The following is a 72,088-nucleotide window of genomic DNA, read 5'->3' on the forward strand; positions in this document are numbered from 1 at the left end:
AGCGCACTCCCTTTAGCTCAGTTACCACAAGTCAGCTATTTTAGCTTATGCTGATCCATGATGCTAACTAACATACCTTTGCATTTATTCTGATCCAATATGCCCAAATGTCCTCATTTCAGATGTTGCCACTAAAACCATCACTGGTCATTCCCGCCTCCTTCCTGTCGGGGTGGGTCGCAATTGCTTGTGTCCTAGCAGCTGAGGTGGCCAAGTAACGGGTAGCTTATTGCTAGCGATCCTGTTAGACAACTTGGAAACTTGCTTGCCTGGAGAGCCGAGCTGCTGCATGAGGTAAAAGCTAAAATGAGCTACAGTCAGCTTTCAACGGGGTGAAGACAGCCACTTCAGGCCGCTTTGCTAAAGCTTCGCCCACAAACCCTTTTAGGCCGACCCAAAACCAGCCACAGCAGTGCTTAATACAGTTAACAACACAGCAAGCCACAATAAGTCAGGTCTGGGAGCTGTTCATCGGCATCAGAGGCCCCCTAAATACACAACAGAGGTGCTTAATGACAACAGACAACCAAAGAGACAGCATGAAAAATAAATCCTCAGTATTCGGCAAGCATGCCAGCACAACAAAGAGCGCAGGGTTTTAACAACTTTGGTACACATCTGTTTATCCTGCACTCGAATACTTTTGTCATCTTTTCTGTGAACCGCAACGCCGCGAAACCCATGAGCAAATAGTGTCTGAAAGTGTATAGATTTATCCTCATCTGAACTGCTCCCCTCTGTGTGATGGCAGGTTTTTCATGCCAACTTCAAGCCTTTTGATTCCATAATTATGGCTTTTGATGTGAGTGGATGACACATTGCACAAAGCAGTCAAACATTCATTTAAACTGCCAGCAGTTTTAGTTGTAGTAAACTGTACATTTGCAAACACAATTTTCATGTGCATCTAAAACACCAAGTCCTTTCTTGCAGAAATAATGCAGACTCATATACATTACCTGGAGGTTACATACGGACACATAATACACATATGAGGTATCCTATAAGAAAAGTAATACACTAGTAGAGCTATTTTTTTACCTCTAAAAGTCAAATCCCCTCTGAAAAGAAAAGGTGCCAATACCTTTCCCTTTGCTGCTTTACCTCTGACTTATTGAGCAACAGCTCAATGTTCTGGATCTCCTGGTATGATGTATGGGGGCACATGCAGGGGGTCTACAGGGATCTGAGAGATGCTGCTGACACTGGGGACACGCCAAAGACCTGGTGAGTTGGACATTACGCATTACATTCGACAGGCTCCATGGTATGTGTCATGGCATCAAGATGGATGGTGGATATTTGCTCCGTGTCCAGAGGATGGATCTTAATGTAGCCCAGATGCTGGGTGGCTGTTCTTCCACTGACTGAGTGGTTAGCTGCCAGGGAGTTAATGCTGTTTGCAGTCATTGTATGATTTAACTTCCCGCTGCATGGTTTTCATCCAGCAGGAATAGGACAGTTGCACATTTTCCCACAAATTTATGGCTTTTGTTAACAGATCTGCCTTTTATTTAAACCCGAGGCCACACTTGTGTAAAAGTTACCATATCCTTTTTTTTTTTTTATTCCATGCTTTTTTATTTAAAAACATAATCAGATTCAGTTTTGTGAACTCAGTTGTTTTTTTTTCTATGAGCATTGCAAGGCCTAACCTTATGGTAAGTTTGCTGAGATATACACTTGAACTATATATAGTTTGGATTTCACTACTTTCAGATTACACCGGCTTCCTCCCACAGTCCAAAATCATGTTTGTCATGTTAATTGGTGATTCTAAACTTCTCATAGTAGTAAGTGTGATTGTTTATCTGTAAAAACATGATAAAAATAATCATGTGGCCCTGTAATGGACTATTGACCTCTCCAGGGTGTAACCATGCCCATTGCCCAACGAGAGCAGGCATGGGGTCCTGCAGACCCCCATGACCCTGAGTAGGAATAAGTGAGTACAGATAATGGATGTTTGGATTGATGATGCCAGATGGATGTGCAGGAACAACTGCTTCCATCAGACACAAAAAAAACAAAGTGTTATGTCTTTCCTTCTTGGCATTGTGTTAACACACACCCGGATGCTCCAGATCAGGAAACTTCTAAAGCATCTGCTTTTCTACACACTTGCTCATGATCACTTCATCAAGGGCTGATGATTAGCAGCATTTGGTCAAAACTTAGTATTGCCCTGAAAAGTTTTTTTTCTTATTTGCTTGGTTTTTTTGTCTCATTTTTTCAAAAATCATGGTACAGTGCAAAAAAAAAAAAAATTATTTTGTTTGCTGGGGCTGCATTTACCTAAAACTAACAACCACTAGAATCAGGCGATTGTATTTCACATTAGTCACTGCAAATACTAATTTCTATGAAAGTAAAAAAGCTTTGTTTCCAGAAATTAGAGGACTATTTTAGACTATTTGCTAGTTTTAAGAATTCTAGTCAATAACATTTTTATTACCACATTGGAAAATATATTTTACTTAAAATAAGACAATTTTGACTAGATTTATGGAATATCAGGGTTATTTCTAGAGAGGCTGTTTTTGCAATCTTATTTTTGACACACATGCACACACAAACCATAGGATTAAAAGGGGGGCACATGACATTGTAAATAAATAGCTTGTAGTGAGCACTACAGTAGGTAGCTATTACTTTCCAACAATATTGAGAAATGCATGTAACTGTGTTTGAAGAAAAAAGTGAGCAAGTGTTGCCTAAAACTATAAAATGTTATCCATTAGACCTACATTTGTCATAAAACTACAAGTAATAATTATGATATTTTGTATTCAAATGCCTTTTTTTGTTTGTCTAACCCAGTTACCGTGATTTTTTTTGATTTTTTTTTATTTAACCTTTATTTAACCAGGTAGCCCATTGAGATCAAGGATCTCTTTCACAAGGGTGACCTGGCCAAGAAGGCAGCAGCGCACGTCAAAACAAATAAAATCACAAGGTTAAAAGACAGAATACAAAACAATAACAGAGGAACAAAGTAACAATAAAATGATAAAATCACGTCTTATAAAGTGCAGATGCATAGGTCACAGGTCACAGCCAGTTAACAGTAGGTAACCACATCAATCATATAAAGTGCAGATGTTTAGGAAGACATAACTACCATCAGGTACAGAGACACTGTCCAATGCTTTCACGCTCTAGGTCCTTCAAGATCGAACCAAAGTAAGAAGGATATCAGGTCCGTCAGTTTAAAGTCTTTCTGAAAGGTGTTCCAAGCAAAGGGGGTAGCGAATTTAAAAGCTCTTTTTCCCAGCACAGTGCGAACACGTAGAACAATGAAGTGCAAAGCATCATGTGAGCGCAGGCCATAATGGCTTTGGTTTCTATGGAGATATGTACATAGGTAAGCAGGGACCAATCCGAGAAGGGTTTTATAAATAATGCGCAACCAATGCACACGCCTGCGTACATATAAAGATGGCCAAGTGGATTTGGCATACAAGGTACAGTGGTGGGTAAGATGTTTACAGCCAGTGACAAATCTCAAGGCACAATGATACACAGTGTCAAGTGACCGCAGACACTGGGCAGATGCATTCATACACAACACATCACCATAATCCAGCAGAGGCAAGAATGTTGATGTTACCAGATACTTCCTAGCACTGAGGGAGAAGCAGGCTTTGTTTTGAAAGAAGAATCCTAACTTCACCCTGAGCTTGCAGACCAGATTTGCAATGTGGGATTTGAAGGATAATTGGCGATCGAGAAGAAAGCCCAAGTACTTATAACTTGACACTGATTCGGGTGTCAAGTTGATACTTTATCTCCTTTATTTTTGCCTTTGTTGACTCGTATTGTAAAATAATCTGTTTTTGAGCTTCTCTCACAAAAACAAAACGTCTCAGCGTTATCGCCTCTGCTGTTTTGAAATGTATCAGACCTTTTAAAGTTTACTTCTCATCAGTCTGCTTTTATAACAATTGCATCATGCTCAATAGTCTCCAAAACGTTTCCTGGAAACTACTAGTAGAGCTCAACATTCCCCACATCTCTTCTTCATTGCGCTCAACCTTTTCTTCCTTCCTTCTTTCTTTTTTTGCATAAGTATTTAGCCCCAATTATTAGAGCAGCTTGGCTGAAATGTGAAAAGGTTCTGGCATATTTGATGTGTCTCAGAAGTGAGAAGATGTAACTGCCAGGGCAGCATGTTCGTGTGGCTGCAGGATGGGGATTTTCCACCTCTGAGTGTTTATGAAAAGTCTGTAAAAACAAAAAGCAGTCAACTGTCCCTTGTCTGATTTGTAAGTATCTGAAATGACCTTCCATAATGCTGAGACTCAAAGACGGTTTCAGAGTTGCTTTTTCTGGAGCCTCATTTCACAGACACACATTCCAATCAGCTGGACCTTATTGGGGAAGAGTCTGCACAATACAGTACTTCTTGGAAGGATACTGGAAAGCGTCTCCACCAGCCAGAATACCACAAACATACCAAGATTCTGCCGCTATAAACCCTTCGGGGTGTATCATTGACCATTTCAGCAGAGGAATTTAAGTTTAAATGTTTAAATCTTGATCTATATCGAGACAATTATGCCTGATTTTCCCATAGCAATTATCTTTGTCTGCATGTGTGTGTGTCTTTGTGGTCGTGCGTTTTTTTGGCTCGGCAACCATCTCTAATACACATTAATGACCATGATGTCACGCACCTGCTTTCTTGGCTCAGAAGCAGCGAAGACTGATGGGACAATTTTAAATAATCATCCTTTATCTGATCTGGAGCTTGCGAGCTAAAAACCTGGACAAAATAAAAACCCTAAAAGTGAAAAGTCACCCGTTACCGTGTATTATTGGGAATTATCTACTTTGGGAAAATTTCTTAGAGCAAAGATTCATTCCCCTCTGTTTCTCTAAAATAATGTTTAGAATGTCTGAAAATTGTTTGCTTTGAGGAATGTGAGCTCTTTTTTTTTCTTTCATAAAATATACTTAGTTGATTTACCTTAATTTGCCCTTTCAGTCTTGTTATGGTAGGGGGTTTCTAGCTCACTTTGTTAACTTTTAATGCTAAATTCACAGGGTAGCCAGAAAAGGAATGGAAAACTATAAAAATGATGAAGCGGACCTTTTTTTTTTGACATCCAGACATTCTTCTTACACCGAGTCAAACATTAACACGGTCCTTCAGAAGTCTCTGGGTAACCAGCTTAATGCCCTGGTTGTGCAAGGCAGTGGCATTATGTCTGCTCTTTAACTCCACAGTAACGTGAAAATGATGTCTTGAGGTCACACTGCGTCTATTTGAAAGAACTTCTTTAGAGAAGCCTCTTTTATTTTATCCACGATAAAACCCAAACTGAAGCATAATATGTTGCTTAATGGACATAATTCACAAAACCAAATGACAGTGATGACCAGATAAATTACTGCTGACATATTTGTCTGGTGTTTGAGCACAAAATGCCAAGTGGGAATGTTTTATAAACCTCAGCACTTTTAAGACCAGTATGGCAGGTCTCGTAATGTGTTTGCGGTCCAGACTGATGGCACTTTGAAAGCTTGAAAACATGTTTGGACTTCCAGGAAAGTAGATCTATTTTTTTTTTTTTTTTACTATCTTTCTTACTGCCAACGTTCAGACAACAGTCCTTGTGAAACGTTTTGACACCAGAACTAGTTGGTTGGGTTTCCACGGCTGATTTCTTTTGTTAGGTGCAGACAACAAAGCTTATTAGATGTAAAGAACAGCTTGCGGTGGTTTTAGAAAGAAGACATACAATGCAAAATGACATGGCTCAATTTAAAAATAGAAAAACTTCTTGGAACATCACCTGTTGGTTTTCTGAAAAGTGCTTCTGAAACCTCTTTTTCTGTCTTACTGAACGGCACCATTTTGGTAGGACCCGACGCATCCAATCCCCTGTTGATCAATCAATGACAAAAAAAGGGGGGGCAGATTGATTGAGCGCACCTGGAATTCAGCTGGAACAAGCTTTAGGTTGACTTACCACAAGACTTAGCAGATGCCAACTTGCTATCCTGAGCTTCACCCTCGAACCCTTCCAGACCCACCCAAAACCAGCAGCAGTGGCCTCTGGTTAGTTAACAGTTAACACCTCAATAAGCCATAAAATAAAATAATGCTTTGTTCGGTCTTAATTTAGGATTCAGAAGTCAAATTCACCAAAGGTGCTGAGTAAAAGAGACAACAAGCCATTTAACACCATAGACGGCCAATCAAATTACCCAGAGCCGTCTGGGAGATTTGCGAGGCCCTGTACGAAATGGTCGGGGGGGGGGGCCCTTGCGCGTGAGAGTAGCGAGTAGAAATTTTTTAATTTTTCGGGTCAGATCGGGTGTCTATATGCGCAATTTTAACTCTCCAATTATCAAAATACTGGATACCTTCCCCTGCCTCATCATCATCTCTTGCCTCAACGCGGGGCCCCACGGCTGCTTGAGACCCGGTCGGATCGGTGATTTTTGTAACAAATTTATCAAACAAGCCTTTCAGAGAGGCATTAAACTCTTCCATTTTCTTTAGTTTTTTTCTTTTTTCATCCCCTGATGGAAATTTCCTGAATCTGTCTCGTTCTCTCGACATTGTGTGACAGTTTGTTCCAACTCCACCCGTCTGGATCAGAGCACCTTGTGTCTGCGCTTGGTCTGATCAGTTGTATATAACAACAGACACGCGCATCATTGCACATATATTTATCGATATGCACAGACTAGTACACATTTAAGTCTGTAATGGAACGTGTCTGTTGATATTTATAAGGGAAAAAGGGGAGAAAAAAAAACCCCAAAAAAAAAAGAATTAAAAAAAAGAAAAAAAAAAAAAAAAACGGCCCATAGCGCGAGGCCCCTTGGGGTGCGAGGCCCCGTGCGGTTGCACGGTTCACACACCCCTTGCGGCGGCCCTGAAATTACCCCTTTAATTAATTAAGTTATTCTGAATTAATTTGTGGCTGCCTATATGTGATTTTACCTGATGAGGTACATAAAAATCCCCCCACTTTGAGGGTTCTCATGGATATGAACTATGTCTGGCAGTCAAAACCATTTTTGAACCAGGATTTAAATTTCTCTACTGTAAATTTCTGCTGCAAACTTGTGCAATTTAACACAGGGGTCAGTAGGGGAGAGACTCAATTGCTTCTAAGAGTCATTTAGTGAATTTTAATTGTTCTTAATAGGGCACTGATTTCACTGAAAAGTCAAGTTGTTATTGTACTGAATTTAAAGCATCTGGTGCTATAAGCCAAAAAATACCACAGATTCATACTGTCTCTTGTGATTTATTGATGTATTTGATTGCCATTTTTCCTAAGGGTTCAAGGGTTTATAGGTTAGTCATTGTGGGAAACACGAGAGGTAAATATATATAATATAAATGAAATGTTAGAATAAGTGCATTTAAATCATAAAAAGGGTATGGAATGCTCTTAATGTCTGAGACTGAAGGACTGTAATGGTGCAAGATGATCCGCGGGGCACATTTCTCTTCACTTCATGTCAGTTATCTGATGTTGCGTTTTCATTCTTCTCCATGTATGTGTTTAGCGCTTATCTGATGCTGCTGCGCCGAGTGACTGACAGAGCTTAACACAGCCAAGGTTGTGGGTTTGATTACTACCAGCAGAATCTACTCAAGAAATGCTGTGTAGTAAGGCCACAGAAGTAAAAGCATCCACCAAATAAACCATGCTGAAGGAACTGAAGGAACAGGCTGTTGAACGCTCGCCTGCCAAGACAACACAGGAGAATAATTACCCAGCTTTAACAACCACAATACAAGGTCAGGCCTCTCCACCACACCGAGAGCTGAGACTCATTTCAATACCTTTGACAGCGTGTGGAAGGGATGCTGGATGGAGTGAAGCTCTAGGAATAATCAAATTGTTGTGAGCTTGATGAAATCTATGAATGTTATGATGACCTCTGGTAATTGCACACTACAGGAGGTGATGTTTGGAAAGAAAACATGCTTCAAACTTAACTTGTTTGTCGTGAGCACAATAAAGTGGAGAACGGTGTGTGTTTTTTGGCTGATGTGACTGACTATGCTCTATGTAAAAGAGGGCTGTGAGCTTTCAGAATATATACGTATTTCTATGTGTGTAAGGAGTGTGAAGGTTGGTATGCATTATCTGGCTTTCCCTCCTTGCATGCATGTGTGTGAGCATTTACTTCCTTTGTAATGATAGCCTTCAGTCTCTTACCAGGCGGTCAGGCTACTCCTCTAAACCTCAGGGTACTTGCCAACCTTGGATCCCAGAGATTATGGCCTGCAGCTGGGCCACAGAGAGCGCATGTGCCCCTGTTTGTTACTGAAGCAACCAGGCTCTGTAATTAATGCCAGGCAACAAGCACATATTCGATTTATTTATCCCACACAGACACATACAGATGATACAAAATGGACATTCAAACTCACAATTACATGCATATAATCTGTTGTTTTGTAGCAGAGCAGATTGTATACTGTTTGTCTCAGATAATTCACTAAAAAGCAAAACCAGTGAAACTTCCTTTTTGCAGAGACCACTCGAAGGTGATCCAGCAGCATGATGTCTCCATCTAGAGGTGAGCCTGCAGACCATCAGCTGGAATGTAAAAATGTAATATATATAACAGTGCTACAGTAGCATAAGTGTGCACAAATCATCATCATTTTGTAATAGGTCAAAAAACTAAACAATCTCTTACATATTTTAATCTATTTAAGAAATCTTCATATGGTCAGTATTTATCCATGGGCCCAAAATGAGTTCAAGGTGGATTGTAAATATGGGAGGTTGGTTGTCTAGTGGTTAGAGAGGCTTGGGTCTGGAGGACCCAGGTTCAAGCTCCGAAGATGGCAACCAAAATATACCACCTTGCCTCCCTGAGCAAGGCCTTTAACCCTTATTGCTCCCCGCGCGCCAAAATAAAGGGAGCCCACTAGTCTAACTAGTGGTGGGTTAAAAGCAGAGGACACATTTCAGTGTGTTTCCATGTATACTGATGAATAAAGTGGTTATCATTATTATTGTTATTATTATTATTATTATTATTATTATTATTATTATTATTATTATTATTATTATTACTATTATTATTATTATTATTATTATATGGATCCCAAATTGGTTTCTCCACAAGCTCCATGTGGCCCTGCTTGTATTTGCTCATATGGACTATTCATGGATTGTATGAGGGGCCCATTGGGTTCATCTTCTGATGTGGGGCATATGTTACTGACACTACTGTATATGGGAGCCACACGATTTTCTCCCTACAAAGCCAATGCTTATTTTAGCCCGTTTGCATCATAAATAGTCCCCCTATTTTTTTCCATTGTTCAAGAATTCCCCAGTGTTAAAAAAAAGAAAAGAAAAGAAAAAAATGAATGCCCAGTGTTTTGCATATTCATAATCCAAAGTATAATGTCTACTTTTATGTACAGTAGTTTTTGTGTACACCAAGGGCATTTATATAAATACAAGTCAATGATATCACCCTAGTTTGCAAAAGTAAGATAAATAAATCCAACAGTCGAGTTTATTGGGTTAGCAGAGGTATAAACCAGCTAAACAATCAGCACAGCAAACTTTAGAGAGAAGGGTTTAGCAAACATAGTCAAGGAACAAAGTCAGGGGTCAAAAGTGTTGAGGTAATCAACACAGCCAAGCTAAAAGATCAAAAACTGGGAAAAGCTGAGGTCAAAAAGGTACATCAGAGTAGACAACAAGACTAATAATAAACAGGTGGGTTTTAGTGAAAAGAATAAAGTTTAGATGTAAGTTGCTGCAAATCTGAAAGGCAAGAAAACACACAACAGGCACACAAACAGACAAAAACAGCAACCATTTAGTTAGTTTTCCTCTTTGGTTAAGTTTTACTCTTGTTTCCTTCCCTCATTTTGTTTATGTTATATCTTATGTTAAGCTTGTTTGTTTGGCCTCGTATTTTATTTTGAAAGGGTAATTCCTTTATACTTCTTTTACCCTGCTCCGCTTTTATTGTAAAGCACTTTGTGATTTTTATCTGATAAGTGCTGTAGAAATAAGATTGATTGATTGATTAACATTTGAATTCAACTTATTTTAAAGTTTCGTGACAAAGGGGAAATAAATGAATGAGCTTTAAAAGCATAAATGTGGCAGCAGTCCTAAGTCAAAAATGTATCTACAGAAATGGACTGTCCTAATATTGAAAAACAATATATATGTTTTTGAAATAGTTTTCTAAAAAACTCAACTAAACTTCAACTACTCAACTAAGCCTAGTTAATTATGCACTTAAATACATAAATGATGACAGACAAATGAGAAATCTACCACATTTATTTTTGTTTTCTTTCACAACAGCATCAAAACATCAACAAGGAAAAGTAATAAGACTTCTGAATTAATTATAATATATGAATACTTTCGTTCCCTGCACTGTTTCAAACTGATGATGCAACAGTTATAGCAGCAAACTGACAGCACATGATAAATGAGAAGAAAAATGTAGCTAAGTAAAACATTCTGCTGTTGGATTATCTTTGAAGTTACATACAGTACACAGCAGCTTGACCATCTGAGTTTGAATGCATAGATAAGACGGTTAAGGATACAGTACCTTCTTGAAAGTTAAAGACTATGGTCAATAATGTCAATAATGTAATGTAATTTCAGTGTATAAAAATTAAAGGTATAGTACATTAAGTATATATAGCAGCAATGAACAGCCTGCGTCATGGGAACGTCTTTTAAAGCCATTCTGTGTAGCAACAACACTTCTGACCACAAGGGGGTATACTTTAATCTTTTGGCAAAATAACCATTGAACACTGTGCTAATGAGTGGGGGCAGGCCAGCACATCTTGAAAAACCACTTTGTCCCACTAGAGGTGCACTCTGTGGTGTTTTATACCAGGGGCTGATCCCCCTTGTGAGGCAAAGAGTGGTTTGTTACACAGAGTGGCTTTAAGTCAAATCTCTCTGGATCGTTGCTACAATGGAATGCAGTTTCATTAAAGTGGCTTCATAATAATGAAGGTGTAGTTTAAGAATTAGGAATGTGAGGTATCAAGGAAAGCTTTGTGAAGTAATATTTGTAACGGTGCGATCCAGGCTGGTCAAAGTTTCTTCAGTGGGCAGGGCTTCCCTTTCGGGTTTTTTCCCCCGTCCACGTCACCGGCTGACCCGACCTTTTCACTGGACTTGGACCGAGCAACAGTTACAGTGGCTAGATCATCAACCCTCACTCTCTTTACTGCTTGTCCTTGCCTAAAATGGGCAAAAAAGTAAAACAGTCTTAAGTGCAAGTAAATGCACTTAAGATGCAGCATACAGAGACTGACACCATCCACATTAAAATCATTTCTCTTGTGGAAGAAGTGTTTTTTTTATTTGTGTTTGGGTCTTTATTTATGTTTGTGATAGTATTCTCTTCACAATCCATAATTGTGCAGAAAAATGTAATCAAAATATTAGATGTCAAAGAATAGTGTTTTACCAGAATAATGAGGATTTAAAGAAATATTGCCCTGTCATGATATGAGAATTGGAGACTGGAACTGTTACAATACCTTTGTTGGCGACAAACTTGAGCGAGTGGCTGAATATTCAAAAACGGGACAATCCCTCGTTCGGACCGTCATTCACAAACTCGTGGCCCAGTCCATTGCCACACTTTCCACACAAGACCTGTGAAAATACAACACCCTCAGCGAAACTTCAGCGTGTCCAGCCGATGAAACGCTGCTAGCTGTAGTTGTCCCTGAAAACAGGTGTAACAGATGCCTTAATGTCTTTAAGACATTAAGGCCTGGATGTCCATTAACTTTTTGTTTTTGGTCCCAAACACCTTGGGAAGGGATTAGATGAGGTTGCGATTCTACAGTACAACCGTGTGAAACCTTGGAGTTATCTTTGACAGCATTTTTCCATCTCTGTAATATCACAAAGATTAGGAGCATCCTTTCCCAGAGTGATGCTGAAAAACTAATTAATGTGTTTGTATCTTCTAGGCTAGATTACTGTAATGTATTATTAGGAGGACGTCCAGTAATTCTCTGAATATCCTCCAGCTGATCTAAACTTCAGCAGTGCAAATGCTGACAGGAATCAATGAGAGAGACTACATCTCTCCTGTGTTAGCCTCACTCCATCAGTTCCCCGTAAAACTAATTTTATTACTTGCGTATAAAGCCCAAAACGGCTTAGCTCTGCGATATTTGCAAAACCTGATAGTACCTTATGTTCCTAATAGAGCTCTCCGTTCTCAGAGTGCAGGTTTACTTAATAATTAATACTAAGTAGTTCCTAGAGTATCCAAATGCAGATCTGGAGGACGGATCTTCTGCGATCAGACACCGTTACTCTGGAACCAACTTCCAGTTTGGGTAAGGAGGCTGACACCACCTCCAACTTTAAAACCAAACTTAAAATGTTTCTGTTTAGTAAAGCCTCTAGTAGTAGTTAATGTCAGTAAACCTCTAGTTAGTTTTAGTAAACCTCTAGTTAGTGTAAACTCTAGTGTGTTAGGGCCAGTAGTCATAGCTGCAGCTGCAGGCCAAGACTAAAAGGGTTCGTCTTAAACAGAGCTTCATCCTAGATATGCTGCTGTAGGCCTACGCTGCAGGGGGACACCAACAGGATCTTCTGTAAAGTGCGCCTCACCCCTTTTTGCTCTCCTCTTCTTTTCTTTCCGTTCTTCAGCTAAACCCTCAGTTATTAATAAGAAGTAAGTCATCATACATACAGATATCTGCCGACATCCTGACCTGCAGTCCCCCCCTCTGACCACTACAACGTCTGCTGTCTACATCTGTTTATATAGTTTTCTCTGTAATACACCAGCTATAAATGAATCAGTCATATGTACATAAAACTCTTAGTTCTCCAGCTAACAGATAATGACCACTAATATATCTCGTCTTTTATACCATTGACAATATATCTGTGCCTCTCTTTGCTCTGTTCTTCATTCTCTCTTTCCTATCTCTCTTTTCCTGCTCTACCCGGCTGGTCTTCAGCAGGGTCCTCCCTTATGATCCTGGTCATGCTCAAGAGTTTTTCCTTTCCGCTGTTTAGCTTTTGGTGTTTCTCCTGCTAGGGGAGTTTTTATGTGTCATCATTTATTTGATAATTGCTCAGGGATCATGCTCTGGATTTCTGCAAATTTGCACCTAGAGACAACTTGTATTGTAATAGATGACACATATAAATAAAATTGAATTGAGCTGAGTAGTTGATTCTCAGACCTTGAATGCAGTGAGAGTCTCCATCATCTTGGTGACGCTGTCATCTCTGATGGTGTCTGTAAAAGCTGGCCAGGGAGATGAGTGAGCAAACTTGGACCGGCTGGAGAACAGGGGGTGGTTACACCGGGAGCACACATACATTCCTGCAGGCAACAGTGATAATTCATCATTTGTTAATTTCATAATCTTTGTCTCTGAAGATAACTCTGAAAATGGCTACAAAAAACAAAAATATAGTATATTATTTTACCCCAACCTAAAACAGATGCTACCATTTTGTCCTGCTTCAAGGGCACTTTGTTAGACAAGGTTTTTAAAAAATAAGTAGAAGAATTCAAATTCAGTGCACATTCCTAGTTCGTAGACACAATTGGGACTAATCTGGACTACTTTTGGCACATAGCTCAGTTTTAGCACTGGCATCTTCTATGCTGGCCAGAGTGTCACAAGATTCATGAACTGGGCCACATTGGGGTTGAGGCATGTGCTGCATCAGCCATATGTGGCCCATATTACATAACAGCCTTTGACATGGGGTATGGCAAGTGTTGTGAGGGCCAGGTGTGTTGTGAGGGCCAGGTGTGTTGTGAGGGCCAGGTGTGTTGTGAGGGCCAGGTGTGTTGTGAGGGCCAGGTGTGTTGTGAGGGCCAGGTGTGTTGTGAGGGCCAGGTGTGTTGTGGGGGGCAGGTGTGTTGTGGGGGGCAGGTGTGTCGTGAGCAGAGGTGGGTAGAGTAGCCAAAAATTGTACTCAAGTAAAAGTACTGTTACTTCAGAATAATATGACTCAAGTAGAAGTAAAAAGTAAGTAGTAACTGTTGAGTAACGTCTGATTTATTTTTTTAACACAACCATTCAAACAGACAAAAGTACAAAATAATCATCTTCAGGCAAATTAAATAAATAAAATAATAAAATAAATTAAAATTAATGAAAAATAAAAAATAGCTTAAATTAAAATAAATGAAAGTAAATTCAAGTACTTTAATACATAATAAAATAAATAAAATAATAACAGAATAAAAAAATAAATTAAGCACAAGTAGCACAAAATTTCAAGCCTTTGTACTTTTTTTTTTTAACCAGGCAGAACTAGAACAAGCCCCTGAACTCATAGAAACTCTGTGTGTGTGTTTGAATCTGTGTATATGTGACAAAACATGCAAAAACAAACATTTTTCCCAAAGAATCACTCAGTGATGTCATGAGATTGAGGCGTACGCGGATAAAAGGGATAAAAGAAAAGTAACAGCTCAATGTAGCCTAATGTAGCGGAGTAAGAGTAGCCTACAGTTTCTTCTTCACAAATCTACTCAAGTAAAAGAAAAAAAGTATAGTGATTCAAAACTACTCCTAAAAGTACAAAATTTCCCAAAACTTACTCAAGTAAATGTAACGGAGTAAATGTAACTCGTTACTACCCAACTCTGGTTGTGAGGGCCAGGTGTGTTATGAGGGCCAGGTGTGTTGTGGGGGCCAGGTGTGTTGTGGGGGCCAGGTGTGTTGTGAGGGCCAGGTGTGTTGTGAGGGCCAGGTGTGTTGTGAGGGCCAGGTGTGTTGTGGGGGCCAGGTGTGATGTGAGGGCCAGGTGTGTTGTGAGGGCCAGGTGTGTTGTGAGGGCCAGGTGTGTTGTGAGGGCCAGGTGTGTTGTGAGGGCCAGGTGTGTTGTGAGGGCCAGGTGTGCCCCAAAGGCCCAAAGAAACTGAAGAACTGGGCCATGACTGGTGGATATGTGTCAGAGTTTAGGCAGCCACAATCACCTTGAGGCATTTTTTTCTTAACCGTATAGTTGTATTGCTGCTGTTGAAATTAGTAATTTATACCATCAAAAAAAATGTAAATGAAGTACACTTTATAAGTTAAATTCAGTTAATCTACATTCTTCAAATGACATGTATTTGTGCTCTGCTACACTGTTACTACATGGTGGTTCAGTTAGTAGGTCACCACTCTTAAAATACAACAAGAGCCTTTAAATTACTCTAAAATAAATTTTGACCACATTCAAAAATAAATAAAGGTTGATTCTATCCTCTTTAATCCAGTCTAAGGGAGGCTACAACAACACGTCATTGGTTCTTGAATAACAGTCACCGTTTGCTCACCTGGTTTAAAATGATCCTTGTAGATCTCCCCGCCAGCAAACTGACAGAAAGACATTGTGCGTGTCCTCGCAGACCAGATAAAAGCAAAACAAATCTTAATCTGGCTCAGTGTTTCCCCAGACGGAGTGCGGATGACAGAAAAAGCCTCCGGTGAAGAGATCCTGGCTGACAGAGATTTAAATGGAGCTCCTCCCCCTGCGTTTACCAGCGCCGCCGCTAGGTGTCACTGTTGAACCACAGAACGACACGACAGGGACGAGTTTTTAAACTCGTGTTTCACTCTTAACCTGGGGGCAAATGGCCCCGAAACACCAACTACTCTAAACTAACATTTGTATGTGTTATCACATGGTTTGCATCCCAGCAGGGGGCCTTCCTGTGCGGAGCTTGCATGCTTTCCCTGTTCTTGCATGGGCTGTCTCCAGGTACTCCAGCTTCCTTCCACAGTCCAAAAAAAATGTATTAGGTTAATTAGTGATTCTAAATGAGTGTCTGTTGTTGTTTGTCCCTGTGATGGGCCCTCTGATGGACTTGCAACCTGCCAGGATCCATGGAGAGGTTTAGGCTGGAGAGAGTTCCATCAGAACACTGTGACCCCAAATAGGAATAGGCAAGTAAGGATAATGGATGGATGCTGACTGCGAAAACCACACAAAAGGTACTTTGTTTGGTACTGTACAGTACCTTACTTTGTAAGGTACTGTCTTTGTTGTTGCTTTGACATTGGTCTCAAACTCTAACTGCGATCTGTCTAATTTTAGCCTTCTGAGACTTGCTCAACTAGAAAAGTTGTGATCTCAAAGAGATAAATAAATAGAAAAATAAACAATTGAACAAACAATACTGACAGCTCTGCTTGTTGTGGCCAAATCACATTGCAGTCTTACAACTGAGGATTCTAAGCTGCTACAGCAGAGACTACAGTAAGGTATTTGTCAAAAGCAAAGAATCAGGGTTAAGATTCAAGGTTTGTCTTTAATGTATTTGTCAAAGATTAGCAGCCGTCTGTAGGTCAGTGTCATCTGTTGAAGGTGCTGTCTTCCAATGAAATTAATCACTATGATCAGATAAAAAGATTGCCATTTCTGCATGCAAGGATTTACTGATGGGCTGGTTAATGTGATGTCAAATATGATAAGTGGAATTATTTCGATACATAAAGATGAAAACAAGGAAGAAATGTACCAAACACAGAAGCCTAAAGTATAGTCGCAGATGCCATCACAGACAATTTATATTAGCTTTGTCCAGGTGCTATTACATTCTACGTTATTTTAGAAATGAATAAAATAAGAGGGATATGAAGCCATTTTTTGTGTGAACACTGAGATGGAGTTCATAAAAAGTGTTGCCTTTCCACTGCAGGTCTGTGTCCATCATTCATATTTGCAGTAGTGCTTAAGTGCCTCGGGGAGCTCCAGCCAGTCGATGGCCATCCTGTGGACGATGTGCTTCTGGATGGCCTTCCTGCATAGTGTCTGCAAGGATGAAACTGGAGCAAGAACAGAAAAAAAGAAGAGAGGGAGGGAAATGGTTAGCTGAATAGAGTGGGAACTGACTTATCGTGAACCCTCAGCTGTTTCTGAGGCTGTCCAAGTAACAGGATGGTGGTACAGATATTTGGGCCCTCTGGGTTGTTGGCTATGGTCTCTATGGATTGGAATTGCTTTCCACAGATGCCATCAGTTCCTATCAGATTGGTATCTTGAAGGCCAGATGAACACCTGAGACTTGTGTTCTTTGAACACTTCCAAAAAAATATTTGCGGCGGGGCCCACTGCTGACCTGCCAGGTGAGGCGGCGGTTATCTGGGCACCGTCATCTAGGCTTGAAGTTGCCATGTTAGGTTGTTGCAACTGGTCATCAAACATTTTTAGTTTGGTGGAAAGTGCCAAGATGTTGACTATCCCACGAAAACATTTTATATTATCAGGATGAGCCGTGTTCACTCATATTATCCATCATTAGATCCGTGTAAATGATTTAAATGACTGTAGAGCACAGATGCTGATATTTATGATGCAATATATGCTTTTTACGTATATTACATTATAATGTATTGTGGACTATCATTGATTTAATGTAACTTTGCAACATTTCCTAAAAAATCCATTTAGCCAAAAAGAGATGTTAAAAAGACAAAAGACAAAACAAATCCAAAGACAGACACATCTACAACAATGTCCAAAGAACTGGACAGTTACAGTGAGATACAAAATAAGTCATGACAACAAATGATCAAAAAAGGGGTAAAAATTATGACAAAAAGATACAAAACAACCACATGACTCCAGCAGAACATAACATCCCAAAGAAACCAAAGCGACCATACTGAGATACAGCAAAGTGTCCCAAAACTATTGTAAATGGGTCGATGAAAAGCACAGCAAAAAGCCTGCAGAGTGACTGTGTCTCTGTGCTGTGAATCTGAAATCTTTGGTTAACTTGCAAAATGTTATGCGAAAGAAGCTGTATAACCTGCCAAAGATCCAAAGTATTATTGTGATACTCACAGCCATACTCCACCTGGACAATGCGGACACACTTTGTAGCAGCAAAGACATCCACCACCGCATAGAGAGGCAACACAGCGGGTATTCCCTTGGCAGAAGCTCCCATGTCCTCTCCATTGATTACAATGTGCATATCAGCTAGGTCCTGGGCCTTAGGCACAAACAGAACTCCTATTCTGCTGCGCCTGGCAGTGGGAGGCAGAGCGTTGGTCTTATACAGGTCATCCAAGATGTGGCTGTAGCGTCCCGGTCGGCTCCGACCGACCAGCTTGTCTCTGGGTATTCGAACATTATCAATATACAAGTGAGTGTCAGTAAAGAAATTCTTTGGTTTCGTGTTGCTGCCTCCACCTTCATCTCCCTGACCTCCTGCTCCGTTTTCTGCCTCTCCTCGCCCGAGCCTCTGCCCCCCAGCAAGTCCGCCTTCTTCAGCTTCTGGGGCCTCGGGCTCCTCTAGGACCTTATTGTGGTTGCGAGTGATGGCAAACACCCAACTGTCTCCCAAATTTGTCAAGTCTGGGATGGAGTACTCAGGTACCGCCTCCAAGCTCTTGGGATCCCTGGCTGTCAGGCCCACCCGGAGGTTGCCACACCATCCTATCTCCTTCTCCTCAATCTCTATGAGAAAAATCTCTCCAGGCTTCAGCGGTTGTTTACTGAAACAAATTCCATTGGCAAAGCTCTTCACCCGTGTGGCCTGGGTCCCTGACTGTTCCAGGCTGACATTAGTGCCATGGATGTGGTGAAATTCCAAAATGTGGTCAGAAAAGGGCTCCATTTCTCATTTAGCTCGCTCCAATTTGACCGGACACTCTGGTACACTCAGGAAAAAGACCCGTCTTTCAACATGAAACACTGGTGTTGATACCTAACAAGAAAAGAGAAGAATTACAAAAGGAAGAATCAAATTATACAGACTTGCATGGGTTACGGAGAACTGTTGGTCGACACGTGGTCAATGTAAAGACACAGCACCTTTCATAGACATACTAAGGAGTCCTGCTCTGCTGGTGTGTTGGCTGCTTCGGGAAGCTTCTGCTACAGGGCTATTTTTGAACAACTGCGTGTCAATAGCTAGGAAGGTATGTGTCTGTGTGAGCGTGTTAAAGGGGGGCCTACACTCACAGTCTACACTACTTCTCACATTCACTCACACACCAGACATACACAGAGATTGAACTGGGACCCCCAAGTCCTTATTCATTTATTATTTACTGTTTTATTGAGCTGTGCAATTATCATAATACCAGATGCCTGTGGGGTGTTAACCACAGACCTTTCACAACTGCGTGCTAAAGTCCATGCAAATTCAGTGCTCACACAAATAAGAAAAACTCAACAAGTTATTCACTTTTTAAATAAGGTATAAAAATGCATTTAAGTCAAATAAAAGCACTCAACCTTTATTTAACGGATAAGTATGTAACAAGAACTGCACCAACCCCCTGTGACGACAGCTGCAGGTTTTCTGAGGAGTGCTTTTGAAGCCTCGTCTGCAGGGGGCTAATGCTAATTATTGATGCTCAATAACATTACTTCACATTCATTCTGATAAAATCATCTGACCAAACATCCTCTTTTTAAATGTCGCCTTTGAAATGGATATTACCAGCGTAGCGTCACAAACTGAGCAACTATCAACAGTTCAAATGTTCAGCTTTGCAGCATAAGTAAACACATTTACAGTTTGGTACAGAAACTGTTTTTGATCCCTATTGCCAGATGCAGAGGTGTCAAGTAACAAAGTACAAATACTTCATTACCTTACTTAAGTAGAAATTTTGGTTATCTATACTTCAATGGAGTAATTATTTTTCAGATTACTTTTTACTTTTACTCCTTACATTTTCACGCAATTATCTGTACTTTTTACTCCTTACATTTTAAAAACAATCTTGTTACTCTATTTCATTTCGGCCTTTAAAACAAAACGATCCAGTTAAATTGCTCCATCCGGATAGAGTGAATTTGGTTGTGGTTGTTTCAGATGTTCTTGTCCAGTTTTGGTCTTACATCCGTTCCCTCAGATTCCTGCAACTAAACTTGGATGTACATTCCAATAAAGGTTAGGATAAATGATAACATGCCTCTGAAGTATGTTCTTTAATATATTTGCATTATACTAAGATGCATTCATTTTAAATGGCTTTTGTCCTTAATGGCTTTTTTCCCCCTTACATTACTTTTACTTTTATACTTTAAGTAGTTTTGAAACCAGTACTTTTATACTTTTACTTGAGTAAAAAACTTGAGTTGATACTTCAACTTCTACAGGAGTATTTTTAAACTCTAGTATCTATACTTCTACCTGAGTAATGAATGTGAATACTTTTGACACCTCTGGCCAGATGTCACATTCATGACAACTCCGCAGGAGGTGAATCTTTATTTATCTCACCAGGTGAACTTATGTAAATCCAGACATTTATAGGGCAAGTTTCAGGTTTGTTTGAGTGACTGCTGGCTTAGGCTAACAACTGGCACTTCCTTGACTTGACTTCTGATCAGAAAGAAAAGGCTCAATATGCATAAGGATTCTCATGTTAAAGATATAAGTTCTGTCATGTTGTTAACTCTATTTACAGACTGCGACAGCCGGCTTAGCGTCACAGATTTGAACAGACCAGACCAAATTGAGATAAACAAACAGACAAACAATCTTTTTGTATCACACTTTTAAAACAACCAGTGTTGACCAAAGTGCTTCACAGTTAAAATCACAGTTATCATCATATAAAAACCTGGACTACAAAAATAATCATAAGATTATGAAATCAGTAGCTGAAAAAAGACAAACTCTTTCAAATCCTTGACCTGCACTCAGAACGACTACGTCTCTGAGAGAATCTCCTTGTGCCATCAGTGATGGATGGGGGTCAATGCATCTTCCTCTGGCTGCTGCCTGCAGACCACTTTAAGTTGCTCCTCGAATTGTCATTTCTAGGTCTTCCAGTTATGTAGGCCAGTATGGAAGAAGGGAAGGGGAAAGGATTGAGGGCAATTTACTCCCATCGCTCCTTCTGTCCCTCATAACATTTCCCATATCATTTTTCTTCCTCCCTCCAGTGAAGGCCCAGCAGAAAAAGTGAGACTTATTAGCACGAGTTTTGTCAGCTCCACTGGATCTGAGCATGCTGCTGCTCCCCATCATGAGTTCAGGCCACAGATTTGCATGAAAACAAAAGAAGAAAACGGTCGATTCAGCCCTGCAGGTCGAAGCTGTCACGCCCCCGTGACGCAATTAGACAAATTTCATACAATACAGAGCGTAATATTTGCGTGGGTGAGTTTGTGTGCGAGTCTTTTGGGGACTGCGCGACTCTTAAATCTGGATTATGACGCAGCGGGCCACGCGCTCCATAATCAGCGTGGTGGGCTGTGATTCGCGGCTGCGCGTCACACATCTGGACGCAGACAGTCAGCTGGGGAGGTGTGCGTGCGTGAGAGTTAAAAACACCGAGACTTCCCTCTCTTTCTCTCTATCTCTCTCTCTTTCTCTCTCCCTCCCTCTCTCTTTCTCTCCCTCCCTCTCTCTAGTGCGCACACTTGGTCCATGCGCGCACGGATGCGTCGGGAACTGGCGGCAGACACCGGAGCAGCTCGTCCAGACACATTTCTGAACAAATAGTCCTTCAGGTAAGTATCATTTTTATTTCTCCACGCCAAAAAACATCACCACATGTTTGCCAGCCCTCTCTGCAAGTGACGTTGTGACTTTGTGATTATTTTTGTATTCTGTGCAAAGGAAGGGCACTTTGCATCACTATGCGCGCTCGGCACCGTCGCTGTAACTTCCACTTGCTGTCATGTCCTCATGTCACACTTGTCTTGCGGTCGTGGACGGTCCAGAAAAGGGAGAAAGCGCTGACCTCAATTTCACTTGCACACAGACTGTAGGCACTGTTTTATTTTAAAACTCGTTTTTTTTTTTTTAAAGCAAACTAAGTAGAAATGATCAAATTAGAAGAAACAGGAAACTCTTAGGGATGTACATCACGCTTTTTCATCTCAAATACCAATACCAAGGAATGCATAGGCTTAAACTAAACATTACTTTCCTAAATCTGTACAACTAAGTAACACATTTTCATATAGAATTGATTATAATGCAGTAATACAGATGTGAAGTGCTTTGGAATGTACTGGTTTTTACATTATTTTGATCTTCATGCAACATCATTTGAACATGAAGATGAACATGAAAACATTGAACACATCCATTACAACCCAGAGGGGAAAAGTCTTCAATAAAGACACAATAAATTGTAAAAGTTTGTGTCATCAAATCAACCACATTGTCGTTGGGACTTAGAAAATTAGAAACATTAGATGTAGATTAGAATACATTTCAGAGAAAGTTAAAGCTGAAATCCTGTTAATTAGCACTGTTGCCTCAGAGCTAGAAGGCTCCTGGTCTGAGTCTTGGTTGGTTCCTTAGAGTTCACTTTTCTATTTTTCTATTGTAGTTTCATCCCAATCCCATCCCAAAAGGTTTTTTTGTTACTAATTGGTGATTCTATATTTCCCACAGCGGTGAGCGCGTAGCTGTTTGTCTGCCCTGTGACGGAATGGTGAATAATGCTCAAAGTTTATACCACCTTTTGCTTGGAGAGACCTAGGCCTTGTCTCCGACCCTGAATAATAGAAGCAAATGGATGGATGAAGCCTTTTTCTTGTCACCTAGGCCACATGTGCATCTCATGCATGACATAGCAAGTGTTGCATACATAGAATTGATCAGTCTTATGGATCTGCCCCATTATCTCATACCTGATCCAGCTATTTAGACCGTATCAGCCACAATATAGAACATAAATATCAGAACTCAGGCACAATCCAAATAATTTATGTTGTTGTGTTTAAAGCCACTTTATGCAGCAAAACCACTTCTGACCTTGTGGTTTTATATATATATATATATATATATATATATATATATATATATATATATATATATATATATATATATATATATATATATATATATATATATTGGACACACTTCCCTATTTGTTTGAATGAGAAGGTGTGTCCAAACTTTTGGACTGTATATAGTGAAGTACAGTTTTTTCAGTAATGATGATGAGAGAATAAGAAATGAAAACTAAAGAACACAGCGTATATCAAGTATCCTGGGAGGATTCTGGGTCATTACAAGCTTGCCAAACTGCATTATGTCAGATCCGAAGCTCCTGTCACTGCTCAGTTAAGAGACTGGACCATCTGAACTACAGTACTTTCAGCTCTCTAAGTCATTTGATTTTTATTTTTACTTTAAGCACAACCACTAGATCACCATGCTTAAAGAAAAGAAGCTACCGGTATGAAGGATTGTGAAGTTGCTAATAACTACAACCAGCACTGGGTCACGGACATAAGCTTGATTGGAAACACACCCATGTTGGTTTATCTCATAATCCGGCTGTGTGATTTGTCACATTTGAGAGTAAAACCCTGCATTCATGTTAATCTGAGATTGCTACTGTTTGCGTCTGATAAGGGCGGTACACAAGCAGATTCAGATTCACAGTCGCAGGCATGATGAATGCTTTTCCTCAGTAAATGTTTAAAACTGATAAAACACTTCACTCCACCCCCAGAGTACGGTAGATGTGTCACATCGGATTTCTCGGCATCGTCACACACAGCCATGTGAACCTGTTATTAGCTGTATTTGTTATGCAGTAGCTTAGGAAAGTGTCTGTGTAGAGGATGCCTGATGCGCTAAAACCTACTCTTGGCGCAAGAGGTGACCGAACTGTGAATCCAAAGTTAATATGGCAGCTTTTGCCCATAGTAGACAGAAATTGTAGCTGATCATTTTAACTGATGAGGTAAATAAAAAATCACAACTTGTGCAGTTATCATGGATCTGATTCACACCAAAGCTGTTTTTATTTTATTTCTATTTTTGGACTTATTATTTTTGGACATATTAACATGGGGCTAAATGGAAATTGACGCACTTCAGGAGCCAACCCCTAGTGGTCATTCAGGGAACTGCAACAGTTTCTACTTCCACAATAGTTTCAGCTTTGAACGCTGGGTGTTGCCCTTTGCTGTCAATTATTAGACTTGGTGCGTAACAGCTGCTCAGTAATTGTTTCTTTAGACATCAATGGCAGCTTAGAAACTCGACAAATCACTGTCAATAGTGGGTCGTGTTAGTCAAATATACCCACTCTCCAGACCTCCTTTTACTGCAGTATCATTGCAGTGTCACCTTCTTCCTCTTTCTGTACGACATTGTATTTGGGGCAAAGGACAGATGAGTAGCAGAAGAAGTGCACTTCAAGAGAATGATCAGATCCTAGCTGATTGACTGACAGCCCTGTTTCGCAGCCCCTAACTGCCTATCAACCACAGCTTTTACTTTACAACCAACACTGCCATGTAGATAACTAAACTCAGGGTGCTCTGAGTTTGTCTGAGTTGACAAGTTTGAATTCTGACATTGAGGAGCATTACTTTTGTCACTTCCAACTTCAGATCTCAGAAAAACAACTTGGAAAATGAGCTCCAAGTGCAAATGGAAAACACAAAGAGAGAAAAGAAGCTGATGCTGAACTGTCTTCAAGTTTTGGTACCACTGATGGCTGCTAGGGTGCTGCATCCAAAACAGTTCTGGCTCTGAAAGATTCCCATTTTTTTTAAAAAAAGCCCAGATTCTTCATTAATGCTTTGGGAAACTGATGGCAAAATGGATCATCATAAGATACTCAACAAGTGCAAGGCTCTATCAAATTCTAGTATATTCTTTATCACAGGTGACAAGCGATTGAGCTCTTTGTACAAACGGCGGTGGGTCAGCAGAATGTTTTCCAAGGTTACTTCAGCTTTCTCTTACTTTCTGGAGTTTGAATGCATCTATTACCGATGGATTTAATGGGTTTTATTGACTTTAACGACTGCTGGCTACATAAACAGTAAGTATGGGTGGTTGGCTTGCACTTTCTTGATCTTTCAGCACTTCCACTGTGACATCAGAAAGTGGAAGCAGTGTTGCGTTTATTAATTGCAGCACACAGTATTAAGGATTAGAGGATTCACACAGACAGGGTGCTTGATGGGCAGCCTGACGTTAGTAATTGTAGCAACAGCTAGTAATGAGATCTGTCATGATCAGTCCCACAATTTTCCACCACAAGTTAATGCAGCAAAGCAAAGCAAATCGAAGTGAACGAGACGCGAGACTGGTGACTCCTGAAATCCTGCGTGAATCCTGCCTGAGGAATCTTCCAGATGGGAAATAGTTGAGATCCTCGTTCTGCATCCTGCTCCTCCTGCCCTCAAAATCTGTCCAGATTAATAAATGGATTATTTCACATGGTGATGTGCTACAAAACTGTAAGCGTGCTTAGATGATGTCAGGGCATGTTTTCAATCAGGCACTCACACATCAAAGATCAGAGGTTTCTATGCTCCCTTGTATCATCTACAAACCAGATTCGGTTGAAGTTGGGAAATTGTGTAAAATATAAATAAAAACAAAATACAATGATTTGACAATCCTTTTCAACCCATATTCAATTGAATACACTACAAAGACAACATATTTAATGCTCAAACTCATAAACTTTATTTCATTTTTCAAATAATAATTAACTTAGAATTTCATGGCTGCAACACGTGCAGTAGAAGTTGGGAAAGGGCATGTTTACCACTTCGTTACATCACCTTTCCTTTTAATAACACTCAATAAACGTTTTGGAAGAGAGGAGACTAATTCTCTTAGCTTCTCATGTGGAATTCTTTCCCATTCTTGCTTGATGAACCGCTTCAGTTGTTCAACAGTCCGGGGTCTTCCCTGTCGTATTTTACGCTTCATAATGCGCCACACATTTTCAATGGGAGACAGGTCTGGACTGCAAGCGGGCCAGAGGAGAACCTGGACTCTTTTACTTCCAAGCCACGCTGTTGTAACACGTGCAGAATGTGGCTTGGCATTGTCTTGCTGAAATAAGCAGCGGCGTCCATGAAAAAGACGTGGCTTGGATGGCAGCATATGTTGCACCAAAATCTATATGTACTTTTGAGTATTTATGTTGCCTTCACAGACATGTAAGTCACCCATGTCATGGGAACTAATGCACCCCCAAACCATCACAGATGCTGCTTGTGAACTCTGCGTTGATAACAGTCCGGATGATCCGCTTCCTCTTTGGTCCGGAGGACACGACGTCCAGTGTTTCCAAAAACAATTTGAAAAGTGGACTCAGAGCACAAAACACTTTTCCATTGTGCATCAGTCCATTTTACACGAGCTCGGGCCCAGATAACCCGGCGGAGTTTCTGGATGTTGTTCATAAACGGCTTTTGCTTTGCATGGTAGAGTTTTAACCCGCACTTACTGATGTAGTGACGAACTGTATTTACTGACAGTGGTTTTCTGAAGTTTTCCTGAGCCCATTTGGTGATATCCTTTACACCAGGGGTGTCCAAAGTCGGTCCTCGAGGGCCGGTGTCCTGCATGTTTTGTTTTCCTGCATCAACACACCTGATTCTAATTAACGGTCATCACCACCTTGTCATCAAAGTCTGGATAGTTCTGTTGATGACACAGCTCCTTGTATCACGGTTTGATTAAAAAAAGGGGACACATCTAAAACATGCAGGACACCGGCCCTCGAGGACCGACTTTGGACACCCCTGCTTTACACACTCATGTGGGTTTTTAAGGCAGTGCCGTCTGAGGGATCGAAGGTCACGGTCATTCAGTCTTGGTTTCCGGCCGTGGCGCTTACGTGCAGTGATTTCACCAGATTCTCTGAACCTTTTGATGATATTATGGACCGTAGATGTTGAAATCCCTAAATTCCTTGCAATTTTGTTTTGGGAAATGTTGCTCTTAAACTGTTCAACTATTTTCTCACGCAGTTGAGGACAAAGTGGTGACCCTCGCCCCATCCATGCTTGTGAATGACTGAGCATGTTTGGGGAGGCTCCTTTTATACCCAATCATGGAACCCACCTGTTCCCAATTAGCCTGATCACATGTGGGATGTTCCAAATAGGTGTTTGATGAGCTTTTCTCAGCTTTCTCAGTATTTTTTGCCACTTTTCCCAACTTCTACTGGACGTGTTGCAGCCATGACATTCTAAGTTAATTATTATTTGGCAAAAAACAATTTCGTTTATCAGTTTGAACATTAAATATGTTGTCTTTGTAGTGTATTCAATTGAATATAGGTTGAGAAGGATTTTCAAATCGTTGTATTTTGTTTTTATTTACATTTTACGCAATTTCCCAACTTCAACCGAATCCGGTTTGTACATCACCAGAGCAAACAGTCACACAAAGTGAGAAGCATCCACTGTAAAACCTTGTATCTTATAACCTCACTGGCTGTTTTAGGTGGTTTTGTGAGCCGTTCAAGCAATCACTGTTAAACTGATTCCCCTATCGGAAGGCTCAAGTGCTTCGCTACTACAAAGATTACATTTGCATCTGTTTTTCCTCATTAGACAAACACGATATCACTGTTTCCCATATGGAGAGTGCATGTAACGGTAACCTTTTAATCACATAGACAATCTTTAGTTCTTAGTCAAATCCATCAGTCGCTCTGCTTCAGCTCTATCCTTTTCAGCAAATATAGTTGCTTCATCACATTAGGCAGCAAACATAAGTGACGTAACAGTGGCCACATCGACTTCCTTTATCCTCTAGATGTTGAGGCTCAACCTTAGTCTGGATAGAACCAACTAAAACACCCAAAACACAGCTTGTTTCTAGCTTGAAGCCCAAAATCAATTCACTATCCAACTCAAATATGCACCTTGAAATCTCAATCCTTTCCGTAGCAGAAATAATTATTTTATTTCCTGTTACACTAAGGCAGGGATATTCAATTGGCGGCCCGCAGGCCACATGCGGCCTGCCAGGAGCTTTTATTTAATTTTTAATTTTTAATTTTTATTTATCTTAATATTTTTTTGTTGAATTTTTTTTTTTTTTTTTTTTTTAATAATATTTTTATAACTGGCTACTATGGACTAAAATGGTTGTGCTCAATGCTTAATATAATATTCAAATAAGGAAATCTTGGTGGAAAGTGGTGCTTTGTCATTATGGCGTGTTTTATTAAAAGTAGGTCAATATCAATTTTATTAAGTTTGCACAATGCATGGTTTCAAAATGAACTCTTTATCTGAATATTATATTTAACATTCACAATTACTAAATCTGGAGACAATTAATACATAATTCATATGTAAACTAGATATATTCAAATGTATAATATACATTTATTATATTTACATAAGTCTTCGTCTTTGAGTGCAAAATACATTTTGAAAACCCCCACATTTTCAAATTGTGCGGCCCTCTCCATACAGTCCTTTTGCAGATGTGGCCCCCGGCCGAATCTAGTTGAATACCCCTGCTCTAGATGTTGAGGCTCAACTTTAGTCTGGATAGAACCAACTAAAACACCCAAAACACAGCTTGTTTCTAGCTTGAAGCCCAAAATCAATTCACTATCCAACACAAATATGCACCTTGAAATCTCAATCCTTTCCGTAGCAGAAATAATAATTTCATTTCCTGTTACACTAAGGTCATGCAAAACGCCGACTAGCGGTAGTGATGAATATAAGAACATTTGGCTTAGTGCAAAAAAAACAACAACAAAAAAAAAAAACAGCTGGACTATTCCCCATGCAGTGTTTGAACCTCACATGATAATCAGGTAAAGCTGTACAATCAGCTTTGAAATGAAACATTAGCTTAATAGAAGTTTATTCGGGCTGACGTGAGCGTGTTTGGCACCTTACAGTTACGCGGCCCCTCCTCCCAGCCTGCCAAAGTCTGTGAGTCCGGCTGCTGCCCGGCTCTGCTGGGTTTATCTTCCCACCGCCCATTTTGGTCCAGAGCAGATTAGTTTGGGTCTACCAGCTGCTGTGGAATTGGTTGAAATCGTGCCACACAGAGCTGTAATACAGTTACGTAAATCTGACAAATCAAAAGTAGGGTTTAACTTGCAAATAGAGCAGACCAGTTGACCTGGAGGCAGAAAGAGACAGGGTTCGCTCCAGGGTATGCACATGGATTCCAGTGATCCAAAACGTCTGCTTCACTGTCACATTATTACACCTTAAAAAAAAAAAAAGCTGCACTGGTGCAATGACAGAAAGCTTCTTTGAGCTCTTCTCACCGTTCATCTCAGGGTTGCGACTTCGCAAGCAGCACCAGAACACATCAGAGGGAGCGTCAGAAGTTGGTGTTTTCACAACTGACAGTCGGCTCTTTACAGGATGAGGCTCAAAGACATTATTTCCTCGGGGAAATCACATGCTAAGTACTATTTCAGAGTTGAATATGGTAATGGGTTTTTTTCCCATGTAAACACTGAATATTTTTAGATTAGCGTTTTGGAAATCAGACAAATTTTGACAAATGTGCTCTTTAAAAAACAACTTTTCACGATGATGCAGATTGTACCTGAATTTAGCCATCCAATCAATGCAAAAATACTTCAGGATCAAGCCCCAGCTGGCCTAGTTTTTGCATCATTTTGGGGAAAAAAGTCTGTGTTTTTCTATTTTTATTTGCTTGCCTCTAGATTTCATTCAGTATGTGGAGCGGTAGCCATGGGACAAACGCTTACTTGGCTGTGATTCAGGCTCACTAGTCTTTCAGATTAATGTAGTTCTACAGTTCTTCAAAGCCGAGCTATGTGGCGGTCACACATTAATGCACAATTGGCAACAGCAAGCGGTTTCTGTGGAAATGAGGCACATGCAAAAAAGAAAAAGATGCCCTTCCCCTCTCGTTGCAGCTCATGCTTTGATTTGTTCTTTCCCAGAGGCTTAGTGATGTAGCTGACCGTGTTCTTTCTATGTCCTATTTAAGCGACACAGGTGTCTTGGCGTGGAGATGTGAAGTCGAGCAATGGAAGAGAGTGGTGAAAGAGGAAGGGAGGACCAAGGAAAGGGAGGGGAAAGACCTCTGCAGGGGCCCCGCAGCCTGTCCCCGGTTGGGGCCACATCCCTTGGGACAAAGCGACATCTCCCTCGGGGGATTGTGATCCAGCTGACTGGGACGGAGGGGGAATGGGACTGCATGGATGAAACCGAGCTTATTTTCTCCCTCGACCACGATGAGGACTACCCGTCTATATTACTCTCCAAGGACAGGCAGCCTTCCGTTGAGGATGACGGGGGGTTGCAGTCCCAAACTTTTCATGTTCCTCTCTCCCCTTCGTCTCCCGGGTCATTGGGGAACTGCTCCGCCACCTCTCCCAGCTTCCTCTCCCCCGGCCCTCCCTCGCCCACCCATCGCCCCCTGGCGAGTCTGGTCAAGTCGCTCTCCACAGAGTTAGAACTGAAAGAGGGTTCAACTCTCCGACCCAAGCCCTTTCTCAACCTGGTCAAGTCAATCTCCACGGAGCTGTCCCGCTCAGAGCCCGAGGTTTCACAGTCAAAATCAGACTCCCGTCTCAACCTCCACCTGTGGAAGCAGCTGACCCAAACAAAAACCGCCAGCAATGGGGACTCGCGCACCGCTCCGCCATCTCCCAGTTCAATCTCCCCAAGTGGAGAGGGCCTGAAGGGGGGTTTCTTCAAAATGGAGCTGGAGGACACCAAGAGGAAGCTGTCGGAGGCCGTGCACGAACCTCTGAGCAGCATGCTCAGCAAGATCAGGAGGGAGGAAAGCGGCGGCAGCCCCAAACACCACTCTAAGCCTCAGTTGCCCCACCAGAGTAGCTGCAGAAGTTTGGGGCGGGAGGGCAGCACGGACACCGTTTTTTCGGAGTCTCCTGTAAGAAATGCAAGAAAAATGGATGCTGATGTTTTGCCAGTGTTTGAATGGCCTTCTGTGAGAAATGTTGCGAGAATTCAACGCTGTCCTTGCCCTGTGCATCAACAAATACAGCATCACAGGCACGAAGAGCTGGAAATAAGTTCAGATGGAGATATGATGCAAGTGTTTTCCATTGAGTCTAAGAGGCCTGTGGTGAGGACATCTCCTGTCCCTCAGTCTCCACATCCTCTGCCACGCATGAGCCTATTCTGTGTGGCAGCGCTTTCCTATGGCTACTTAATCCTACCTCTGAATCAATACTTCTCTGGCCTGGCACTGGGATTGGCAATTGGCTTTATGCTCGGGCTGTTTCTCATCCACATGGGTTCCTCCAGGTCCAACTGCTCAGCACCTGCACACAAACCAGCAGAGACGCTGTCAGGAGAAGGGATGCTGACAGCTGGCTTCATCACCACTGAGCCTGACATCCTCAAGGTAAGTGACTCATAAAGGAGGAAAATGTCACTTCATTTTGAGCCGTTTAAACTGAAACTCCATTATTTAGATTCTGCGCTAAGAGAAAACTTGTTTTAATATCACTCATCATTTGTCTGTTTCACCAAATCTCAAGGAAAAGTATGTGCAAATATTAGCCAACTGCCAACATCCAGTTTGACAAGAAGACAAAGAGCTTTGGTAAACACAGTAGCTGGCATGGATTAGCTAGATTTTTCCAAAAAGCGAGACAAAAAAATTTTCATGTTCAGAGCTTTGTGGCTCAGTACAAAGGTTGGGTTTCTGTATATGGGATTCACCGTTTCACTAAAATAATCAATGTATTACCAATGTTTTAATTAATTTTCACAAGGATGGAAAATTAAATGACTAATTTTGCATAAAGGGAACACTTAAACAACACAACGTAACTCCAAGTCAACCACACTCCTGTGAAATTAAACTGTCCACTTAGGAAGCAACACTGATTGACAATCGATTTCAAATGCTGTTGTGCAAATTAAATAGACAACCGGTGGACATTATAGGCAATTAGCAAGACATCCCCAATAAAGGAGTGGTTCTGCAGGGGGTGACTGCAGACCTCATCAGTACCTGTGATTTCTGGCCGATGTTTTGGTCACTTTTGAGTGCTGTCTGTGATTTCACTCGAGTGGTAGCATGAGACGGAGTCTATAACCCACTCAGAGCACATCTGGGACATCATGTCTCGCTCCATCCAGCAACACAACAGACCGTCCAGGAGTCTGTGGATACTTTAGTCCAGGTCCGGGAGGAGATACCTCAGGAGACCATCCGCCACCTCATCAGGATCATGCTCAGGCGTTGTAGAGAGGTCATACAGGCACGTGTAGGCGACACACACTACTGAGCCTCATTTTGCCACGTTTTAAGGACATTGCATCAAAGTTGGATCAGCCTGTAGTGTTTTCCACTTTAATTTTGAGTGTGACTCCATATTCAGCTATTTGATTTCCATTGATAATTTTTGTGTTTTTTTTGTCAGCACATTCAACTATGTAAAGAACAAAGTATTTAACAAGAATATTTCACTCATTCATTTTGACCAGTGTATTTAGTATGAAACGCATCACAGAACCGACTGGTGATGCAGTCGCCTGCTGGATGCTGTTAAATTCAATTCAGTTCACTTGAATAATATTTTACTAATCCCTGAAGGGAGATGATATTGTTGCAATAAAAAGTCAGCGAGTGAGCCAGCCAAATCTGCAGGAAGGACAAAAGGATGTCATTATGAAACGATTGCCGGTCCCCTGAATGGAAATAATACAGAAAACATGAGCAAAATAAAGCAGCAGAGCGGTTTCAGTCCAAGGCCATTGCTCCATTTAGGCCAAGCTCGATCCAGGTATCCTGCACAATTTCTACAGGGCTTTTTTTTGCCCACTTCTATCAGAAGCTACACTTCTTTATCAAGTTTATTGATATTAAGCCTAGCACTTTAAAAAAAATGACAAATGTCAGTCAAGACACATGCAATAGGGCCGGTTTGTTCCAACCTGGGGCAGAAAGCTGGTCATGTCCTTAAGTTACACATAATGTTTAGCTTTTTCTTAAAATGCCAACCGGCTCAGGCGAGGCAATAAACTGAGCATTGCCCAGAAAATAACAAATAAAAAAAAGAAGAGGTACCGTGTGAATTGATGAATGGTGAGCACGCTGTAAGACCCCAGATACAAAATAGTCGAGATCCTTAAATGTGAAGACAAACATAATTCCATCATTTGGAAATCTCATTAATGCATAGTTTACAGAACATGTAAGTCATAACAAATGTTTAAAGTGAGGATATGTATCATCTTAAAAAAAAGAGTTTTGAGCTTTTAATTTGATGACAACACGTCTCAAAAAGTGGGCCAATATGATGTTTACTCCTGTGTAGCATCTCCGTCTGCTTCTTTTTAATAACGGTCCATATACATCTGGGAACTGAGGAGATTAGTTTCTGGAATTGTGGGACAGGAGTATTGTTCTGTTCTTAGCTATTGTAGGATTTTAGTTGCACAGCAGACCGGGATCTTCTTTCTTGCATTTCGTTTAATGAGGTGCAACATTTCTGAGCTGTATGTTTTTCTGGGCTGCCGACAGGTTAGGTTAGCACTCGGGAAACCCCGTTACATGTGCGTGTTTTTCTAATGGTCGCTGTATGCAGGGTTGCAATGACTTGCTGAAAACTGCAAAGCTTTCCCTGGTGAAGATATTCCTCTGGATGGGGGCAATTGTAGCTCTGAAACCCGTAAATGCCTTTTAGCGTTGATGTTTTCTATCCTCATGTGCACTTGTGGATGCCATGGCCAGCTGTGTTCCTAGACTCTGATTTCTGGATGCATTCCCACGCAGATGCCATGACTTCCAGGACAAAATAATGTTGGATTTTAATGTGTATAATAGGGGCCAGAGGGGAGCCCTGTCCCTTGAAATATCAGAATCACGGTTGTATTGCGTCCAACAGATGTTAAAATGTTCAAATAATTTGCAATTTAAGGCTGAAGAACACTTTTCTGAAAATACTGTCACAATTTATACGAGCATTTTCTCCACTGATTAATGATGCCGTGCCTGTCTTTATTGCTCTTTGTACCCACGCTGTCACTGACCTGCTGCCAGTTCACCTAATTGGTTGCAAGATGTGCCTCCAGATGTTCCTCTTTATTACCACCTACTTTTACAGCCTTTTATTGCTAAAGTCCTACCTTTTTTTTTTAGATGAATAGCTGCTTCCAAATAAAAAATTTTCAGGAAATGATCAAATCATTAAACTTTTGTCATGCTTTTTCAGTTTTATTGAGAAGAAAATACAGGTCTTTAAGATTTTCAGATGAGTCCATTCTGTTTTCATTTACATCTGACATGACATCCCAGGTCTTTGGAATTTGGGTTTACTTTGTAGAGTAAAATGAAGAAAGCCACACAAGTGCAGACAATATGTCATGTCCAAGAAACATTAAGTTGTGTTTAGTTTGGTCTTGTGTCTATGTTGTCTCGTGGCTTCCTGTTTTATTTTGATACTCACCTTCTCCCTCTCGTTTCAGATCCTGACTTCCCTCCTTCGTGTGATTTTTCCCTCCACTGTGATTGCCAACCCTGCCCCTGATCGACTCCACCTGTGTTCCCCTACCTCATGTATAAATAGTCTCCCCTTGTCTTGTTGCCAGTTCGTCTTGTCTGCTACGTCAAGTGTTCTAGCTTCCATGTCAAGCCATTTGTTAAAGCCAGGTTTTGCATTTCTTTGTTTTTTGCAGTTTGAGAATTTTCCTCTGTGGAGTGATTTTTTTGTTGATACTTTGTTTTATTTTGAACTGGTTTCCGGTCGTGCATTTGGGTCCAGATCTTAGTTCTGCCGTGACACAATATAGTTTTACAATATAATTCATAAGTTTTTCATTATTCATAAACTTTCCCGCAGTTACTCATTAAAAATAGATAAGTATATAAATAAAAGCTCCTCAAATTAAATGCCAAGCACATTTGTGGTAACTTTTCACCTGAGTGAATTTATTCCACAACAGAGCAGCTTTATATTGCTTCATTGACTCTGCTAAGTGTTTTCTGCACACATTAAGCTCCTCCAAAAGACGTTTAATTAAACTGTTAGAGGTACCCAGAATGCATGTGAAACTGTAAATGTGAAAACTGCTGGAGCTACTGTGGTACAGTAATTACTGCTTTTCCTGGTAGCTGAGCTTGACACTGAGCTACTGAAGAGAGCAGACACTGTGTCGACACCGTCACTTTCTAGAGTCAATTAGTGGTGAATACGAGCAGGAAAAAGCTGCAATTTGTGAGCCTGAAGGCCGGTGGTGGAAATAGTTCCCTAGTTGAATCATTAGCAACTTGGTTTCAGTCTGCAGATTGCTAAGAAGTGACTGAAAGTTTCTGAAAACTTCAGTGTGAATGTCAAACTGAACAAAGTTTTTGTCCCAGCTGGGGTGTACGGGTAGCCTCACCAGCAATCCTAGTTCCTAGTTCGCAGGATAAACTTGTGTATCTGAGGTGTTATTAGTAATTCTGAAGCCTTTTTGGTTGCTTTGTATTGTGACTCTTCAACAGTTCTGTATATGTCATTAAAAAAGTGCACAGCTGCAGTTTGCTTGGTATGTTCTGTACCAGTGGAAATGGTCCAGATGATGATCCAGATCGCACTATGCTGCTTGTGTGGACTGATTTAGCCCAAACACAGTAAACAAGTGATCATTTTTAAAAACCTTTTTTTCCCAACCTGTCACTTGACTGGCAAGGTGGGAATTGCAGTTGGCAAGATTATTTGTGTCATATTTGCTGAACTTGCTATCTTCTGATAATATTACATAAACTAGGTAATTAGAGAAACAAATGTGCTCCTGTGGCACCTCCTGTAGCTCGCAGTGGAGTTTTTCCCTTTTGCAGCTCCTCCAATCACAGCCAGGGGGCGTGTTTGTCAAATGTCAATCACAGTGTGGAACAGCAGACAACCTCCCAACCCCGTCCCCTCCAGCTCTGTGCTTCAAGTAAGCATTTTGCAGGCCACCACCTGAGGAAAACTAGATGTGATGCCGTTATAAGAGGTTTATTGGAACAGCACCGCAGCCAAAGTTGCCAATTTCTTCAATTTCTCAGAATAAAGAAAGCTTCAAATCCAAAAAGAACCCCAAAAGAAATCCTGTGTGAGGTTATCTTAAAAGTACGGAGCCCCTCTGGTGACATTTGAAAAAAATAAAATAATGCGTGGCCAAGCATTAATATCTCGTGGCCACGAGATAATCAATGCGTGGCCACGAGTTATTAATGCGTGGATACGCATTATTTTATTTTTTTCAAATGTCACATGTTATTACTACACTCGCCATGACAATACTCTTGCTCTTTAATATAAATAGACTATAATTACCATTATTAATGATGAATAACCATCCCACCAAGGAAGTTGCATCCACGAAGTCCAGACAGTAGGTTAGTAAGTAAAATAATGTGTGGGCACGAGATACATAATGCGTGGCCACGCATTGACTATCTCGTGGCCACGCAGGAGATGGCAAAAAACAGGATTTATTTAACAAAAAGCAAAAACAAAGCGCTGCGTGGCAGGATCAAAAAACAAACTAAACGGGGATCAAAAACTTGAGGAGGCAAAACGTGGCAGGAAACATGAGGAACAAAACAGTACGGTCCGACAGGGAACAAGGGAATGACAAGACCAGATATACTGAGGGGATAACGAGACACGACGAGACACAGGTGCAGACAATCAGGGCAGATGGGACACAGGCGGGGCAAAACAGAAACTGAAAGCTGGGGGGAATGTCAAACCTTGACAATCTCACCATCAACGGTAACAGGGGATGAAGGCCTAGTTTTAAAGGTATTGTGACATAATTTTTAACATGCTTTTAACACTATTAAAAGTCTTGGCCAATATCCCTCAAATGTGTCTAAAAAGGTATAACAAGAAAAACTTCCAGTACTCCATGCCTGGCTTTTTATGACGGTGTTTTTTTGCGCAGTGAAAAACGCTTCCTTTTCCCCCTTTCCTGTCAATCATTGCCCCGCTCCTCCTCCCAACCTTCTCCAACCCAACTGCTACACACTTCTGCCGTCTCCACACACACGCGCGCACACCGAACCACAAACACCCAGACACACACACCCGAGACAGGGCGACTACAGCCCGGGGATGTCCGTGACCAGAGGACTGGAAGGCAGCACCGTAGCTCCCCGCAAGCAATACGTTAACAGCGGCGTCGGAGAGTTAAGCCGGGAGCGACAGGCGAAGCATGCACGGAAAAGCAGCAGGGCGAAGCAGTCCACAGCAAACAATCACAAAAATAAAGGGTTGCGAAGCAGCAGTGTCCCCTTATCTTAAGTCCAGTCAGTGGCCGCGGGTCTTTTTAGCAGTTGTCCTCCGGTGATGAGAACAGAGGGGGCTCTAAACTGCTCTGTGTTAAGCCTGATTTATGGTTCCGCGTTAAATCGACGCAGAGCCTACGCCGTAGGGTTCAGCGTACGGTGCGCGTCGCCGCGTAACCCTACGCCGTAGGCTCTGCGTCGGTGTAACGCGGAACCATAAATCAGCCTTTATGGTGGCTGGAGAGGAGAGGAGACATGGAGCTGGGTGGAGGGGGCGGTGATTTAGCGGGTCTATACGTACCGGTCCGCCACCCAACCAGATGCGCCGTTTTTGCATAATTGTGCGGAAAATCCCAGAAAGCACACAATACACTGAATGTTAAAAGTTTGTTTTTTTGGGTGTAATTGATGTCAAGACACCCAACAAAACACAAAAAATCAAGAAAAATGTGTTTTTCATGTCACAATCCCTTTAAGCAAACACATCCTCACCTGTGAAGAGGTAGGGCCTCAATAGCCCCTTGGATTGTGGTAGACCAGACTGAGCAGGTCCAGTTTGTGTGGCGACAACTTGTGTGTTTGTCAGTGCTCTAGTGCATTGCCTCCCAACCTGGGGTCCGCGCCCCCCCTGGGGGGGCGTCAGAGATCTCTGGGGGGGTGCGAAACTTTGTCTGCTTTGAGGATATGCAGTTGTACAAATTATATTTGCGCATGTTAAATAAATAAAAAATCATAATAACACACCTAATGGAATACTGTAATCCAAGTCTGTATAAACCCACTTACCGTATTTTTGCAACCATTAGGCACATATAAACGTTTTTTGTTTTTTTTTAATGTGCCACGCGCCCAATGACGCAATGCGCCCATTGTATTATTGTAAAGGCTGATTTATGGTTCCGCGTTACACCAACGCAGAGCCTACGCCGTAGGGTATGCGGCGACGCACACCGTACGGCGTAGGCTCTGCGTCGATTTAACGCAGAACCATAATTCAGGCTTAAGGCGGACATAGTTGAGGCCACCATGAGAAGTTAAAAGGGGGAAGCCGACAATTATCACCGATACCCAAAGTAAAAACATAGAAGCACATCTGTTGGTTTTTTTTGCTTGTTTTTGTTGTTTATCCCGTTTCAGGTTGATTGAAGACATCATCGCATAAAAACTGGAACAATTGCAGATTAAGTTTTTAATATTGCTCATAAGTTTATATGAATTAATACTCACTGTTTGTCATTCTCAGGGCTGGATGAATGAGATCCATGATTATGACCCAGAAACCTGCCATCCAGCTTTGACTCACTCCGTCTTCGCCACCCTGGAGGGCTCCTGCCTCCGTCTGGACTACCCACGCACAAACATCCGCCGCAGGGCGGTGTACGACGAGAGAGTCACTGACGCCACCTTTATCAAGTCACGCTCCTTTCAGCTTTCAAAGAGCAAAGTATGATGAGTCCCTCAGCAACACTGAGAGGGGAATCTTTGAGCTTTAAATAAGAAGTAAAGATGTGACGCATGCTTTTGCTCCTTGCAGGGTGCTGGGTGGATGAAAGTAGATGAAAAATCACAATTTTCTTTTATAAGCCATTCTTTGTCTACTTATTGTTTTTAGACATTACTAACAGAACATTTCAAGCAGAAAATTCAGTTTATTATTTAAAATCAGATACAGGAGGCTTTGGGTGTGGTGAACGTGACAGTGAAATGCCAAATGAAGTCATACTGATGATTTTTAAAGTATTAATGCGAGACTCTTAGGGCGATATTTACAGAGGCATTTTGGTCCAAACAACAGCTTAAAGAAAACAACCATGCTTTTGACATAATCTAACGTCTGCCACTGTTCTCCAAAGGTATTCCTGCTGCCATCCATGTTGGCGCGGAAGAGGGTCTGGAACCCGAAGTACCCCATCTGCATCCAACTGGCTGAAGGGTCAAAATCTCTGGAGAGCAAAAGAGGGGGGTCCTTGGAGAACTTGGAAGCGAACCCAGGAGATGACCAATCAGCAAACCTCAAACAAAGTTCCTCCAAACATTTGACGCTTTTCCTCTTTGGCCGAACGGGAAGAGAGAAAGAAGAGTGGTTTCATCATCTCATGCTTGCATCCTTGGATACAGAGGGGGAAAAGGAGAGAGACAGGCCGAGGTCTGGCAGATGTGTGTCCCGATCGGGTAGGACATGTGTTAATAATGCAGAGAAGAGGGCACAGAAAGCCTTTGCACTTAAAAAAGTACTTTCAAGAAAATTAAAAGAGTATTTTGCTAGTTTTAAGAATTCCAGTCAAGAAAGACATTTCTGACGAAGATATTGTTGCTTAAAATAAAACACCTCTGACCAGATTGATGGAGTATTAAGCTTATGTCTTAAAGGGCTTGTTTTGCCAGTGTAGATAAGGCATCCGTTCAAATACTACATATATGTGTGGATTATGGATTACACGCTCCAGTTCTTTGCATTCCAGAGTAATTCCATGTCAAGGGAACGCACAATCTGATGTTGCAAAAGACATTTTGAAAACCAGCCACAAGTGGAGAAATATTTATGAGCTTTATGAGAAAAGTTGCTTCTTCGTTCCAAAAACAATTCTGTCTTTTTTATCAGTTTCGTTTCATTTATTTGATTGTCACACTCTTGAACGAGTTCGGGGACTGACCAGATACTTCTATGTTGTGAAACAGTGTCCATATCTGCAACTCTTTGGCAACACAGTATCCCATCCATCCATCCATCCATCCATCCATCCATCCATCCATCCATCCATCCATCCATCCATCCATCCATCCATCCATCCATCCATCCATCCATCCATCCATCCATCCATCCATCCATCCATCCATCCATCCATCCATCCATCCATCCATCCTTCTGCTTATCTGAGCGCTGGTTGTGGGTACAGCAGTCTAACCTTTTCCTGCTCACCTCCTCCAGCCCTTCCAGGGGGAATAGGTGTTCCCAAGCCCGCCAAGACTTTAAATGTCTCTATTGTATCTTGATTCTGCCCCGGGGATTCTGCCAAACTAGACATGACCGAGACAACTCCCAAGGAAGGCAACCAGGAAGGTCTCCGTCTCTTGAACCACAGCAGACTATACCGAGTCCACATCAGTGCAGACGTGGCATCGATCCTCCTGTCGATCTCCTGCTTCATTCTTCCTTCAGTTCTGAACAAGACTCCAAGAAGCTTAAGCTCCCTTACTTGAAGCAACATCTCATCCCAAGCTTAGAGAGGTCATGCCACTCTTTCCCAACTGAGACCATTTGGGAGTAGGGCTGTTCGATTTTCGATTACGATTACGATTATTTTTTGAATTGACAAAAGGCAAAGAAATGATTTCAAATATGCTGTTTTTCTATTGAACATTTGCCCCATTGGGCTTTAAGTGCAAACTTTGCTCTTATTAAACCAAAAATGAATGAATAAAGTGCAAAACTCTGTAAAATAAGTTGAAAAAAAGTTTTAAAAAATATAATAAAATATAAAGTTTTATCTCTGAAAAAAAAAATCAGCAAATCAGCACTTGCAAACATACAGTAAGTTATATTTCCAATTAAATAAAACAAGACATTTTCTAATTAAACTAAACTGGGTCTTTGCATGCTAAATATTAATGCAACCCATGAAGTAGGTAGAGGTGTGTAATGTCAGTCATTACATTTGCAAGTTTTTTGCAAGGAACACGAGCCGGTCTACGGCATCTGGCTTGAGGGATGCCCGGTGGCATGTTACGCCCCCTCCTACACTAAAGAGCCTCTCCGATGGGGCACTTGTCGCAGGTATTGAGAGGTATTTCCATAAATCATTAATATGGTATCAATCATTAATATGTGTGCAGACAAGGTAAAAAAAAAAAAAATAAATAAATTAAAAAAAAATTTAAAATCGATTTTACGATTTTCACGTTTTAACATCGTTCTAATTACATAATCGCGATTACGATTTAAAATCGATTAATCGAACAGCCCTATTTGGGAGTGCCGATTCTCATCTCTGCTTCACATGCTGCTGCCAACTGCTCCGGTGCAAGCTGAAGATCTCGGATAAACACTTAAGCAGAAGCCTTCCACTAGCTAGTACAGATGTCTGAACTCTACCTTCATGTCGACATCAACAACACACCTGTAAAGTCTTGTGTCTGTATTGCAACACTGGAATGGCTGATGACCTGCCTATGACCTGCTAGTTTGCATGTGACCCTTGACATCTGAGCCTGTTTTCTGAATTCCTCCAGGTGAGCAAGCACAGAGCGTTCATGTCCCACGCAGCAGAGGGAGCAGCAGTGACCATGACGGGCCATCCACACCCCCACTCTCTTGCATCTCCGCAGCTCCCTCCTGCAGCACCAAGGGACCTTCTATGCTCGACTACCCCAGCTACATGGCTCGAGTTCTGGGCGCAGACGAGCTGACCCCCCTCTCCAGTCCTGAAGCCAGCAGCACCGAGGCGAGCCCCACCATCAGAGGGAATGTAAGTGTTTTTTTGTTTTTTTTTTAAAGCGAGGTTTTTACTTCGCTCTTTAACTGGAATCATACTTCTGAGTAATTTCTCTCTCCTTTCCTTGCATCCTCTTTCAGTGCACCTGTGATCTAGCAGAGTACCCTGGACTGAGCCAGACTGCATGGGTTAATGCTCTGATCGGTCGCATTTTCTGGGATTTCCTGCGCGAGAAGCACTGGGCTGATGCCGTCTCCAACAAGATTCAGAAGAAGCTTAGCAAAATCAGGGTGAGAGCATTTTCTGGTGAAAGCTCACGAGTCACAGACAGATTGGCGAGACATAAACTTCATTTCAAACTAGGGCTGGGCGATATGGACCAAAAGTCATATCTCGATATTTTCTAGCTAAATGGCGATACTCGATATATATCTTGATATTTTTTCTGTGCCTTAATTGGGATTTCCCCCAAAGCATTATAGCATAGCATCTCTGTTAGCTTCATTTTTTTCTGAGGCAAACCCTTAAAAAAAGTCAGTTTTAATACAAAGCCTCGTGCCGAATGTCACACAGGTTCCTTTATTAACAGAGGTCTGCACAATATCAAAATGTATAAAACAAATGAAATAAAAATAAACTGCCTGCATATATAGAATAAAAATGCTTCTTGAATAAAATAAAACAAATGTCTCTTTCCTGCATAACAATTAAATTAAAATACACTGTGCAATTAATACAATGTAGACAGTAACAGGCAGACTTTTCCACTGAGGTTGACAGTTGTGCAAATAACAAAACATTTGTGCAAATCTCAAATAAAACATTCAAGTCAATTTGTCACAAAATAAGCTATATCAAAATCATTAAAAAAAAAATGTAAAAAAAAAAAAAAAAGATTTTTTTTTTTTTCTAAATCGATATAAACGATATTGTCTCGTACCATATCGTGTTTGAAAATATATCGATATATATTAAAATCTCAATATATCGCCCAGCCCTATTTCAAACAATTCTCAATTTTCTGCAGCTGCCTTACTTTATGAATGAACTGGCTCTGACGGAGCTGGATATGGGCTGCTCGATGCCACAGATCACTGCTGCCTCCAGACCAGAGGTGAACCAGAGGGGTGAGTAGAGGCTGGAAAATTAACATGCTGGTAAATCAATAAACAAACACTTGTAGCAGCAAAGATGACCCGTTGGTAATGTTATTACAGTGGAGTATCCCAGAGCCTCAGATCAGAGCCTATTATCTCATCGTAATCTCACAGAACAGGGCAGTCATTAAGCCACAGCCTTCAATATTTTCAGTGCACATTTGCACAAGTATATACTTTAAAATCTGGCAATCTGATGTCCTGATGACATGAATTTAAGTGCAGATGTGTGACCATGTCATTTTCTTCTTATTCCCAGATTTTCCACCTTGCTATTACAGAAAATGGTGTCAACAAAACATCCTGTTTGTCAGCTTTTCCCTACTTATTCCTACTCAACCCACATGTGTCCACTCCTAAAGGGGACTAATAATCCCTGGTAATTTACCACAAATTTAATTTCAAGGCCTGATCATCTCAGTGAAAGCTTTTTAATCTGCCCACTAAGCAGTGCATGTCCAGATCAGACTGCATGTAAGGGCTTTGCTTTCACGTTGGACTGACTGGCGCTGACCTTTTTGTGGTGCCCCCTGCAGGGCTGTGGCTGGAGCTGCAGCTGGTCTACACCGGTAACCTGCAGATGACCCTGCAGACCAAGTTCAACCTGTCCAAGCTGGGTAAAGAGGGCTGTCAGGATACGGCACACTGCTCCGCTGAAGCTGGTCGCTCATGGTCAGCGATACAAAGACACCCTATTTATTCACATGAACACATCTGGCACACACTTACTTAAATAGTCACGCTACGTAGGGAGAACTACAGCTGAAAAAAGGCACAACTGTTTGTTTAGTAAAAAGTTGAGCATAAACTGCATAAACTGTATGATAGTGTATTTCTGCATTTATTTATGAACTTAAATGCTACTTATTTTCTAGCAGTGGTCCATAGTTATGTCCTTTTTAAGCAACATTTTTAGACTAACTTTTAGTGTATAAAAGAGTGTGACTTACTTACATCTCTACGACACGACATGTCATTTTCTTTTATACACAATAAAGATGAAGTTGTTCATAAATGCAAAATGACTTCACACATCTGTTTTAAAAGACATAATTAAGCTGGTTGTGGTAAGCAGGATGCTTTTTAGGTATAAATCTGAGGGATTTGTTATTAAAGAAAGGAATAACGGTACACGAGCAGCAGATTATGCTTTATCAGACATTTTTTCATTTTTTTCATTTTATTCTTTATTTCATTCAAAAAACAAAACAATTTAATACCCAAATACAAATTTAATACAAACACAAATACAAATGTTCCTAACTTATCAGACAGTCAGGTTGAAGTTACAGGAATTATGCCTGGAATTGCAGTTAAATTGTTGTTGTTTTTTATTCTTATCCTTAATATGACACACACACACACACACACACACACACACACACACGCACACACACACACACACACACACACACACACACACACACACACACACCAGCCCCTCTAGTGTCTAATCAACACATATTAGATTGATTAGCGTGGACCTGCCTGTCATAAACCCACAGGGACTGTGATTATATCCTGTGTAAAGCTTCACATTTAACCATCTCCGTGCTGCATCTGAAGCTGCACACAATGGCCGGATATTGTACAAACCGTTTCATTTAGATTTCTATTTCTATACAAAAAAAAAAAAGATTTCTATAGGGGTTTAGCTTTTAAAGGATTACACCCTTCCTGTGAGAGGTCTCAAGCCAGCATCGGCATAGCGCCGGTTCTGAGTCCAGATGAATGGGGAGGGCTGTGTGAGTAGGAACATCCAACGTAAAACGACCACTAAAAGGAAAAAGCAAAAACATGTTTTTTTCCCTGCTTAAACACATGTTTGGAAAATCTTTTATGTTCATGCTTGTAGTGGTTTCTCCCCTGACTTGTCTGCGTTTGATCCTCCCAGCTCCAGGCCCGTCCTCAGTGTGCTGGCAGACAGCGACGAGGAGTCCTCCAGCGCCGGTTCGTCCGACGAAGAGGAGCTGCTTCTCTCCGAGCCGCAGGGTCCGGTAGGGGAGAAAGGCCCCACATCAGCACCTGAAGGGTACGTGCCGAGCCTGTATATGCTTGTGTTCCACGTTAGGGATGGGCGGTATGGACTAAAAAATGTATCACGATAATTTCTGGCATTTATCCCGATAACGATAAAAAAAAAAATAGCTAAATTCTTTCTTTCTTTCTTTCTTTCTTTCTTTCTTTCTTTCTTTCTTTCTTTCTTTCTTTCTTTCTTTCTTTCTTTCTTTCTTTCTTTCTTTCTTTCTTTCTTTCTTTCTTTCTTTCTTTCTTTCAGGCTCATTTCTTTCTTTCTTTCTTTCTTTCTTTCTTTCTTTCTTTCTTTCTTTCTTTCTTTCTTTCTTTCTTTCTTTCTTTCTTTCTTTCTTTCTTTCTTTCTTTCTTTCTTTCTTTCTTTCTTTCTTTCAGGCTCATTTCGTTCTTTCTTTTCTTTCTTTCGTTCTTTCTTTCTTTCTTTCTTTCTTTCTGGCTCATTTCTTTCTTTCTTTCTTTCTTTCTTTCTTTCTTTCTTTCTTTCTTTCTTTCTTTCTTTCTTTCTTTCTTTCTTTCTTTCTTTCTTTCTTTCAGGCTCATTTCTTTCTTTCTTTCTTTCTTTCTTTCTTTCTTTCTTTCTTTCAGGCTCATTTCGTTCTTTCTTTTCTTTCTTTCTTTCGTTCTTTCTTTCTTTCTTTCTTTCTTTCTGGCTCATTTCTTTCTTTCTTTCTTTCTTTCAGGCTCATTTCTTTCTTTCTTTCTTTCTTTCTTTCTTTCTTTCTTTCTTTCTATCTTTCTTTCTTTCAGGCTCATTTCTTTCTTTCTTTCTTTCTTTCTTTCTTTCTTTCTTTCTTTCTTTCTTTCTTTCTTTCTTTCTCATTTCCTCAATTTATCATTTTTACCGCGAGATGACAAATTCTTACCGTGGGGAATTTTTTTGATGGTATATCGTGAACGGTAAAATATCTCCCATTCCTATTCCACGTAAAAAAAAGGAAGCTGGTTTGTGTTTATGTTGTCTCTACAAGCTGAATATTGATATAGTTAGTGCTGAAAATTAAACACATGTTGACTAGAAATATTCTGATTAAGATGAACTTTTAAGATGTGATTAGCATAAGTAGCTGCTTAAAAAAGGGGGAAATCTCTTTGGAAAACGGCAGCAGGACGTGTTACTTCTACCCTTTGCTCGTGAATGCTCATTTTAAAACTGCAGAGTATAAACTGCGGCGACGTCACACTCCAGATGGTTCCTGCTGTCATGGAGACATCAGACGCACAATTTTCTCAAATTTTTAACTCCAGCATTTGAGGACTAAATCTGCTGCCAAATACAGGCTCACGCTTACGCTCTCCTCTAATCCTCTCTTACAGGACAGGCGGAGGAAAGACTGGGCGGAAGATTTTAAGATTTGTGGACAAAATCGCTAAATCCAAGTACTTCCAGCGGGCCGCAGAGAATGAGTTCATCAAGAAGAAGTTTGAGGAGATGTCCAACACGCCCCTGCTGCTCACCGTGGAGGTCCGAGAGTTGTCGGGGACTCTGGTTGTCAACGTCCCACCGCCCCCGACAGACAGAATATGGTACATACTGACGTGGTAGAGAGGAGGATGACGCAGGGCCGGTCCTCCTGCAGCGACTTAGATGATAAGCTTCTACAATACACATAACAGGAAACCCGTCCAATGCACGGCGAGTGAAGGAAATGTTTTGTCTCTGTAAGAAGATCAGTCACTGACGCTTGTTCAAACCAGATTAAAGATTAAAAGGGGATTTAGCTTTTACAGTTCATATACATCTCACAAACATAAATGCCAGCGCGCTTAATATCCATCTCCCGGCCACGTGCGCGTGTTTACTTGTGTGGGACTCAGGAAGACTGAACAGAAAGAGAAGCATCCTAATTCTTTTCCACTTTGATCCAAAGAATTGGTTCCTTTGGGTTTGATTTTGATTTCCAAGGGGAGTAGATTCAGAAAAAACTGTTACTGTACGCCGTTGAATCACATACTGTATGTACAAGCATTCAGAGACCGGAGCATGTGACGAGCAGACTAGTGTCAGCAGAAGACCTCCAGAATGACATGCAGGGGGGTGAATTACTTTATGGCTTCATGACTTTAACAGCTTGTAAGCTTGAAAATGTCTCTCCACTGAGGAATCCTTCTAGAAACGTCTTCAAGCTTTTTTCCCAGAGACAGCAGCACTTTAAAGGAGCTTGAGGCCGGATTGTGGCAAGATTTATGAAAAAAATCTGTATACATTTTAAGTTTTCTAGTAATAATGTCAGTTGAAGCGTTCCAAACCCAAAAGAATGAGCCCTCTAGTGTATCTCTCCTTTGCCTCGAACAGGCTGTGTGCTGCAAAATGTGCTGCAATTCGGTCCCGAATTTCCCTTGTGGGCTGCGGATGTGACGTCACATGACGCTGCATGCGCGTTCTCCCCGTTCTCCCGTGCCGGCTTCACTGTTGGCTGCAGTACCCCCAACGGCCGTCGTGGTGAAGGGTGGCGCTAGAGAGTCTCATTTCTTAAAAGGAGCCTCAAGCTCCTTTAAATAAGTGTAAAATAGAAAAGAAAAAAAAACAAAACACACCAATCCATAAGAACAAATCGTGGTGAAATCATACAACAACAAGGAATACAGACACTGTAAATGTCATTCTACTCTGCCTTGCTTCTATTAATTATTTTATTCTCTTATTTTATTTTATTTATGGCATTTTATTTATTGTGGCACAAAATGGAGAAGCGATCCAAATTACATTTTATGTCTGACATGGAATGACAATAAAGTCTTTCTAAATTTCAAACACCAAGAAAATGAAGTCCAGTTTTTAAAGAACGTCACGTGTACGACTGTTGTCGGTTTTGCGGTAGAAACTTGTTGACGCAAGGTGTTATTACCGGTCCTGCACGCGTCTTGTGTCTCTTGGACGCTCTTGTGTGAGTCATTGCATCGAGCCCGTGCCGTTGCAATCAGCTCAGCCACCATACAGACTGTTGAAAGAGACAGGAGCAGCGTGATGGCTTGGGAGAGCTCTGCAGGGACGCCTTAGGTCCTGCCATTCATACGACTGTTACTAAGAAACGTACCGCCTACTTGCAGGTTGTCTGAGACACTGTTTGGATGCTTTCATGGCAACGGCACCCTCCAAATGCAACGCTAATGAGTTCTGCAGTGCGGTAAAACTGTTCAGATTCAAATTCGTGGTTGGTTAAATATCACAAACTGTTCAAAGTGATTACACAGAGAGGACAATTGAAAGTCTGTGGAAAGTTCCGAAGAATAAATTGCGGTTCCACCTTACAGCTTCGAGGACTTCAAGGATACGCTGCTAATTTTGTCTTGGCACCTGAAGCCACAGGACACTTTAAAAACTCTTAGTGAGTCTCTTCCTTCACTAATCAGAGCTGCTTTAGCAGCTGGAAGGGTACTCGCACAACTATAGACAGATTTTAACATTGTGGACTCAGGTTTTAGTTAATTAAGCACTATATGCGCACACTTGGACGTCACTCTGGTTTATAAATAAATCCACAGACATTTGTACTTGCAACTTTCTGTTGCATGACTCACTTTTCACACTTTATCTCCTGTAAAAAAGTAAAATGTAAAATGTATCCAACATGTTCAATTTTCATCCCCAGGTACAGCTTCTGTGTGCCGCCCAAGCTGGACCTGCATGTTCGGCCCAAACTCGGGGAGCGGGAGGTGACTTTCTTCCATGTGACTGAGTGGATCGAGAAGAAACTTCAGGATGAATTTCAGGTAAAGAAAAAGACCATTTCTCTCTGTCTTGATACCAGATTCTTTTCTTTTCTCAGTTTTCCCTCCTTTGGTCCCCTTCTAGAAAGTTTTTGTGCTACCGAACATGGACGACATCTTCTTACCCCTGATGCATTCTGGGATGGACGGCCAGTCCCAGAGCTCCTCCACAGAGTCCATAGAGAGGATCCCAGCAGAGGTCGCAGGGGCAGAATCTGACTAGTGCCTCACTGTTGATGAGCAGCGGAAAGTTAAACTGGACAGCAGAGGCTTCGGTAGCTCTTAGGTCTGAACCAGGAGTTTTTAAGTTAAATGTTTAGCGCTGTATGTGTTCTGGTGTTTGTTTTTTTTCCTAAAAGTGGAAAAATGTCATGCTTTGGTTTAGTCAGAAGGAATGCTGGTAAAAAGCTACAAGTGATACCTTTCAGCAAATGTTTACATGTGAATAATTGTTATGAAATGTTATTTATGTACCGATTTGTTTTTTTAAAACTTAATTTCACTTTGGATTGAAAGATGATGAACATTATTAGAAAAAAGCTGTAAATAAACTGTCTGTTTATTCTCCTACCTTGGTTCTGGTTTGCTTGATTTTTTTCAGCTTTTCTGGTCAATAACTCTTTTTATCGGTGGCTGTGTCCGAAATTGCATACTTCCACCCTAATGAGTATGCAAAAACAGTATGTGAGATTTTTTAGTGCGTCTGAAACATTAGTACGTACTCAATAGTAGCCTATGCGTTTTCCATACTTATTCCGGAGAAATGTATTAGTCTGGATTGATGGACACTAGCTGAGCAGAAACTTCCCACAATGCAATGCAGCGGTGTTTGGTTGCTAATGCCGCGCTCCATTTACCTCGGAAATCGGAACTGGGAATGGCAGCCATCTTGGAATGGTAACTCGGGGGTGGTGAAGCTTCTCCCACTTTCCCAGTAGGAAATCCCACTTCGAGGGGCGTTCCAGTTGAAAATTCCTACTGGGAACTGGGAAATTTCGACTTCCGAGGACAAATGGAACGCGGCATTAGTGATACGTATATGTCATAAGTATAATATTAAGTATAATAATATTATTATATAATATTTATTTTATAATATTCGTATATAATAATATTATATAATGTCATCTTGTTTCGGCCAGGATAAATGGGAAACAGCGGAGCGGTGCTGCTACTGCTGCTGTGACACGTCACTTCCTCCCAATGGCAGGAAGTGACGTGTGCGCTCTTAATAGTATGTCCGAATTAATGCATACTACTGATATTTACTCAAAAGTGTGCCGAACTTAAGTATACTTTTTAATATATACTGTTTAGTATGGCATTTCGGACGCACCGATAGTGTGGCAGGGTTGGGCGTGGTCTGCGGGGGAGCAGCGCACAGCTGGCACGGGCTTGGATCAGCTAATTGGACACAGGTGTGCCCAATCAATCTCTCCTCCCTGCCTGTGCATTTAAGCGGTGGGCTGATTGTGCAAAGGGGTCTGTGGGAGGGATGACACAGAGATGCCAGCTGCTGCGGAGTGTGCTGGTGCATGTGTGTGTCTAGGTGACAAATAAAGTCAACCTCGTGTCCTCATTCCTGTCGGCTGACCCTGGTAGCACGAGTTGGCTACACATAGCCTTTTTTTTTTTTTTTAAATGAAGAGTAGAAGGTTGGCTGTGAAGCAGCTCAATGAGTAGAGTTGATCACACTCCACACCTGTGAAGGAACCATTTCAAAAAGGGAATAAACACAGGAGAAATTTATTGGATCTGCATGAGAGGACCAATGGATGCTCGGTGAAGAACAGCACACTGAAGGGCCAAAAGTGTCATGGGAAAAAAACGCAAGTTAAAAAGAGGACTTCTGCCAGTACATGATATCAGGGGAACATGGTCCATAAAATAATATTTCAAGCAAAAGCAGTGCGACAATATGTGGGAGGATGCGAGGACGGATGAGCAGAGGGAATATGAGCGTGTTCATGCAGCTCTGTGGCTGCTGAATAATACATACTATGGTGTATTAGGCTTCAAATATGTGTTATAAGAGCATGGCATATCAGTAGTAGCAGCAAAATTGATAATTTTGTACAACTGTCTTCTCCTAACAAAGACATGGCATTGAATGTTAAGATAACCACTGCCTGTGGCTCTGAAATAGACCGTCCAGTCATGTAAGCATCATGGGATTACCATTAATCAGAAACTGACATGCTGAAAACCTTTTATCAAAATTAAAACTAAAGTTGGGCTGGATTTAAATCCTGCTTTTGTCATCAGGTGTGGAAATATTTAATCTCAGCAACTTTTATCCCATTAATGGATTATGGAGATGTACTTTATATGAACACAACTGATCAATGGCAACGGGTTAAACAGCTGGATGCTGTGTATCATCGTTCCCTCCGTTTTATCACCGGGTATGGGGAATCAAACTCATTATTGTGTTCTGTATCTTTGTATTTTTGGAGGTTCACCCACTGGTTAACTTTTATATATATAGTTTTTTTGTTTTTTTTTGTGATCAACGTTTTATTTATTTTTCATTTATATATATATATAGAAGAGAAGCATCCCCACAGTCCAAGAAAAAAACACAACAAAACACCACCTGCTCAGATGCCTGCTCCTTCCTCTTCCTCCCCACACCCTCCCACTCCCACCAACCCGCTCCACCCCATACCCCCCCAAATAATGGATCCAATGCAGAGAGCCATGAAAAAATAAATAAATAAGTACATATACATATCTTACAAAAACAGAACAAAACAACACAAAAAACAACAACAACAACAGCAACAATACACAAATCATGTACACCACTCCCAACCCCCTCCCCTTAACATCCAGGTATCCCATGACATTCCTATTCACTAAATAGACCATTCTAAACACAAAACCAAACAAACAAAGATCATGTAAACCATGGACGAGTTGGACCACAAACATACACAACATATCAACAATTTTCTCTAATAGATTTGACCAGCAATTCATATTTGATGATTTGGCATGATGTAGGCGAGCTGTAGAAAGCTCGAGCTGCGCAATATCCCAGTAAGCAAAAAGCCATTCCCTCACAGACAGTGCATGTGGTGGTTTCCAGCGACAGGCTATCATTCTTTTAGCGGCTGTAAAACCAGCCAACAGTAGACGCTACAGCCCGCTATAGAACCTCGCTGAAATGGTTACAGAAAAAAGTATCGACTCGGAGAGGCTCTACCCGTCTCAGCCCTAGTGCGAAAGCGCAAAATGGGGCCGTGGCGGGTAGAACCGAGGAGAAGCGATACTAGTGCAAAAGCGGCTTTAGACATGATACACAAGACATTATTCCAAAAACTATTTACCTCCTGACACTGCCAAACCATATGATGGAAAGTAGCAATGGTATTGTCTGGACAAAAATCACTTTATGGATTATCTCTGAGTTTCATTTGTTGTAATCTTTGAGGAGTTAAGTAAGACCTATGAATACATTTATAGTGTATCATTTGATGATCAGGATTTCTGGAAGACAAGGATACATTTGACCATAAAGTGTGCAAATCTAGATCTGAGGAGATATTAATATCCGTCTTCCAGAGTTAAGAAATAGAGGTTTGTATGACGCTTTGGTTATGAATTTATATAAGTCAGAGACAATACCATTGTTTTTGCCTTTAGTGTCAAAAATAGCATGAAGAGGATGGTTTTCCAACTCAGTGCCCCACGAAACACCTTGAGCGCGCATTGCTGCACGTAACTGTAGATAAAAGTAAAAAGTACCTGGTAGGTTGTAAGAGCTATCTAAATCATGGAATTCACGAAGCCCACCTCTCCCTATGATGTCTTTAAAAACCCAGACTCCTTTATCCCTCCATTTTGGAAAAAACAATTGGCTTCTTCTCGATTAGAAGAGAATAATTAAGAAAAATAGGGGATTGAGCAAATACAGTTTTTCACAATTGTTTAAACACATTTATTGGAACATCAGACACAATGTGCACATCCTGAAACTCATGTTTCAGGTGGCTGAACCAATCCTGGTGAACTCCAAGCACATTTACTGTTCTAGACTCAAATTCCCATTCCATACCACACATTTCTCACAACACTACACACAATTCCCAATATCCTGCACACTCTTCCTGAATTCCCTCTCTTGCTGTTCACTCAGAACACACAGTCAATCAAATTTCTAAACTCCAACGGCTGTTGTGCAATATGCAATCAGCAATTTGCCATTGAATTCATATTCATTGATGAAGCGGGGTTCAACCTTGTAAAAAGAAGGCGCGGAAGAAGGGAGGAATATGATCGGCCAGCGTGCCATCGCAGAGGTCCCTGGCCAACGTGGAGGGAACATAACAATATGTGCTACTATCAATCACCACGGCGTCCTCCATCACCATGCCACCCCTAGCCCCTACAACCCTGCACTTCTTCTAGCATTCCTGGACCAGCTCTACAATATTATTGTCCAGCCAGACCAGATGGAGGACACAGAGCTGGTCAGGTTCGTTATCTGGGACAATGTCAGTTTCCATCGGGCTGCTCTGGTCCGTGAGTGGTTCAGGGTCCATCCAGAAGTTGATGTCCTATATCTCCCTCCATACTCTCCCTTCCTCAACCCAATTGAGGAGTTTTTCTCTGCCTGGAGATGGAAGGTATACGAGAGAAATCCTGAGACACGGATCCCACTGCTGCAGGCCATGGAGGACGCATGTGGCGATGTCACTGCTGAGGCCTGTCAAGGTGTAGGAGATTGTTCCCCCGCTGCTTGGCCAGGAAGAACATCGCCTGCGACGTGGATGAGGTCCTGTGGCCAGCCAGGGTTGAAAGGCAGGATGCAGCCTAAAACTTTTGTTCTGTTTCTATTTTCTGTCAAGTTTTTATCCACAGCTTGCTGTGATGTCCAGTGGACTGCACATTTTGAGTCCAAATACTGTAAAATATTATTTGTTGTTACAGTAAAGAATTGTGTGTTTTCTATTTGAGTAGCCTATACATAAGAATACTATATGGTGATACATTACATCCAACAGCTGAAGGTGTAACACTGAACATACAAAAGCATGATTCTACTGAGGCATTCATATAGAAGAGAAGAGAAGAGAAGTGTAGGATTTTGCATTTTGTGTGTGAGTTTTGTAATTTGTGTTTAGAGTTTTGCGAAAGTGAGGTAGTCTATCAGGAAATGTGTTTAAACAATTGTGAAAAACTGTAATCTATTGTGAATTTTGGCAAATCGCTGGACTTTATGCCATACTATAAAAAGATATGAAATTATTGGCCCAAAATTGCGTTTTACTGTCCTATGGGGTATATTGGAGTATATCAGATTATACAGGTTGTGTGGATGTATTAGATGCTCTTCAATAGGGCGCCATGAGAGGAGCTGGAAATGTGGACATTTTTAAACGTAGACTAAAAACTCATCTCTTTGGTCTGGCTTTTATGTAGCATCAACATTTTATAGTTTTATTCTTTTTAACATGTTTTAAAGGTATTTGTTTTATTTATTTATCTATTTCTTGTAATGTTTTTATTATTATATTTTATTGTTGTGGACTGATTATTTTTTACAGTTTTTCACAACTGTTAACACCCGTTTCTCAAAACAATAACAGCTTTTTTCAAACTGAACACACAGATCTGAAAACCTCACACACAAAATGCTAAACCTGACACTCCCTTTGCAAGATGACTCTTTGCCATCAAATCTCTTACCTGTTCACAAAATGGAACTCGTGTTTTCATTTGGTACACACAGCCATTTTTTCAAATGACACACACACCATTCATTGAGTACACACAACTAAGCATTTGTCTGCACACTACCAAGCATTTACAGCACACTTAGGTGCAAAACTGAAAACACAATTATAGAAACAGAACACACCATATGAATGACAATGACTTGGGAAAATGTGCTTTTTCTCCTTTTGTAAAATGTCTGTAGGCCTACTACAGCACACAAATATGCAACCAAAAAAAGTTTAATTTTAGCACACACAGAACATTACAGTACAGTAACCCCCCCCTCACAAAAAAAATTTGCCATCATGCCTCCGGTTCCTGTCAGGCCAGAGGGCCTCATCGACATCACAGGCAATGTGCTCCCTGTCTAGGCAGCGTTGGAAGAATCGCCTTGAGTGGCGAATGAAGCCCTGACAGGCCTCCACACTTACGTCGCCACAAGCCTCCTCCATGGCCTGGAGCAGTGGGACCCGGCCCTGTGGGTTCCGTTCAAACACCTTCATGGCAGCACACATCGTGATGTTGCCACCACGCTGGCCGGGGACCTCAACAATGGCCCGCTGGCCAATGACACTTCTGCCCCGGCGCCTCTTCTTCACGAGGTTGAACCCAACCTCATCAATGAAAATGTACTCATTCACTTCCATTGCGGTGTCATACATTTTATACTGCAGTCCTGATTGCAAATTGCTCAACAGACCTGAAAGTTTAGAGATTTTAATATTTGTGTGTTGTAGTTTGATGCTTTGAGATTTTATTTGAGAAGTGTGTTCAACGACTGAACATTGTGTGTAGTGTTTTGAATATTTGTGTGTTATAGGTTGATGCTTTGAGATTTTACTTGAGAACTGTGTGCAACAACCGAAAATTGTGTGTAGTGTTTTGACAGCAAGGTGATTTGTAATTGACATCAGAGTGTAAAGAAGGAAAGTCAGACTCTAATGCAGATAAGGGAGTGTGAAGTAGTGCCAACTTGGGTCGAGCAATTGGTACATGAAGTGAAGGTTGTGCAAATTGTGCCAAATTTTTGCTTTTTGGGTGTTAGCAACTGTGAAAAACTGTAACCTTACAGTTTTTCACAATTGTTTAAACACATTTCCTGATATACTACCTCACTTTCTCAAAACTCTAAACAAAAATTAAAAAACTCACACACAAAATGCAAAATCCTACACTTCTCTTGCAAAAGCACACTCTACCTTCAAAACAGTGTTAACTCTTCACTAAATGGTATTTCCTTCTCAAATGTCAAACACATACATCATTTGAGTAGACGTTTCTAAGCACCCACTGAACACTGATGTGCAGAATGGAAGACACTATAGTATGAATGGAAAACACTATATGAATGAATGAATGAATGCCTCAGTAGAATCATGCATTTGTATGTTCAGTGTTTCACCTTCAGCTGTTGGATGTAATTTATCACCATATAGTATTCTTATGTATAGGCTACTCAAATAGAAAACACACAATTCTTTACTGTAACAACAAATAATATTTTTACAGTACAGTATTTGGACTCAAAATGTGAGGTCCACTGGACATCACAGCAAGCTGTGGATAAAAACTTGACAGAAAATAGAAACAGAACAAAAGTATTAGGCTGCATCCTGCCTTTCATCCCTGGCTGGCCACAGGACCTCGTCCACGTCGATGTTCTCCCTGGCCAAGCAGCGGGGGAACAATCTCCTACAACGCCGCATGAAGCCTTGACAGGCCTCAGCAGTGACATCGCCACATGTGTCCTCCGTGGCCTGCAGCAGTGGGATCCATGTCTGAGGATTTCTCTCATATACCTTCCATCTCCAGGCAGAGAAAAACTCCTCAATTGGGTTGAGGAAGAGAGTATGGAGGGAGATATAGGACATCAACTTCTGGATGGACCGTGAACCAGTCACGGACCAGAGCAGCCCGGTGGAAACTGACATTGTCCCAGATAACAACGAACCTGACCACCTCTGTGTCCTCCATCTGGTCTGGCTGGACAATGATATTGTAGAGCTGGTCCAGGAATGCTAGAAGAAGTGCAGGGTTGTAGGGGCCAAGGGTGGCATGGTGATGGAGGACGCCGTGGTGATTGATGGCAGCACACATTGTTATGTTCCCTCCACGCTGGCCAGGGACCTCTGTGATGGCACGCTGGCTGATGATATTCCTCCCTCGGCGCCTTCTTTTTACAAGGTTGAACCCCGCTTCATCAATGAATATGAATTCAATGGCAAATTGCTGATTGCATATTGCACAACAGCCTTTGGAGTTTAGAAATGTGACTGACTGTGTGTTCTGTGCGATCAGCAAGAGAGGGAATTCAGGAAGAGTGTGCAGGGTATTGGGAATTGTGTGTAGTGTTGTGAGAAATGTGTGGTATGGAATGGGAATTTGAGTTTAGAGCAGTAAATGTGCTTGGAGTTCAGCAGGATTGGTTCAGCCACCTGAAACATGAGTTTCAGGTTGTGCACATTGTGTCTGATGTTCCAATAAATGTGTTTAAACAATTGTGAAAAACTGTTATATAGAGGCCAGTGAATCATAAAAATGCTGATCAAATCAATTTGGAGCATAAACTATTTTACAAAATGTGATTCGACCATCATCAGATCCCCCTGTACCCAAATTAGTATAATTTAGGTTACGTTTTGCAGCTATAAAAACCCCTTTGCTCTTTTTGGTGTAACAGGAGGAGGCAATCACGTGATAGTATTTATTCTTAAATCTATGTACATCAACTTCAAGAAGGTGTGACTCCTGTATAAAAGCGAAGTGGATATTCTTCCTATAAAGGAGCTTCAGAGTACTAGTACTCTTCTGGGGTGAATTAAGGCCCTGTGAATTCCATGACAGAATGTTAATATTATTCATACTTATTTAGATTGGAGTGTGGCATACAGATCCACGAATACAATAAATAAATCCAGTTTGGTAGGATTGGAAAAACAAAAGATACCTGGACCCTCCAGCAGACCCCCGTGACCCTGCGAAGTATAGAAAGTGGACGAATGGATGAACTCAAATGACATAAAGCTAAACTGATGTTCGAGTCATAGTTCACATGGAGCATTAGAGGGCAGCACCTGTTCATCATTCATCAGAGAGCACTGCAGCTGTTTCATGGTTGAAAACCTTTTTTCTTTTTGCATTTCAGCAATCTATCAAAATTACCTTTATTTTTTGCATCTCATTTGTTTTACTCTTTTTAACATATATCTGTTTGTTTTTAATATCTGATTTTACTTTTTAATGCATTTAAAAAAAAATTCTTTTGATGTGAAACCCTTTGACTTGTCTTGTACATGAACTGTGCTAAACAAATAAACTGGCCCTGTGAGTCTGACCCCAAGTCTCTCTTCTGCTGTAGCATCAAGTATGAAACAGAGGAGAGCGCTTCTGTGTGTGGGATACCAGGTGGATACTTTAATATGACTCACTGCTACATAAAGCATTTTGTTTTGTGAAGGAACTCACTAGGGAGAAAGTACTGCACCAGTTTGGTGTGATTGTGCAGCTGAAGAGAGGAGGCGGGATCAAGTGCGTTTATACCGTCACGTCTGTGTGAAAGAGTTATTCATGAATTGTCTTTATGCTTCTGCAGAAACACTTTTAACTACTTAAAATTGATGCCAATTTTCAGGAAAACAGAGCGATCCAGTATTGGTTTTAAATGGATAAGCCCTAGAAAGTTCCAGAAAGGTCCTTCCAACTACTGTTGCAATGAGCACGTTCTCTCCACAAGCACAATTATCCTTTAAAACTGAAAAAAAAAGTTGCAACAAATTGATCTTGCAAGCGGCATTACATTTTGGCAAACCCAGGAGCGTGATGTATCAGAATACATTTCCTCACAGAATAAGGACTGCAGACTGGAAAAACAGCATCATACCACCAACAGGGAAGCTGCCTTACGAGGGGTTCTCTTAGTGACCAGAAAGAAGACGAGGAGCAACCAGGAGACAACACAACCCCCTCTTATTCCTAGTTTGTTATCTAATTATTGTTTTAAGACAGCAAATTAGGACATATTCATTAATGAACAGCAGCAGTGTATGTAGAGAATGCATGTAAATGCATTTTGATTACGTATGTAGTTTTTAACTACTGAACACGATTCTGAGTCCATGCTGACAACAAGCTTTAATCACAGCAGAATTGTCCTCGATTTGAATCTCCAGGAGCTGCTAAAGTTTAGATCCTTTCTCTTGCTGCATCCCAGTCCACAGACATGCAGGTGGCAGAAACTGGGAACTAAATGATTAGCATGTGCTAATCCGTAAAGAAATTATGCATGAATGACAAAGACAGTACACATTAAGTTCACAAGATTACATAAACGAATGCGTAACCTCAAATAAGGAGTCATGCTTGTTAAACGACTTTGGTTTGTGACATGATTGACATGATGCTGCTGTAAAACACACATTCAGGGAAACAGGAAAACCGGTTCGAGAAGAACTATCTGTTACTTTGGAAGACTATATTAAGTTTTTATTCCTGGAAGGAACAGCAGTTTGTTCCGGTTGGTAGGCGTTATGCACCTGCTGGTGAACTATCAAAGCTTTTAAAATTGCAATGTCCAGTTCTTCTGGATTTTAAAATACTGTATTTTCCTCACTATAAGGCGCACCTAAAAGCCTTCAATTTTTTCAAAAGCTGACCATGCGCCTTATAATCCGGTACGCCTTATATATGGATCAATATTGAGCCGCAACAGGTCTCGCAACCATAGACATATATACGTATTTTGAGCGACGAAAAACAATAAAATATATTTATTCTAATATGTCAAGATCACAATAATGTAGTTAGTTTTTTTTTTTGGGTAATTTATTTCCCCAAGCCACTCAGAGCTGCATTATAAGGATATATATATATATATATATATATATATATATATATATATATATATATATATATATATATATATATATATATATATATATATATATATATATATGTGTGTGTGTGTGTAGAGAGAGAGAGCGAGAGAGAGAGAGAGAGAGAGAGAGTAGTATTTTAAATGCATCTTATCAGACTTAGTTGTGAATAGAAAGTATGTCAAACAAGCTAACAAATTCAAATTCAACTCTTTATGAGATCACCGGGTAGTAAATGAAAGCCTGTGCGTTGCAGAGATTGGCAAGTTTCCAGCTTGGTAATGACCCTTGAAAATGAAAATGAAATAATAACATGTGGACAGTAAATTTTATAATGGGGAATTTTTACCAAACTTTTTTTATGCTTATGACACATAATATTGGTGCCTGTTTGAAGCACAATCTTTGTGCATCATGCAAACCTCCTTCATCAATAGAGCATTCACAAACAAAACCTTGGGCCACTTCCTTGAGGTGTCTGGTTACTATGTATACAACACACGGTCTGGTGGTAGTAAATGTGTCTTGCAGGGCATATATTCCCATCAGTGGCACACTCCTGAGCAATATCTGGCCTTGCATTTCCTCATCTTGATTAGATCTGAAGAATCTTTTGACGATAAGTCACCTCCTCAAGTAATCAGATGAGATATCCTTTTTCCTCCTTCCTTCTCTGTGCTGCAAATGATAGTGACATACAGTACAGTAATATAGGCTAACAATGCTGCAGGAAATACAACGTTTACAAATTAGTGCAAATATTGATCTAAAAAATCTTGTTGTATTTGAAGCCAAGTTTGTGACCTTTAGTTGTATTAGTTGATATATCACTGTAGGCTACCTTTTTGTTCATTCTGGTAATGCTTGTAGATGATGAGCTTCAGAGTGTTACGGCAAACCTGACAGTCCAGTCACACACTCATAAACGGAGAGCATAAAGCTGAAAAGACTTGGTATTCAGCCGTTTATCATAAACCAGATAACAAAAGGGAATGAGCTCTGTTCACAGATGTCACTGCTTTGTCAGCTTTGTCATTTGTGTATACGTGACAGTTGAGCAGGTCATGTACAATGCAATTGAGGGCAAAGGCCAGTTTAGTATACTTTTCGGAAATGAAGGGTGGCTGTCCCAGAAACGGCTGACAAAGCAGTAAAAGCTGCTGAATTGATGTATTGAGGATTTGCCCAGGAGCGACGCTGCTTCTCATGAAGACAGGATTCCTTGGAGCTTGGGAGCTCCATGTTTACTCTGTTTAACGAGAACCGGACTAATTCTTTGTAATGTCACCCAAAGTTTTCCATGTTTTTAGGAACTGACACTGACTAATCTCAGTTAGTCCAAAAGTGAACAAACAAGCCTCTCAGTCAGACGGATCATAACCACCTTAACTCGGTTATCTCACGTTAACCCATGATGTTACTAAAGGATGTGTTTTTGGTAGCTCTATCTCAGCGACATCTGAAAGAAGGAGTGCCTGAGCCTAAATGAGGATTGCTGGAAGTGTGACCAACCTCCGCCATAGCCTCCACGGCCAACTGTCACTAAGCTAGCACGGTCCTAGCTAGGATCTGGGTGCCCCCGGTGTAGGGTTGCCACCTTTCAGAAATAGAAATAAGGGACGCCCTGATTTCAGCAGCAAAGGCACCAAAAAAAGGGACATCCCCAAAACGTCTGCATAGAACTGCATAGAAATGTGTTTATTTTATATGAAAAAACAAAACGCTTTGATTTAAAGTTTAAAGTGCTTTAATAGCATTGAACTTGCATGACTGTACAGAGAGACAACCATGCTAGCAACTGAAATAGCCTATGCTATGTATGTCCACATCAGCCCATATGTAGAATATAGCCTACAGGTGAAGAATATGGTGTAAAAGTTCATTTATTTCAATAATTCAACTTAAAAGGTAAAACTAATATATTACATAGTCTCATTACATGCAAAGCTAGATATGTCAAACCTTTATTTGTTATAATTTTGATGATTGAATGGTTTAATGATTTCATGAAATATTCTAATTTTTTGAGATTCTTTATTTGGGGTTTTCATAAACTGTGAGCCATAATAACCAAAATTATAACAAATAAAGGCTTGAAATATCTCACTTTGCATGTAGTGGGAAATAATATATTTGTTTCACCTTAAGTTGAATTTACTGAAACGAATGAAGTTTTGCAATATATTCAAATTTTTCCACCTTCACCTGTATATTATGACATAAATAAATAAGAGCATAATATGTGTCTGTATTGGTTCAATACGGAATGCAACTTTGAATTCCCAATTACGTAACAATTACGTATTTCAAGGGACGGGTGGCAACCCTACCCCGGTGGCTGGCAGATTTGACTGCTCCCATTTTGGCTGCATTTTCCCCAAGACCCTTCAAAGCCAGCCCAGAAAGGGTTGTAGTGGTCTGGATGTGTAACTAAAACCACAACAAGACATATCATCTTTTAAATCAGACTGATTATGCTTCAGCTCTTAAAGTTGTAAAGATGTAAATTTTACAGAAAATGCTAAGTGCTAAACAGCTGTCGACATTTTGTAATGCAGCTCTAACTGACAACATCATGCATACATTTGTGGCTTTATATCTGAATACTCCACCAGGTTTTCAGTTTGTTTATTTCTGCTGCAAATTCAGGAGTCAGTTCGGATTGACTTAGTTTCGGGTTCGGCCTCTAGGGGTCATTAGATGAAGTGCAACTTTATTTACTTCCAAATTTGCAATGCCTTGGAAACATATTACAGCAAAAAGACAAAATGACACTCAGCTTCACATTTGGTGTTGATAATGCAGTCAACCCGAAAACCACATCATGAGAGGGGTCTGCAGCGAGGTCTGCAGGCCTGGGCATTTCTGAGTTAAAGATGAGGTTTCCAATCAGCATGGGTTTTAGATGCACAGTAGCATGTATGGTTGTTTGTCTATATGTGTGCTGATCGCAGTCTTCCAGGTCCTTTAACACTCTCCTTGATTTGGGGAAAGCGATGTTGCTTGGACACTCACAGGTTGTGTGAGTGTCCTTCCATTGCGTAGTGTGTAGCGACTTGTACTTGCAGACAGGCTCTGGATCATTGGGCTGGCCCCTTCTCTCAGTAGCCGTTGGAATTCCCTTAAGGTGGCCTCCTCTCTCCTCACCTCCAGACTGGGGAAGGAGTTAGTTGGTATCCTTGTGATACGCAGCATCTTCTCTGCAGACATTCCAGTTCCTGGATCAAGTGTTTTGGGAGGCCGGCCCAGACAGGTGAGGCATATTCGAGCACTGGTCTGATGAAGGTCGTATATACCTGGGTCAACACATCTGGGGGGAGCTGTGCTCGTTTAGCCACACTCAGATAATGAACCCTAGGCTGAGCCTTCTTCAACATGAACTGGACTTGTGCGTCCCATTTCAGGTCAGAGGAGAGCTGTATTCCAAGGATCTTGAATGTGTCCACCCTCTCTCCAGCCTGGTTGTTCAAAACGATAGGAGGGGTTACCGGACAGTTATGAGGCTCCCTGAGGCTAATAACAATGTCCTTAGTCTTCACAGCATTGGCTGCAAGACAGTAGGTCTGACCCCAGGCTGTAACTGCATCAACCGCTGCTAGCACCTGTCCTGGCAGGGAGCCCATGAAGTGTTCACGGAGAGTCAAATCATCTGCATATTTTATTGGTGTAATGGTGTGTTATAGCCTGTAGGTGTCGCACTAATAGGAGGTCATGACCTGTAAAGAGAGCCCGAAGAAGAATAAAACTTGTCTTGCAGCATCCTGATCGTTACGTCCTTGAATACAGTGTATAGAGGAACAATACATGGTGTCACAGTTGAGAATCCACGACAGACAGAGTATAGTGGCACAGACAACTAGTCGGAGCTGCTTACCGGTGAGGAGAGTGAGTACCGGTGACCCGAGTCGGCGAATGCTAACAAGCTAGCGGCAAGCTAACAACATTCAACATGGACCACATATTGACCATCACACCACCGGGACCGTTCGACTTTGAGCCGAGTTCGTGGCCTGCATGGATAAAAAGGTTATAAAAACGCTTCCAACTCGCATCTGGATTAAAAGACTAAGACGGAGCGTACCAGGTGAACTCTCTCATCTACACAACGGGTGATAGAGCTGATGATATCCTCTCGTCACTGCGGCTGGAAGAAGACGAACAAAATGACTATGATGAAGTGAAACAGGCTTTTGATCAACACTTCGTGGGAGTGCACAATGTAATTTTTGAACGAGCCAAATTTAATAAAAGATGTCAGGAAGTGGGCGAATATGCAGAGAATTTCATCACCTCAGTACATAAGTTAGCTGAACATTGCAACTATGCGTCCTACGTGAGGAAATGATCCGAGATAGGATTGTGGTCGGCATACGTGGTGCGAAACTGTCTGAAAGACTACAGCTCAATCCAAATCTGGATTTGGCTACAGCCATACTTCAAGTGAGGCAGCATGAGGAGATGAAAAAGCAACAAGCCGTCATGCGGTCAGCCAATACACCGGGGAACATGGATGCAGTGTCCCACAACAGTAAAAGACCACCTGATAGGAAGAAGTATACGTAACACGTAGGTAATTTTCAGTCACAGTGTACATCAACCAAGTCAAAACAATGTGGTAAGTGTTGCAAAACCCCAAAACATTCATGGACTGAATGTCCTAAAGATATTGAATGTAGAAAATGTCAAAAGTAGGCACACTTTGCGGCTGTATGCAGATCAGCTCAAAAAATTTGAATCCATTGAAGAGGATGATGCGGCAGCTTACCTGGGAGCTGTTAACGATCCACAGTCGTCTACATGGACTGAAATACTTACCATAAATGGTGGTCAGCTGCATTTTAAAGTGGACACTGGTGCGTCAGTGACTGCTATTCCAGAATCAGTGTACACAATGGACAGGTATGGCAGTCACACAGCTACACGCAGGCCGCTGCTAGGCCCGGCCAACCAACCGCTGGATTTCAAGGGGCAAGGGCATTCAGAGAGGGGATAGAAAGATTGAGGAGGAGGTGTTCATTGTGAAGGACCTGACCACACCTTTATTGGGCCTCCCTGCCATCCGCAGACTGCATTTGATCCCCCAGCTTCACGGCATAGACGATGCAGAGACACTATTCCGTTCAACCTACCCAGATATTTTTAAAGGGCTAGGTAAAGTAAAAGGGGAATATAAAATTAAACTGAAAGAAAATGCACTCCCCTACGCCCTCTCTGCCCCCAGATGAGTAGCTATTCCCCTTCGCACCAAAGTCAAAGAGGAATTAGACCGCATGGAGAAGATGGGGTCATAGCCCGTGTCGATGAACCAACAGAATGGTGCGCAGGCATGGTCCCTATTGTGAAACCATCAGGGAAAATACGGATCTGCGTGGACTTGACCCATCTGAACGAGAGCATCATCAGAGAGAGACACATTTTACCGGCGGTGGATGAAACATTAGCCAAGCTGGAAGGTGCCAGAGTTTTCACAAAGCTAGACGCTACATCAGGCTTCTGGCAGGTACCACTCCATAAAGAATGTTGTTGACCACGTTCATCACACCAGAGGGCAGATACTACTTCAAACGCCTACCCTTTGGTATATCATCAGCCCCCGAACATTTCCAAAAGAGGATTTGTCAGCTGGTTGATGGCATTGATGGGGTCTTGTGTCATCCTGATGATGTCCTGATCACAGGGAGGGACCGAGCAGAGCACGACCTGCAAAAATTCAGTGAGGCTGGGCTCACCCTGAACGAAAAATGCCAGTTTGCTCTGACAAAGATCCGTTTTCTGGGCCATGTTATAAACAGTCAAGTCATTAGAGCAGACCCAGATAAAATAAAAGCGATCCTTGACATGCCTGAGCCGCAGGATGTGGCCGATGTTCGACGTTTCATGGGCATGGTGAACTTTGTGGGGAAATTCTCGCCACGCCTGCCCGACTTAACAAAGCCCATCTGTGACCTGTTGAAGACAGAGAACAGTTGGATATGGGGAGCACCTCAACAGAAAGTGTTCCTGGAGACAAAAAAAGAACTGGGGTTAGAGACAGTGTTAGCCCAGTACAGTCCAAAACATGAAACTATGGTTTCCGCTGATGCCTCTTCACATGGGCTGGGAGGTGTGTTGACACAAAAACAACAAGATGGTGAGTGGAAACCTGTTGTCTTCATTTCGAGAAGCCAAGCTAAAGCCGAATCAAGATATGCACAAATAGAGAAGGAGGCTTTGGCTGTAACCTGGGCCTGCGAACGCCTGAGAGGATACCCAAGGGGCCTGGGCACCCACACTTGCGCCCAATGTTCGCTTTATGAATCACAGTCCAGCTGGAAGGTTGCGCACATGAATTCGCCTTATATCCCGCCCTCTACACCCCCACTTCATACCATGAATGGGCAATGCAAACTACTCCATGACTGTATTTGCATATAAATGAGCCTGCTGAGCATGCGCAACGCCTGTTTCTGCTGTGCGTCAGGATGAATGAGACGTGTCGAGCCAGGCAACCGTGCCACTACATTTCACGGAGATTGAGATCGAGATGTTGTGGATGAGGTGGAGGCCAGGAAAACGATATTATTTGGTGGTCACAGTAGTGACATCACTAACAAAAATAAAGCGAGTGAGTGGCAGCACGTCATTGCTGCTGTAAACGCCTGCCAGAATCTGATTTCTGGCCGCGGGAGCGCGCACAGCAGTCCGTTGAGCGATAGCGCTAAAACATCAGATTTTTAGATTATGAAGCTCAAGAATGAGATCAAGTCATATTTAGGCACAAACAACTTTTCATTAACTGTATTTGGCCTTCAATCAATTTTTTGCAGGTGAAAATGCCTATTTTGGGCCAATCCCAATACATCCCCTACTTTCTACCACTAGCCCTCCCTCACTACCACTACCCCTAAAAAAGAAGCCACAGATTTTAGGGCACTTGAAATCTTCCCTGGGCCCTGTCCCAATACTCCCCCTACCCCTACTTTTCAGCACCACCCCTAAATTTTGCGTGCTACATCACTGTGTGGTTTACGTTCGGTTACGTAAGCGACTGCGTAGTTACGTTTGCACATACGTCACACCAAATCAGGAAGCCGAGAGCCAAAAGCTGTTTTAATTTCAGCTGTAGCGCTATTAATATGCCACTTTATTAAGTTTTAATATTTTTTCAGGTGTAAAAGTAACCGTTAAGATCCCCAACCTGGGCTCACTTTATCCAAATAACGCCTGTTAAGAAATTTGAACCGATGCTTTCGGAGAAGAGCCGCTGGCCCGGGGCGCAGAGCAGCTCACGGCCGGGTCAACCTGCGCCGTCGTCCCGGGAGAAACCTGCAGCTCTGTGGAGAATTACCGCTAGCTGAAATAAATCATTTAGGAAAATAAATGGCCCCATCCTCCACCCCCCACACCACTGCGACGCCCCTCTCTATCCTGGAGAGGGACGTTAATAAAGCAAGTCACTTTTGTACAGACTCACCCGGCACTTTAAAACCTCATTTTGTACATATCTGGTCTACATTTTATTTTATTGTTTATACATTTTATTTTATCTCTTATATATTTGTTTTTATAATTGTATTGTTTTGCACCAATCACCATAACAAATTCCTTGTGTGAAAACTTGGCAATAAACCCTTTTCTGATTCTGATTCTGATTCTGATTCTAAATGTTGGTTTAATAGATGAAATCTAACAGTTGTAGCTACGCCTGTTAAGAAATTTGCTCCGAAAATTTCGAGATGAGTACAGCCGGCTGCCGGCTCGGGAGCTGATTTATGGTTCCGCGTTAAATCGATGCAGAGCCTACGGCATAAGGTACGGCGTAGGGTACGGCGTAGGGTACAGCATACGGCGCGCGTCGCCACGTAACCTACGCCGTAGGCTCTGCGTTGGTGTAACGCGGAACCATAAATCAGCCTTTATTCTGGCGTGATCTTTGCAACAACGAGCAAACGAGTGATTATGTACATTCACTGAGTGAATATTTTGAAAGTAAAATATATATTTCTCGCTAGAAATGTAATCAAAATGCATTTTTATGCAGAAACTAACTCAAAATATTGATTTTATTCACTAAAAAATAAGAAATGTCCGCCATGTTTATTTTTTTCTGATTCAGTCCGCAAATGACGATGAAAAGCATTCTGGCCCTAGTTCAGTTAGTGTGCATCGGAAAACCCTCGATCCGTAGGGACAGATTCATAGCCACTACCCTCGTTTTCCCCACTACCCCTAGGTGAAAAGAGGAATTGGGACACCACTACCCTCACGGGAACGTGCAAAATTTAGGGGTAGGGCTGAAAAGTAGGGGTAGGGGGAGTATTGGGACAGGGCCTTGGTGTTGTAATGGTCCTTTAAAAGAGTTAAAAGAAACCCTGTGAGCTCTAGTGTTTATATTAGGAAGCTCAAGAATGAGATCAAATCATATTTAGTTAGAAACAAACTTTCATTAACTGTATTTACAATCAATATACAATCAATTTTTGGCATGTAAAAAGACCCATTTTCAGGGGAGAAATCACTTTTTGGCACGACACCGGCACGGCGTGTCCTGCACCGCCGCGTCCTGCACCGCCGCGGCTGCAGCACCAGCAGCACCAGAGCGTGCCAAGCGCAGCTGGAAGTGGCCAACTGACTGACGCTGTGCTTCAAACACAGAGGAACATGATCAGCGCTATTATATTACAAGTCTGATATGTGATGAGCTTAAAAGTATGACATGAATCTGGCTTCATTTCACCACCTCACCGCCTGCGTCGCCAGTTCCCCCATATCTTCAAAATGTTTGTGCGCTAGGGTCAGGGTTTGCGTAAAGATACGCACATTTTTCCGTTTTTTTCTTTTAATCCCAACCTTTGCGTGGAAGGTGGCGTACACATCTTTCAAGCCCTGTTTCATGCGCATGCAAGCTTTATAAATGAGGCCCCTGGACTTTACCATAAGAACTGATCACAAGCCGCTCATAACACTCCTGAACTGGATGACCTCCCGCCGAGGATCATCAGATTCAGACTCCGGCTGCTCAGGTTCAGTTTCAATATTATCCATGTCCCAGGTTAAAACCTGATAACAGCTGACACTCTGTCCAGGGCGCCGCTTCCAGCTACAGCCACAGAAGCAGTGTGCAAGACCTGGAAAAGGAGTGCAAAGCTTACTTGGACAGCATTGTAGAGAGCTTGCCAGCCACACCAACAAAGCTTGAACAGATTAAGACAGCACAAACCTCAGACAATGTATGCAAGCGTCTCAGTCGTTACATTGCAAAAGGCTGGCCTGAACACAGAAGAGATGTGCATGAGCTGCTGCTACCTTACTGGCCTGAACGGTCAGTCCTGCATGATGGAGGAGGACTGCTTCTGAAAGGTGAGAGGCTCATAATCCCTGAAAGCATGAGACCTGACATCCTGCACAAACTACACCAAGGACATCAGGGTGTTAACAAATGTCTTGCCAGAGCAAGTGAGTCAGTCTGGTGGCCAGGCATCACATCTGCAGTGAAGCAAATGGTCGAAAGTTATGGAGTCTACGCGCGTGAAACCCAGACACGAGAGGAACCTTTTGCTCACAACAGATCTGCCAAGCAGGCCGTGGCAGAGGGCAAACCTTTTCCAGTGGCAGAATGGACACTACTTAGTCATAATAGACTATTTCTCACGCTACATTTTTGCAGCCTACAGGGAAACACCTCAGCAAAACAGACTATTACAAGGTTTAAAGCTGTATTTGCTATGTTTGGTTGCCCAGAGGTGCTTGTCACAGATGACGGCCCACAATTCTCCTGTCACAAATTTACACAGTTTGCCCGAGAGTAGGACTTCACACACGTGACAAGCAGCCCCACGTTACCCACGCAGCAATGAGGAGTCAGAACGGGCCGTCAGAACAGTCAAGTCTCCCTTAATGAAAGAAGGAGACTTTCACAAAGCCCTGTTGGCCTATAGGGCCACTCCACTGGCACATGGGAGCTCCCCGGCTCAACTTCTGATGGGGAGGAGAATTAGAACACCGGTCCCAGTATCTCCAGAGGCAACTTCGACCACAGTGGCCGGATCTGGAGAGATTCAAGGAAAAATGTGTAGGTTTCTCTTGTGTAGGTCATTTGTGCAATAATGTGGACATTTGTGCCATAGGTTCAGTCGGGCTCTGTGCAATAATGTGTAGGTTTCTCTTGTGTAGGTAATTTGTGCAATAATGTGTAGGTTCTCTTGTGTAGGTCATTTGTGCAATAATGTGTAGGTTCTCTTGTGTAGGTCATTTGTGCAATAATGTGGACATCTGAGCAATAAGTTCAGTCGGGCTCTGTGCAATAATTTTTTCTTCTACTCAGGGGTAGTGTGTAATAGGTTTTCTGGGAACTGGGAGTGGGAATTGATGTGTGTTAACTGTAGTATGGTTTGATTGTATATGTGGGTAAAGACTTTGGCGTTACTTTTCTATGTTTATTGGAGTGTGATTGTCACCTGTGCCTCTCGTGTCCAAGACGAATTTCTCCTAAGGGAGACAATAAAGATTCATCTTATCTTATCTTATCTTATCTTAAAAAGACACAGCACCTCGGGGAAGCACCAGTGCCCCCAGCACCACAGGACAGGTTGCCTCATGATGTAACAAGAACTAGGTCAGGGAGACTGTCCAAGTCAGCTGAACTTATGAATGTTTGACACACACAGTTCACACTATGGAGCATAAGTGAAATGTTATAAGAGAGTTAAGAAAAGAAGGACAACTGAAAATGATGATTGTTGGTTTAAAAGTAAAATGTTCTAGTGATGAGTTACGTTCTTATTTTGTCAACTGAGATTAAAAGCTATAAAAGGGCTAGTTAGCTGTAAAATGTATTTTGTTAGTTCCTGTGATTATACTTCCTTTGAAGAGGATTCTAGGAAATTCATTAAGTGATGTTATGGATAAAGGAATGAAGTTCAGAAGTAGCTATACTGTTTAATGCACTTCATTTTCATAGAAAGTTCTGCTAAACAGATGATCTTTTATCTAAAAGGGGGAGATGTAATGGTGTGTTATAGCCTGTAGGTGTCGCACCAATAGGAGGTCATGACCTGTAAAGAGAGCCCCAGGAAGTGTAAAAGTTATCTTGCAGCATCCTGATCATTGTGTCCTTGAATACAGTGTATAGAGGAACAATACAATTTGCTCGACACTAACAAATGATCAAGAAAGTTCATGCAGAGAACAAACAGGAGAGGGGATAAAACCCCCCCTTGAGGGACACCAGCTAAAACTGCCCACGGCTTAGAACGATGGTTTCCCCATTTGAATGTCTGCTTTCTATCCTCCAGATACGTAGCTGCTCACTGTTATCCATATGTTCTTCGATACTCCAAGTACTCCAAGTATGTCTTTCACCATTGACCTATTCTGTGTACGGTATCTTGTCTACATGGTGCTTCTGGGGCCACATCATGAGGCGTGGCAGGTTTAATGAGGAAAATCTGTCAGAAAATACTTTGTAGTTTTAACCAAACAAATTGCTCAGATCACAAACTCAATCTGTACAGATAAGATATCAGGCCAAACTGAGACAAGTGTGAATGGGAGAAAACTAAGATAAACTATCTCAGGTTTGTTTCTGTTGATCTTATCTGTCTTAGTTTGAAAAGTAGTAAAACAAGTTGTGGGGTTGAGGATGAGTCCATCAAGCTCTGCTATGCTGCGTCGGCTCTTAATAAGACTAATCTACATGCAAATCAAGAAGGGTATATACATGAACCCCCAAATAAACCACAGTATCATACGGCCTTTGTTTGGGCTTTCAATCCCTCTGGCATGACAAAAGGAGGTTTGCATTTTTTAGCAGGAAAAACCTGATTCCCACTGGTCCCTGATGACATCAGAGAAAAGCATTTACAGTAACCATGAGTCACACTTTCTATACAAGAGATATTCCCTTCTTCTTCCTTAAGAGTAGTTAAACTGGACTTCCTGGTTGATCTGTAATGGATCTTTATCTGATTCAGATGATGCCAGCATGGCAAAGAAAGGCTTCATACCCTCCCAGAGTTCAGTTAAACGACTTCTGGAAGACACGCTGTGATGTCAGAAGAAGCCAGTTCATCTTTGTGGCCTCTCAGCAACAATTTCTACAGCACATCTATGTTAGTACTTTAGCATGTTTTTTAGCAACTGTTATCAACACATAAACAGTGCATTGAGAAAGGAAGCACATTTTGTTTCCATTCTAAAGTTTTAAATGTCAGAAGATGGTTCATTGGTCATTAGCAGATCTAAAATGTGAGTAAATACACACTCAGATGGACAACACAAGGTATGTACATTGTGGAATTTGTTTATTTCACAAAAACTTAAAATGCAAAGGATGTGCTGTGTTTTTACACACGACTGCAGTGGTTTTTGTTGCAAGCCTTGGATTCAAAACCATAGATGAACAATAGGTGCATTGTGGGTCATAAGAGAAGCAGATTTGACATTTTGTAAAATTCATTAAAGATGGACTGATTCATGACTGATTTCAAGTTGAGCTCATATTTGAGTAATAACATCCTGATTCCGCTCATTATCCTTTAATAATTAAAAAGGTGTACAAGTAGATTGTTCTAACTTCAAATATATGAATTTTGATCGGAGGCAGTGCGGCTTTGTGCAGAAATCGAAATCCAGTACTTAGCTGTTGATCTTTCTTAGAAGTTTATTTTAACATCTGTACAAGCACATTTAGTCTTTCATTTAATTTTTTTCTCTCGAAGAATCACTGCATAAGTTAAGAAAAAAACACTTGGATCAAAGGCTTCTGTGCAAATTAGCTTTATTACATTTGTTCTATCTCGTCTCACATCTTGCATTGTTAAATTTCCCTCAGGCTGTAATTCAGTACAGTCAAAGAAGGAACCACATATTCATATAATCAGAAAGAAAGAGAACGTTTTCACTAACTAAAAATATCTCGGAGAGTGATGTGCTGGCAGCTTGTTCACCACACCTAACAATTCCTCCCCAGGATTAATAAAGTATTCTAACTCTGATTGTATCACATATCAGTACCTTGATTTGGCATCAAACGCACTCACTGGGGTTGTTTTTTTTACTGCTCTTACTGCTTCTGTTTCTGTTTGAAGGAGTTGCAGCTTCACAACATCCCGACCAGCTGCTGGCCATGCATTCTCTTTGCATCCAAAAAAACTGCTTAAACACAGTATTTACATTTGCAAAACTGAGTAAGATAAAAATCTTAAGTACTGCAAATAACAGACTACATTATACATGTAGGTACATAATTTAACCA

General features: G+C 41.4%; 3 protein-coding genes across 5 annotated transcripts; 1 reads left to right on the forward strand and 2 right to left on the reverse strand.

Annotated features, from left to right (window-relative positions):
• Positions 1-10,634: 10,634 nt before the first annotated feature.
• Positions 10,635-15,966, reverse strand: msrb1b (methionine sulfoxide reductase B1b). 2 transcript variants are annotated; one of them, XM_061708760.1, is made up of 5 exons: positions 15,658-15,966; positions 15,310-15,535; positions 13,208-13,350; positions 11,531-11,648; positions 10,635-11,228 (listed from the first exon to the last, which is right to left on the reverse strand). In XM_061708760.1, exons 2-5 carry the CDS (start codon positions 15,362-15,364, stop codon positions 11,212-11,214), a joined length of 333 nt encoding a protein of 110 aa, XP_061564744.1. In that variant the 5' UTR covers positions 15,365-15,535; positions 15,658-15,966; the 3' UTR covers positions 10,635-11,211. The 2 variants fall into 2 exon arrangements, with proteins under 2 accessions (XP_061564744.1, XP_061564743.1); XM_061708759.1 differs by having other exon boundaries at positions 15,310-15,966.
• Positions 15,967-16,016: 50 nt separating this feature from the next.
• neurl2 (neuralized E3 ubiquitin protein ligase 2) lies at positions 16,017-18,861 on the reverse strand. Its single transcript, XM_061708146.1, has 3 exons — positions 18,798-18,861; positions 17,823-18,690; positions 16,017-16,801 (listed from the first exon to the last, which is right to left on the reverse strand). The coding sequence occupies exons 2-3, from the start codon at positions 18,598-18,600 to the stop codon at positions 16,686-16,688; spliced, it is 894 nt and encodes a 297-aa protein (XP_061564130.1). The 5' UTR covers positions 18,601-18,690; positions 18,798-18,861; the 3' UTR covers positions 16,017-16,685.
• A 2,483-nt stretch (positions 18,862-21,344) lies between these two features.
• Positions 21,345-48,829, forward strand: tex2l (testis expressed 2, like). Of its 2 annotated transcripts, none has more exons than XM_061708680.1 (12): positions 21,345-21,458; positions 29,677-31,062; positions 38,171-38,371; positions 38,781-39,099; positions 41,158-41,393; positions 41,501-41,650; positions 42,388-42,487; positions 43,054-43,189; positions 44,412-44,549; positions 45,866-46,075; positions 48,142-48,262; positions 48,345-48,829. In XM_061708680.1, the coding sequence occupies exons 2-12, from the start codon at positions 29,716-29,718 to the stop codon at positions 48,480-48,482; spliced, it is 3,096 nt and encodes a 1,031-aa protein (XP_061564664.1). In that variant the 5' UTR covers positions 21,345-21,458; positions 29,677-29,715; the 3' UTR covers positions 48,483-48,829. The 2 variants fall into 2 exon arrangements, with proteins under 2 accessions (XP_061564664.1, XP_061564666.1); XM_061708682.1 differs by having other exon boundaries at positions 38,781-39,084.
• Positions 48,830-72,088: the final 23,259 nt, after the last annotated feature.

Source organism: Cololabis saira, chromosome 19 (genome assembly GCF_033807715.1).
Source record: "Cololabis saira isolate AMF1-May2022 chromosome 19, fColSai1.1, whole genome shotgun sequence".
NCBI classification, from domain to species: domain Eukaryota; kingdom Metazoa; phylum Chordata; class Actinopteri; order Beloniformes; family Belonidae; genus Cololabis; species Cololabis saira.

Excerpts from the sequence above, each read along its gene's own strand:
- tex2l (XM_061708680.1), top strand. The coding sequence starts at position 29,716 with ATGGAAGAGAGTGGTGAAAGAGGAAGGGAGGACCAAGGAAAGGGAGGG. Across the intron at positions 31,063-38,170 it reads CTGAGCCTGACATCCTCAAG|GGCTGGATGAATGAGATCCA; the intron begins GTAAGTGACTCA and ends TGTCATTCTCAG. Across the intron at positions 41,394-41,500 it reads GCCCCACCATCAGAGGGAAT|TGCACCTGTGATCTAGCAGA; the intron begins GTAAGTGTTTTT and ends ATCCTCTTTCAG.
- neurl2 (XM_061708146.1), bottom strand. The coding sequence starts at position 18,600 with ATGGAGCCCTTTTCTGACCACATTTTGGAATTTCACCACATCCATGGC. Across the intron at positions 16,802-17,822 it reads TGTCCAGGTGGAGTATGGCT|TTTCATCCTTGCAGACACTA; the intron begins GTGAGTATCACA and ends TTCTTGCTCCAG.